Consider the following 72,089-nt stretch of genomic DNA (forward strand, 5'->3'; position numbering starts at 1 on the left):
GGACAAGCATGTATTGGAACATACCTCATGAATAGCCGGCAAAATCATGTGCGACTCACATAAATCCTTATTGTCTCATTTGTCCATTCCTAATCCATTTAAATCTCAGCCCTTAACCTCTAAACTGTCTCATCCACCGGTCTTCCAACCATCCTCTTTTATCTTTTCAATTCTCACTGTACATCCAAAACCCCCACGGCCGGCCAGTCTAGCCCATCACAGTCGTCCATCTCTTATCCCATTTAATGTTAACCGTTCATCTAATACTAAGCTCTATCCAATCTCTTCTAATCTGATTAGGGCTCCCAAAGCCTATAAATAGGACCATATGGCTAGCCATTCAAGGCATCCACACACTCTCACTCGAGCATTCTCCAGACTCTCTCTCTCTCTCCGCCTTAGGCATTCCACCGGCGACACTCCTCCTCCAAGTTGTTCCAATCGGCGGCTTCCACTCTTCATCGTATCCTCCATTGGAGTCCATTACCTTCATCCGTGATCCCACTTGGCATCCATCATCACTGTCGGTCATCCCTCAAGACCACATCGTCGGCCAACCCCACTCCAAGGCGGTCCTCACTCCTCTCAGCCATTGGTCACCACCATCATCCACTCAAAGTGAAGACTACCCACCAGCCTCCACATCATCCCGCGGCCTCAATCACAACGTCGACTCGGTCCCTTGTCGAGAGCATCTCACCATGACCGTCCCTCATCTGTGGTGGTCTACTGGTGCACCTCAATTGGCCATGCCTCAATTTTGTTCCTTGGTGATTCTCAGCTGTGGAAACCAACCCAAGGTAGGATTAGTCTTCAATTCAAGTCCTAGTGGGATTTTTGCTGAAGTTTTTCCATGTTAGACGATGGTCGTGCTATGTAGGGGGTAAACTGATTTAGGAATAATTTGGTTTCCCCAAATAAAAAACTAGACTTGTCTTGAAGTATAAATGGAGATAGAGATAACAAGAAATGGCCCCACACATAAATGGCCCATTTGGTAACATTTCTATTTATCTATTTTTTCCGAAATAGAAAAACAACAGAAATCCTTTTGTGTACGTTAGTTAAATTTTCTATTCCTCGGAATAGAAAAGTGACCAAAGAATAGATTTGGAACGGAAATAAAAAGTAAAAAAAAAAAATTCTACCTTTTTGTTCCTAAGAACAATTTCTAAAACAAGGTCATTTTCTTTTTTTTTCCTTCTTTCCTCCTCTAGCCAGTCGCCGGGCCTCGGCGATGGCCGGTGAACATTTAGAGATGAGGGTTGGCGAGGTCAACCTCACCTAACCACCAAGATGTTGGCCTTGCCATGGCCGAGCGAAGCCGACCTCGCGGTGTTTGGGCGAGGTCGTGCCTCACCGTGGTGAGGTAAAGGGTTGAGGCCAACCTCGCCTACAGCTAACAAGGTCGAGCCTCACCGGTCGTCGGCCATCGTCGAGGCCCAGCGATCGGCTAGAGGAAAAAGAATAATAGAGGAAAAAAAGGAAAGAAAAAAATTCAAACAAATTAAAAAAACCTTGGAAAATTATTAAAAAACAAAAAAAAAATTCCACATCACAAAAAAATTTAAGGTCGTACAAAACCTTTTTTTATTCCAAGAATAGAAATTTTGTGCTGTTATCAAACGCGTTCTTCTGCTCAGAAACTCGTCCAAGGAATAGTAATAGAAAAAATTATTTCTGAACAGAAATTATTCCCGAGAACAGAAATATTACCGTACACGTCCAAAGGAAGCTATTAATTAACAATAATACATTTGATCCTATTTATCCTCATTAATGAAGGAGACCAATTTCTTCATCATCTTCACAGCATTCTCACAGTTGGGATTGTACAGATGAAACACATGATCCTCCCCTGGTGCTTCCATCACTTCCATAAATCCTCTCCAGCCTGTGTCACCCAACGCCTCCTTGTAGTACAAGCCCCTGTGTTTGAAGATATCCTTTTCAGCAATACAAATTAGGATCCTATTGAAAGCCAAACCCGACAGCCTAGGGTCCATTGTCGGGTTTATTAGAGGGTCATCACACCCGGTGGTCGTCAGGTTTGCCGCGCGCCAGAGGTTCTCTGCCCCGGACCTCCTCTCAGGTTCGGTGGTCTCCAAAGGCAATGGTTCGTTGCCCCAGAAATAAGGATGTACCATAATAGCGCCGGCAAATTCAATTCCTTGTAGTGTTTCATCTCCCGATCGGATGCCCATGTTGTGAACTATGTTAGCGCCGGCGCTATCTCCAGCCAGAAACACCTATGAAGAATTTAGAGAATGTTGTATTAGTGTGTACAATCATTACCAAGAATGATCAAGGATACTGTAATAAACAGTTCACAACAGAAAATTATGTTACGTAATTATCGAACATTATTTTTGTAACCGCCAACTGTATTCAATTATTTGAGAAAACTCAAGCGACCGATCGATCACTGGATAGAATTGCAAAATATTGTTTTATCTAGTTAATGACAAAGTTGAAATCTCCACCACTCAGCCAAAATCATTTTGAAATTCGAACATACAATCTGGCGCCCTTTGATGAAACAAATAGCCCTTATTTCATTAAAAATATATTCTAAGAACAATTATTACAATCAATTTTTAAATCGTTGCTTCAAATTTTTAAAGGTGCTTGACAAACTTCAAACAATTGTAGTACCTGTGAAGCTGTAGGAACATATATAATAGAGATGGGCATGGGGTGCGACGCCGAATGAGGCGAATTTTCCCCCCGACAAAAATGCCCCGCAGGGCATCGGGCAGGCAAAAGGCACCAAGGGGCTAATACGTCCCCTTGTATAATTTATATATATATATATATATTCATTTCTTTTATTCTATTTGTGAAAAAATGTGAAATAGTATTAATAGAATCCTAAGAACCATCTCCTCCTTACAAATTGCTGTCGTAGAAGATGCAAGCTTAGAAAGACCTCTAGGTAAGCAATTTGGATCAATTACTTTCCATGTGTTTCATCTTCACAATTGTCCCATATTGACCAATTTTCACCAGCTACAACACTTCGTAGCACAGTCATAAAGCAATACTTCAATACTACAACCACAACTATACCAAACAAAAGCTGAATTTACTATTATGAGTTTGGATGTCGTTTCTAATAGTATGTATATGCCAGTAAGTGATCTATATAGAAATTGAAGAACGTTCAAGATCACCTTCTTGAGATTGGCATGAGAATTCAACCACTCCTCGGGGCCGTTTCCGGTAGAATGAGAGACCACCCATTTGAGGGTAGTCCACGAATCGTCGTAAGCCACCGGAAGAGGATGCTCCGGTGCCCTTCTATAATCGACGGAGACAGCGATGATGTTAGCCTCCGCAACTAGGGCATTGAGATAGTTGTGGTAAGCTGGCGACCGTGCCGTTGCAATTATGAAGCCTCCTCCGTGAAAGTACACAAGCACAGGGAGCTTTTGGAGAGAATCGGTTGCAGCTTTTGGGATGTAAAGCCTCACGGAGACGGTGGAGTCCGATGAAATCGCAACGTCTTTGGACTGGATGCCGGTTTTCTCGTCCAGCGACGGAGGGATAATTTCCGTGCCTACAAATCTCTCCACTCGGCCATCCTTGTAAATCCTTACGAATGGAGACAAATCATAGAGCAGTTCTGTTTCCATTGTGTTTGAAATAGAAGCGAGTTCGCTATTGAGGATGAGAAGAAAGAGAGTTGATCAGAAGTTTATATTGGGTTCTTGTACTAATTTGCTGATTTTTATATGCCCTACGGACTTGCCTTGTCTCGTCGATAGTCCCCGTCATATGTGGATGGGAAGGAAGAATCTTCGTGCGATTGGTGCTCCATAAATGCGTTTCATGAGATACAATTTTGTTTTATATGGGACGATGACATTGTGTGTATTATAAATTTGGATTAGATGGCTCGATCAGGTCGTTGAGCATTGATTATTTGCTTTTTGGGTTGACCAACCTCATAAGCGACAAAATCTACTGGTAGCACTAATCTTTTATTTCGAAATAGGTTAGTTGGAGTATTATACAAAGGTAGCTAGGTGGTGTATGTAGAGGATAACCCGAAGACTTTGAAGAATCATTTATTTCGAAAGCTTAAATAGTTAGGGTACAACGCGAAATATATTTTATAATGGACATATTTTTTGTAGGAAGGCCAATTTGATGATGAAGGCCTTAGATATGCAAAATCCAATGCATGTACCCCAATGAATTGTTGAAATCCATTGAGTAAATGAAAGGGAAATTTGGGAATATTACAAAAAAAGTCTTAAACCTATTATAATTGTGCCAATTCATATCTAAACCTTTTTTTTCTGCCAATTTAGTTTTAAACATTTTGCGTTTGTGTCAATTCAATCTATCCGACTACTTTTTGTCGGAAATCGCTCACATGGATGCCAGTCGTCCAACGTGGCGCGGTCGGCACTGACGTGGACATTTTTAAATAATATTTATTTTTTTATTCTTTTCTTTCTCTTTCTTTTTTAATCCCTCGCCCAACCACTGGCGAGGCTCACCCTCGCCAACCCTTGCCTTTACTTGGTTGCCAAGGTCCGATGATTGGCTAGAGGAAGAAAATGTTCATGTTAGCGCCAACCGCAATACGTATAACGGCCGGCGTTCATGTCGGCGATTTCCTATCAAAATGGCCGGATGGACTAAATTGGCAAAAATGCAAAAGGTTTAGGACTCAATTGGTAGAAAATAATTTAGGACTGAATTGACACAATTACAATAGGTTTAGAACTTTTTTGATAATTATCCCAAGGAAACTCATAAATGGATTTCAACAACTCATGATGGAATTGATCGTGAGAGAGTCACTAAGTGATGGCCTCTAAGTTTCATTGAAAAGAAGCATGAACCAATTTTTATTTTCAGACTTCTTATGTGTGTGTATATGTATGTTATACATATATGAACATGAACATAATCATAATCATAATCGTTTTTAGCTATGAATAACGTATTAATTAGCAAAAAGTCAATTTTTTTAAAATTTGTCTTTCGAAAAATAAAAATAGTAAAGTGTAAGTATGCGTCCACCCTCTCAGAATCTTAAATCCATCACGGGTATCCTCAACGTTATGCTTCGAAAAAGACGTTATGCTTTAAAATGGATGCTATTCCCTTCAAATAATCAAAACATATTTTTGGGTGGATAAAAACGTTATGTTTCGTAAGCACCCAAAAACATTAAAGTATTCAAAGTCAACGCCTTTCATGGTATTGGGCTACGGCATTTTCAAGCATAGTCTTGCATTCCATTTTTTAACGTAAGAGACTATTATTGTAATTACATGATTTTGCCCAAGCGTCATCTATATATTTTTTTTATAAGAAACTGTTTTCAGTTCATATCTAGTGTACCTCACAACCATTATTAAAAAAGAATAATATTAGGACACAGATTGCTAATATCGGAGCAAAGGGGGATGCATGCGTCCGCCCTATTTCTGACCAAATTTATACCAATTTCTTGGCATTTTAATAATAGGACTTTGGTTTAATTCGTTAAATTATTGAAGAAGTCTTCTTTGGGTGCATATTATGTGCACCTCCACGGATTGCATAGGTGTCTTCTACAGAAATAATTACTTTCGCATATTGCTTTTTAAAATAATGAAGTACAGCTAAATCGACAGTTTATTATAGAAATCTTCAACGCATAAAATAATGATGAAAAACACAAGACTTCTCAAAAGCAATAATTTACTTTAGAGTAATTACAACATGAATTTCTCCGAATGAAAGTCATATAGTTGCAATATTTATTCCCTTTTAGTGTTCTTACGATATATGTAACCCAAAAAAAGTTTTAAGAACAATTATACTTAAACCATGCATCACGAGACGTACTAAGAATTATAGAGGTAGGAGTTTAGCGCTAATCAACCTAATTTACATCTAATGAAAGACGGATGTTGCCCCTTCAAACAAAGCCCAAAATCGAAGAAATATCAATGACGTTCATGATGGGCAACATGCCAATCTTCTTTTGTCTTTTGGGACACAATATATTGCCAATTTTACACCTGTGCAACAAGGTATGACGTCCCTTTCCGAATGTAAATAATGATTACAGGTAAGTTGGACTTAAAAACTGTGAAAAAGATATCAATATTAAGGGGAAGATAATGGATGCTTACCTAATGATCACAATGGTCATAGTTAACAAATGAACCATCTTCTTGATCCGCACCAAAAACGCCTGAACAAAATGAATCCCCTTAATTTAATTCGTAAAAAGGTATTAAACAAAATATTAAGCTCATTGACCTTTATAGAAGTAGCTGTCCTAGATTTTACCTTTTGTTTTTAAAGTTTTCCGCCTTTTCTAATCAAGTTCCTGTATTTTTAATTTTTTTAATCAAGTCTTTCCAATTTTCCAAAATTTCCAATCAAGTCCTTTTCCACTCCAAACCCAGCAAATCCAACTAACGTGGCCATCGAATGAGGACATAGTGAGATTGTTGACACCTAAATTTTGATACCTATTAATTGTCATTCATCACATGAGAAGATTAGGATTGAACTTGCCCTGTAAACAAAAATGTCAAAGGTGCATTGTTTACATTTGCATTCTACGTTGCATTACATGGCATTTAGGTACTAATAGCATCTAGAACTGACCAATTTGCACCAAGCATATTACAGGGAGCCGAAAACGAACTCAATAAGTGACCCCGCATAAGATATGAGCAAAAAGTTAAGTTTGGTGTGTAGAATAAGCTTAAACTTAAGTTCAACATGAGAAACAAGCATGAAATTGAACTTTCCTGTTAAGGAAACCTCTTAATAGATTTTGAAGTTAACAAAACTATCCATGTTAACCACCGCCCGCAGCGGCTGCGTTGGCTTCGGGCTCTCTTCCCCTCACGAAGGGAAGGAGTTCGAATCCCAGCGCTGTCGTTAGGGATTTTTAAGCGTGACGTCGTGGTGGTGGGTCCTGCGCTAGCGTCACCCCGGGTTTACCTCTCCGGCTGTCGGCCGTGCGGGGGGTTCCCGGGTTATCAAAAAAATAAAATAAAATAATATCCATGTTAATTTTGTAAGTCTGACACGTGCTATGAAGTATTTTGATCTAGGTAGATATATTCTGGAAATGGCAACTTCAATACTTCGAGAGAACTAAACTTTCTGGACACTCAGACTTTACGAAGACCAGAAGGAAGACACTTGGACTTTATGGGAACCAGATCAAGAAGTTCAGACTCTACTGTAAAAGTCACTCATACTTTATGTTTAGCAGATGAAGAACTTCAAGCTTCACTTCTGAAAGATTCAGACCTTACTGAAGACCCGTACTAACTTAAGTTCTGGATGAGAAACAAGAACTAGAAGTTATTCAGACTCTGAAACTACTCAGAACGAATATAACGGCTAGTGATCTAGCGTATATTTCACAGAAGGAAAGTTTTGATTGACTCAATCTTAAAAGGCTATAATTGATTGACAATCAAACATTAAGGCAAGTATATATCACAACGGATAAAGCTCTACTTATGGAAATCAAGATTCTGGTTGTATGGGCGGCCAGATTCATAGGGATTTAGATTTTGTCAATCAACAGCTACTCAATCTTGATTTTATACAAATTTGTCCAAGTCGAAGATTAGAAGAGGATTCTCTGAAGACTGTCCAACGGCTAGTTTGAAAGTAGAGGAGTATAAAAGAAGATTAACGAGGTGCAGAAGGAAGAGAATGAAGTCAAGAATCAACAAGTCCAAACGCTGAACACACTCCGATTCTACTACTTGTCTTTCCTGAGCCAAACACTGAGATCTTGAGGGATATCTTGTAAGAATGATTGTGTGAGATAGAGAGTCCTATTATATACAGAGTGATATCACTCAGAACTTGTAATCCTTTTTTATCACATAGTGAAATCTAGTCGGTAGGCTGTCAGCGTGGGAAAGTGGACGTAGGCTTGATTTAAGCCGGATCACTATAACTTCTTGTGTGCAGTTTTTCTATCGCTAAACTCTTAGTCTATCTTTTATACTGCACGCTAGCACATTATCTATAAAGTCTGCTCAGAATCTGAATATCTTTCAGACTTTAATCTTGATCATTAGTTTCCACTTTAAAAATTGATCAAAAGTTTCAGATCACCTATTCACTCCCCCCCTCTAGGTGATCCTTGCTAGCTTCGTCATTTCCAACTTCTTTGGAGCTTAAGCTAAAGGTTAATGCAAGAGATGAGCTACGAACTTAACTTTCCAACTTTCTTGGTGCTCGAACTCAAGTTTGGCATGAGAGATGTGTAAGAATAATTGTGGCCCACATGATGTTATTAATTAATGGTTTAATAATTATTATGCTATAACAATTATATTGGCTATAAAGAGGTGCGACTTTTACGAAATGGAATATGCTTTGATGGAAAGCACCTATTGATAGCCCATATAAATAGAGTATGGTCCACTCTCCACCCATAGAAGAAAGAATGTACGGTTGTACTTTATCCTCCATCAGATAAAATACGTTAAAAAGAAAAGTGGGTTAAGGGAGATAAATCGCATTTCTATGTTTCTCTTGTTTCTGCATCAATTATCTTCAAGAGCAATGCTATGGATAAAAGTATGTCCATTTTATTGTGAAAATCATAAAGATCTAATATCCTGGATTTCAGAATTTTTCCGCACAAAAGGATTACGTTATCGCTTACAAGATGAACCTAAAATTAGGTTTCCGACATTCTTGGATTCAAGAGTAGCTTAATGAGCTGAGGTAATTGAATTCCAACATTGTAGGAGCTCCAAGGTGCTTGGGATAATTTAAATGACAGTCGCAAACTTCTGGGAACTTTGTCCTAATTCCAAGATGAGGGGAACTAGCTTTCGAACATCCTTGGAATCTTGTCTTAATTTCAACATTGTAGGTTTATGTTCCTAATTCTAATAAATTTTGTCTTAATCCAAGGACGTGGAAATTGGTTCTAGATTGGACAAAGTGGAAAAGATAGCACGATGTGGTGCCACTTGGAACGATCTTAGCCATCCATCAACCATTGGACTTCATGCCCATCAAGCCTTCATTCCCGCCTCACATGCCATTCACATGCCTTTGTCACATGCCACTTACATGCATTGATCACCTGTCGATCGTATGTCTATCATATCTCACTTCCATGGACAAGCATGTATTGGAACATACCTCATGGATGGTCGGCCAAATCATGTGCGACTCGATTAAATCATTTTAATCTCATTCGTACATTCTTAATCCATTTAATATCAACCCTTAATCTCTAAACTATCTCATCCAATGGTCGTCCAATTATCCACTTTTATTTTTTCAATTCCCACTGTACATCTAAACCCCCATGGCCGGCCAATCTAGTCCATCACAATCGTCCATCTCTTGTCCCGTTTAGTCCTAACCGTCGATCTAATCCTAAGCTCTATCCAATCTCTTTTGATCTGAATAGGGCCCCCAAAACCTATGAATAGGACCATATGGCCAGCCATTCAAGGCATCCACACACACTCTCGCATGTGCATTCTCCAGAGTCTCTCTCTCTCTCTCTCTCTCTCTCTCTCTCTCTCTCTCTCTCTCTCTCTCTCCCTTGGGCATCCTACTGGCGACACTCCTCCTCCAAGTGTTCCAATTGGTGGCTTCCACTCATCATCAAATCCTACTTTGGCGTCCATCACATTCATCCGTGATCCCACTTGGCATCCATCATCACCAGCGATCATTCCTCAAGACCACATCATCGGGCAACCCCTGTCCAAGGCGGTATCCACTCCACTCAGCCATTCGTCACCACCGTAATCCACTTAGAGAGAAGAGTCCCCACTTGTCTCCACTTCATCCCGCAGCCTTGGTCACAACGTTGACTCGGTCCCTTGTTGAGAGCATCCTTCCGTGACAATCCCTCATCCGTGGTGGTCCACTGGTGTTCCTCAATTGGCCATGCCTCACTTTTGTTGCTTGGTGGTTCTCAGTTGTGTGGAAAACCAACCCAAGGTAGGACTAGTCCTCAATTCAAGTCCTAGTAGGAGGATTTTTGTTGAAGTTCTTCCATGTTAGATGCCAGTCGTGCCATGTAGAAGATTCCTCCATGTCGGCATTTTCAAGTCAAAATTGGCTAGAATGATTATATTGAAATTTCACAAAAAGATTTATGACTAAATTGATAAAATTAAAAGATTTAGTATGACATCCACAAATAGGTTTATGAATAATTGGTAATTTACCCCTAATAAAAAATTAGACTTGTCTTCTAGTACAAATGGAGATAGACAAAACTTCGGTCTCGTGCACAAAGGGAGCTACTAATTTGACCCTATTTATCCTCATTCATGAAGGAGACCAATTTTTTCTTCATTTTCACGGCATTATCACAGCTAGGATTGGAAAAATGAAACACATGATCCTCCCTCGGTGCTTCCATCACTTCCATAACTCCACTCCATCCGCTCTCGCTTAGCACCTCCTTGTAATACCAGCCCCTATGTCTGAAGATATCCTTTTCAGCAATACAAATTAGGATCCTATTGAAAGCCAAACCTGATGGCCTAGGGTCCATTGCCAGGTTTATTAGAGGGTCAGCACAGCCGGTGGTCCTCAAGTTTGGCGCGAGCCAGATGTTCTCCGCCACAAAACTCCTCTCAGGTTCGGTGGTCTCCGAAGGCAATGGTTCGTTGCCCCAGAAGCAAGGATGTACCACAATAACGCCTGGAAATTCAATTCCTTTCAGTGTTTCCTCTCTCGATCGAATACCCGTGTTGTGAACGATGTTAGCGCAGGCGCTATCTCCAGCCATAAACACCTATCAAGAATTTTGAGAATGTTGTATTAGTGTGTACAATCATTACCAAGCATGATCAAGGATGTTATAATAAACAGTTCACAACAATGTTACGCAATTATCAAACATTTTTGGTAACCGCCAACTGTTTTCAATTATTTGAGAAAACTCAAGCGACCGATCAATCACTGGATAGAATAGAAAAACATTATTTTATCTAGTTAATGAAAAATTTGAAATCTCCACCAGTCAGCCAAAACCATTTTGAAATTCGAACATACAATAGAGCGCCTTTGATGAAACAAATAGCCCTTATTCCATTAAAAATATATTCTAAGAACAACTCTTGCAATTAATTTTTAGTGTTGCTTTAATTTTTCCTTTTGGCTTATTCTTCTAACTTTAGAGGATGAAATTATCTTTGCAGCATTGAGAACCTCAAAACTTTAAAATTTGTATGGAACATTATCTTCAGTCGCCTTAACTTTTGGATAGTATTCTACAATTTAAGCTGACCCTTTTTGTATATTTTGGAGGCAAATTCGAACATTTTTTTTAATTCAACCTCTCTTAATAGTATGAAGTCAACCTATTTATGAAATTGAACAAGAGTCTGTATGACACAATTTCCACAAAAGCTACTTTTGTGAAAATGGGGGAAAATTACCAAAAAAGTCCTAAACCTATTGCAATCGTGCCAAATCAGTCCTAAACCTTTTTTTTTTTTTGCCAATTCAGTCCTAAAACTTTTGCAATTGTACCAATTCAGTCCATCTGGCCATTTATAACCGAAAAAGTCTGATGTGGCATCCTAATCAGCACCGGCGGCGTCGCCGGAGCTGACGTGGCCGCCGGAGAGCTTTAAAAAAATAGAAAACTTAAAGAAACGGTCGGGCATGGCTAGAGTTCCCAAATTGGCTGGATTTCGTTTCCAAAATTAGCTAGGGAACCCTAAATCGAAATCTTCCCCAAATCGATCTCAAATTTGGGCCCTAAATCTGAGTTGACGCTTGGCCGACGCCTTCGTTCGACGCTCACCTGTTGCCTTCGCGGGACGCTTGCTCGAGGCTTTGCCCAGATTCGCTCGCTCGACGCCTTCGTCCGATGCTCGTTCGACGCTAGGCCGACGCCTTTGTCCGATGCTCACCCCTGCCTTCGCCAGATGCTCACTCAAGGCTTTGCCCAGATTCGTTCGATCAACGCTTGACCAAACCCGTCGACTAGCACCTGACACTCATTCGACGCTTGCTCAACACCTTCGCCGTCTTGTTTCTCGAGATTGTGGTACTTTTTATTTACGACGAGACTTCATTGATTTCGCTGGGGTTTTATTGCTTGGGTTAGATGTGGATGGTCACAGGTCTTTACATTTCGTTGACATGGGTTTGTTGCTATCATGGGTTTGTGGTTGTTGAACTGGTTCGTTTGAAATTGCTGGGAAAATTGCTAACATAACATGGGTTTGTAGATGGTCACAGCTTGTTTGAAATTGTTGACTCGCCCAGAATGTCTCTGGCTTTCATTGATAGTGATAGTGCATACAAAAAAGAGAGAAAATGTCTTTCATGAATGACTCTATCTTTCATTGATGGTCACAGCTGGTTTGAATTGAATGTCTTTGTCTTTCATTGGCACTATCTTATATTGGCTAAGAGGCATCAAAATGCTATTATGCAGTTATAGCTTATGCTGATATAACAGCAGTCTAACTCTGCATCTGTACTTCTTACACTGTAGGACAACCTAAAGATATCAACTAATTATCTGATTATTGCATGGTGATTTATACTCTATTGGTGCTTGTTTCTGATCAAATTACTTTGTACATCCTTTTGTAGAACCTTGGGCAAGACTGATCCAGCTAGTTCATTAGAGAGAGAATTTCTCGCATATAGTTGCTGCCTCTGCAGGTTCATTTGGGAAGAATATCCTCCCTGGAGCTGCTGCCCTCTTAGATGTCTCTCCAGGAATTTCATAATCAATAAAGTTTGTTACGTACAATGGAGTTCCTGACCTGTTGAAAAAAGATTCATCTTCTAGCGTGCAATATGGTTGATGACCATGAGTTTATGAAAACATAATAGGCATCAGTTGCTTGTTGAACTTTGACAGTGACACGTCATTCACTATATCAGATTTTTTTCACATTTTTTCTTATAAGATCCAAGATAAAGATGTTGGGTTACTGCTGGTGTTTTGCCTCAGCTAAACTAGACTTCACTCTAATACTGTCTTATTTCTTTATACTGTGCTCACCATTGTATATAGGAATAAGATAGCATGTTGACTCTATTGCTGTCTTATTTATTCTAGAAATGTATTGTGTACAGTCCGACATACTGGTGCTCACCCTTGTATGTTGACCATCAAATCCACATCTTTTCATGTATAATCTAATTCCATAGATTCAAAGGCTCACAAGGCTCCTGTGTCTGACAATCAATGAAGACATCATCGAATTCGTCACAATCGATGACATCAGTCCCTCTAATCAACAACGATACATATGTGTTTTTCTATTGTGGCCTGAAATGTCCTCTGCAAATAGCAAAGACGAAGGAGAATCGAGGAAGAAGATATCACGGTTGCCCAAAATATAAAATTGGGGAAAGTTGTGGTTTTTTTAGTTGGGTTGATGCTGAAATTAGTCAATCGGCAAGAAGTGTGTCGAAATATACGCATTGGAGCAATGTCGAAGTAAAACCAATGTCGAGCCATATTGTGGATGATGGCAATTCAATGGACGCTGAAGTCAAAGCTCTCAAGGGACAACTGAAACGTATCAAACAAGATGCAACAAAGTTAAAGAAACAAATTTCGACATTGAAGACAATGTTGGTTGTGTCGTGGCTGTTTTTTGTAATTCTAGGAAGCATGTTTTTTTAAAAATTTGAAGATGAATGATGTAATGAGCTTACCATAAGATCTGTTAACATCGATTATGTTATGTAAGCTGTTTTAGTAGATGTTTTGTATCGATCCACATGAAGTATGAACATGAATGAAATGCAAGTTGTTTTGTTTGCAATCTCCTTTGTTCCATATGCAATCTGTTTCTCAACCACAACATGAGAGACATATAATTTCTACTGTTTTGACCTGCTATTATGAATAAAGAAGTACTTGTCCAGCGAGTATAAAAGAGCAAACGATAGTATGCACAATTTCACTACTTCATGAACAAACAACTACAATACGGTAATCAAGCAAATGACAAATGCACAAACCCATTTCATTGCAATAAAAAGACGGTTCACGAGCATAGTACTTCACCAATCCCATCTGCTATACAAATAGCCATAAAAAAAAGTACATCCACAACCCTGTTTCACTAATTCCATCATCGATAAAAAAGAACAAATGAATCAATACCACTTCACTCAACCCATTATCACAAAAATACAACCATAACAAGTCAATACTAAACCCACCCCCACATCTGCCACCCCCACGTCTCATCGCTTTTGCTTCTTCGAGCTACTTCTAGCACTTGTACTCTTAACTTGAGCAAGAGGATTCACACTAGTATGGCCACCACCACTACCACTTGCACCTTTACTTGTACGTCTCTGAACCTGCAAAAAGTATATTTGTTTAAAGTCATATTAACGAAGCAAGCATGACATAATAGAAACGGAAGTACTAACCGAAATTTTTTGCCTTGAAAATTGTGTTTGCGAAGATGTAGAGCCAGTCTTCTTAATTGGACATGTTGAACTGTTGTGTCCCATCTTCGAGCAAGTTCGACATGTCATCTTCATTCCTATCCTTGACATCCTAGTTCCACTTGCCACCTCATCTTCCTCCCTTGATCTTTTCAATTTACATCTACCGGGCTTCACCCTAGCTGGAAGTGGTTCAGGTGGTTCCCCATTAGTCTTTTTCCAAAATTTCTCTCCCCGAATCGGCATCATCATGTTCTCATATGCAGCTAAGAACTTGACCTTCTTATAGCACTCATCAACATGGTCATATGCATCCTCTGGTCTATGATTTATAGCAAAAATAGCATGGGGACAAGGAATGCCAGTAAGCTGCCATCTTCTACAAGAGCAATCTCTCTTGAATACATCCACCACATACTTTTCACCCTTATCCATCACCTCGTATCCGGTATCACCATTCCATATCACTTGGCAATACGTTGCACCAACTCTATCTTCTTCTAACTTTCTTACGATTCTTGGACCACAGTCCCTTCTCCACTTAGCACATGCATCCCTCTATGTATTCATTCTTATCATTATCATTATCCGCATGTCCTCTAACATACTGTAAATGGACTTACACCTAGCATGTATAATTCTTCCATTGAATGCCTCGCATAAGTTGTTATCAACAATGTCACATTTCACATCAGTGGTGAAAAAAGCCCTACACTAGTGCTTTGGCTCTATTTGCACCAAGTCATGATATGTAGCAAGACTAATTTTTTTCAATGCCTGAGAGTGTTCATCATACTCTATCATAGTACTGCTCTTAGCACACTGCCAAAACAATCTTTGCATCTGTATCCCCTTATACTTCTTGCCCCAATTGGCATAGATATGTCTAGCACACATCCTATGCTCAGCTGCAGGTAGCAAAATCAGCCACAGCTCCTAAAAGGCTCTACAAAAGATTATTGCAATGTAAAACATATGTTACAAGTCTGACTATCTAATAGGCATAACAAATAAAAAATTAAATAAGGAACTTACTTTTTGTTTATCACTAATTACAACCCAACCCCGTCTATATGTGTGGAAAATGTTGAGATCATACATTAAATTTGTTAGGAACCACGTCCAAGTGTCTCTGCTCTCAACTCTGACAATCGCCCAAGCAATTGGGAACATTTGATCATTTGCATCCCTTCTAATAGCACACTAGATCTGGCCTTGGCAAATTCCCTTCAAGAAGCAACCATCTAATCCCACAACTTTCATACACCCACCAAGGAATCCTTTCTTACAAGCAACAAAACAAATGTACATTCTCTCAAACAATGCTTTAGATTGCATATCCGGCTTTTCAACTTTCAATGTAATATTACTCCCAGGATTTCTCTCCCTAAGCTCTTCCGCATAATCCCATAGTTTTGCATATTCCTTCTTATAGTTTCCCATCAATACTTTATAAGCAAACAACTTAGCCTTCGTACACTGGACTATACTTACATCTAAGCCCAACCGTTCCTTGGTTAGCTCCTTAAAAGCAATAGTTTTAATAGTTGGCATTGCTTTTATCGTAGGAAGATAGTGATTTGCCAACCAAGAACTTGTCACCCTCCTATTTTTGAAGCTAATGCTACATATATGCTCTGAATGGTAGGTCTTCACATGAAATGATTCACTATGAGCATCAACAGATCCAGAAATCTTCCAAGGACAACTTTTATTAACACATTTTGCTCCAACAAACTTTTATCATGCTTTATAAATTTTATCTCCCTACGCTCAGCTATCGAGTACTTTTTCAGAGTATCTTTGAATTGCTTACTGCTATCAAATGTCATAACCATGGTAAACACGGGCACTACACAATTTGGATCATATCTTGGAAACCGACTTCTCCTTCTAGTAAAATCGCCATCTTCTCCCTCTACATCAGATCCCAAACTATCATTTGCATATGTTTCATAGTATTCCGTTTCATAACCAATTGGAGTATCAACAACACTATCCACATCCAATGGTTGGGATGGTACCAATGTTGTGGATGGTTCTCCTATAATTAGATCCTTTGTGGCCTTCCCGCGGAACTTGGTCATGTTCTTTCTTGCTTCTAAAAGCTCCTCATTATCAAAATCATCTTCATCAGTCGAGAATCTTACATCACCAAGAAAATCTATCTCATCGTCATCGTAATCATCTATAATATCACCCTCTATGCCAATATGATCACCTTCATCAATTGGGTCATCAGGATCTAAACCACCCATGTGCTCAACAACTGTCTCATTAGCTAAACCAACATCATCATGAGCACCTTCTCCGACCGCTTAACCAACACCCTTACTCGGACCAGCACCCTTACCCTCACCTACACCCTCATCGACCCCCTTACTCCGACTAACACCCTCACCCACGCCCACATCGACACCCTGACCAACATACTCACTCGAACCAACACCTTCACCCACATCGACATCCTGATTGTCACCCTCAGATGCCTCATCGGCCGCAAAATTTTCTCCATATATCTCAATTATCCCATGATCCAAATAACTGAAAAGTAGATCGACAACACTACTCTCATTCCATATATATCTCAATCCATCTTCTAGAGATTTTCCAGGAAACTTAAAATAAAGCTTTTCAAATGTATTATTTACCCCATTCTTGATGTCTCTGATAAAGCTTTCATAGCTCCTTGAAGTGATATCAACCTTTACTAAATCAATCTTCCCCCTACATATTCAAGCATTGGGCGACGATAAAAATTTCCACCATGGAAAACGCAAACCCATGCTGACTTGTCATTCATCTTCACCCTACACAAAAACATATTGTATGTTGTAAGCAGCCACATAATGGAGATTTTAATTTGAGCAACCTAGAGTGCTACCGATATGTGAAGATTTTGACTTTAAGCAGCCTAGAGTGCTACCAATATGTATATATAAACAGAATTGCTCTCTAATTTACAAAATTTTAACTAGGTCATTCTACTAACTAATTTTTTGCAAGTATGAATGGTCCTCTCTAATTTACGAGAATTTAACTATGTTAGTCTACTAACTAAAATTTAATACCCTATGATCCAAGAGTTCGAGGTGAATAATCAGTTTGCTTAGCACAGTCAATTTGCTTTCTAGTTTGCCAATCATGAGGAACGATAAAAAATTATCCCACACGCATCTACTTTTAGTTTCAAACTGAACAGTAATAAGGCAAATGGAGGGGTAAGTACAGCGCAAGTGCCATAACTTTTGTATGGAGGACACTTAAGTGCCATAACTTTTTTTTGGCTCACTTGAGTGCCATAACTTTAAAAAAAAAAGATCACTTAAGTGCCACTTACGAGCTAGTTGTGAGGGCCCGAAACCGCGGCTTTTCCGGCCGAACAATGACCTTATCGGCGAGGCGAGCACCACCAGCTTGAAGAGGGGGTGTCGGTGAATCATTCCATGGCCTCCGTTCGTCTCGAAATTTCCGTTTTAGCCTCCGTTGACGAAGGTAAAAATGCTTCGTAGTCACACATTCGGCTCGATAAATGCGTGACTACGAAGCATTTTTACCTTCGTCAACGGAGGCTAAAACGGAAATTTCGAGACAAACGGAGGCCATGAAATGATTCACCGACACCCCCTCTTCAATCTGGTGGTGTTTGCCTCACCGGGAAGGTTACCATTTGGCTGGAAAAGCCGCGGTTTCGGGCCCTCATGACCAACCCCTCTGACAAGCTAGTCGTGAGGGCCTGAAACCGCGGCTTTTCCGGTCGAACGATGACGTTCCCGGCGAGGCGAGCACCACCAGATTGAAGAGGGGGTGTCGGTGAATCATTCCATGGCCTCCATTCGTCTCGAAATTTCCGTTTTAGCCTCCGTTGACGAAGGTAAAAATGCTTCGTAGTCACACAAATCGGTTCGATAAATTGTGTGACTACAAAGCATTTTTACCTTCGTCAACGGAGGCTAAAACGGAAATTTCGAGACGAATGGAGGCCATGGAATGATTCACCGACACCCCCTCTTCAAGCTGGTGGTGCTCGCCTCGCCGGGAAGGTCACCGTTCGACCGGAAAAGCCGTGGTTTCAGGCCCTCACGACTAGTTTGTCAGAGGGGTTGGTCGTGAGGGCCCGTAACCGCGGCTTTTCCAGCCAAATGGTGACCTTCCCGGCGAGGCGAGCACCACCAGATTGAAGGGGTGTCGGTGAATCATTCCATGGCCTCCGTTCGTCTCGAAATTTCCGTTTTAGCCTCCGTTGACGAAGGTAAAAATGCTTCGTACTCATACAAATCGGCTCGATAAATGTGTGACTACAAAGCATTTTTACCTTCGTCAACGGAGACTAAAACGGAAATTTCGAGATGAACGGAGGCCATGGAATGATTCACCGACACCCCTTCTTCAAGCTGGTGGTGCTCGCCTCGCCGGGAAGGTCATTGTTCGGCCGGAAAAGCAGCGGTTTCGGGCCCTCACGACCAGCTCGTAAGTGGCACTTAAGTGTTCTTTTTTTTTTAAAGTTATGGCACTCACGTGAGCCAAAAAAAAGTTATAGCACTTAAGTGTCCTCCGTACAAAAGTTATGGCACTTGCGCTATACTTACCCCGGCAAATGGATTATAAAAGAAGACAAGGGTAAGACACTATTTTGGGACCACTACAATATACCTTTTGATCGTTCTTCATTGAGGTCGGGACCACGACGTATATTTGTCGTGTTCGCTCAACACTTGCCGACAACATAATCAAAACGGGACCGCTTCACTTGCTCGTGTTTGTTGCGAACGGACAAATCGGGCCTGGTTGTGGGCGAATCGATCGGGTCTGGTCCTGGGCAAATTGGTCGGGTCTTGTCGTGGGCGAATCGGGCCTTCGCGATTTGAAGGGTCGGACAAAGGCGTCGGCCTAGCGTCGGACGAGCGTCGAACGAAGGCGTCGAGCGAGCGAATCTCGGCAAAGCCTCGAGCGAGCGTCCGACGAAGGCAACAGGTGAGCGTCGAACGAAGGCGTCGGCCGAGCATCAACTCAGATTTGAGGCCCAAATTTGAGATCGATTTGGGGAAGATTTCGATTTAGGGTTCCCTAGCTCATTTTGGAAACGAAATCCAGCCAATTTGGGAACTCCAGCCATGCCCAACCGTTTCTTTAAGTTTTCTATTTTTTTAAAGGTCTCCGGCAGCCACGTCAGCTCCGGCGACGCCGCCGGTGCTGATTAGGATGCCACATCATACTTTTCCGGTTATAAATGGCCGGATGGACTGAATTGGCACAATTGCAAAATGTTTAGGACTGAATTAGCAAAAAAAAAAAGGTTTAGGACTGATTTGGCACAATTGCAATAAGTTTAGGACTTTATTGGTAATTTTCCCGTGAAAATGGCTGCTGCAAATATTAAACGGTGCTTGTCAAACTTCAAAGAACTGCAGTACCCTCGAAGTTGTATCAAAATATAGTAGAGCCGGGCATGGGGCCGACAATAGGCACGAAGGGACTAATATGCTCCTTATACACTTTAATATATATTTCTTTTATTCTATTAGTTGAAAAATATGAAACAATATCAATACAATCCTAAGAACCATCTCTTCTCCTTACAAATTGCTTTTGTAGAAGATGCAAGCTTAGAAAGCCCCCTCGGTAAGCAATATGGGGCAATTATTTTCGATGTGTTTCATCTTCACAATTGTCCCATATTGACCAATTTTGTGGAGGATGGAACTTGATTAGCTCTTTAGAACCTACCCATGATGCTATTCTTTTTTATAAAATCAACCCATGAGGCCATTCTTTCTTATAAAAATAATAAGAATAAAAACAATGTCAAATAACCATCTAGCAAGTGGTATTAGTTCTTTTTTGAAAAATAATATATTAATTCTATGGAGAGACCCCACGAAGGCAAAACCGCCCCCGGGGGGCACCGGGGGGTATGCCGAAGTGGCGGGACGGGTTCAAGGGATGTGATCCCTATCCCCGCCTCGCTTCGTGCTAATACCATTCAAGAAACGGCCTATCTCAACTTTAAAATGTTGTAACTTTAAAACACATATCACCAAAAGATATCAGATACAACACTTCATAGCACAGTCATAAAGCAACAGCGCGATATTACAGCCACAACCATAACAAACAAAAGCCGAATCTACTATTTGTCGCGACCTAAAATTTCTTCAGGCTAATGGATTATTAAGTCTAAGCTTAACTCGGGCGCTTCCAAGCCCTACCAATTCGCGACTTAGGGTTTAAGTTTTTAACATGCAAAAGTTTTCATGCTTGGAGTCGCCACTAATCTACTTGTGGTAGGTCGATTAGAAACCTAAATAAAATATAGGGAGATATGTTTTATTTCTACGAACCAGAGATTCTAAGCTCGGGGACTTGATTACGCTAGATCTAGTCTAATGCCCTTTCGGTACCTTTTCTTTTAAAAAAATGTTTATGCATGCAGTCTGGATCCATTTTAACTTAGTCACTAGCATGTGAGGTAATCATGCGGGTGCGCAAACCACCAAAGTAACACCCAATAATCAAAACATTAAATAGATTGCAAGATTGGGAGAATTACTTACCTCGAAGCAATGTAAGCATCTGCATTGTTAGCTAGAAAATCACATCAACAATCCTAATATGATTTCTAATTAACAAGCAATTCACTCAATATTTTGTAGCATTTTCACTTATTTAAATGAAAGCTAACCTATATGTAATGACGTGCAAAAATTAACATGCGATTAATGCAGCCTAACATGCAAACTATATATCATGCGATGACATGACCTAATTCTAATGACGGACAAATGATTTATTTTTGGTATTTTCAAATGAAATTTGGAATTAAAAATTACTCAAATTAACATGCAATCTATCCTAGAGAAAATGATTTGATCTATCCTAAAGTGATTCTTTTTTTGAGATTTTTATTAAAATTCGAAATTATTAAATATCCTAAATAATCCGCTAAGATTAAAACAATCTCTAATTTAAATTAGGAAATATGCTACCCTAAATCCCAATTTAAATCAAATAATTATCTTACTCTTTTGGATATATTTAAGATTCCCTAAGCATGCAAAATTTTTAATTTAAATCCTAACTAACATATTTTTTTATTTTCTTTATTTAAAAGGAAAACAATCAAACAAAGATAACAACCACGTTTAAACAATCCACGCAATCCGCAAGATTCTTCTTATCAGATTCAAATTAGGCAAATAAATCAAACTAACGGTCATATATATAGGGTTATAGATATCGACGGAAAGCTGATTGTTCAAATTTGGAATGCAAATAAAATCTATTATCATATCCAAATGATTATGGATAAGATAACGACTTTCCGTATCGCCGCGTATCGTACCTTAGAGATAAGGTCAGATAGTCGTCCAGATACGTTGCCAAATTAGGAATGATTCCTAATTTTGGGTATTTTCAAATATTGCGGATATAGCACACATCATCCTAAGGTATCTAGCAATCCACGCACTATTCACGAAATATTCAAACACCCGAAAGATTAGGAAATTGAATATTCTAAGACTATAGATGAGAATCTTACCTAATTTGTGGATATTTCCAAATTTGAATCATCGGCGGATCGGGATTGCGGAATGTATGGTGGCCAATGGCAGTGGACCAGCGGCGATAGCGGTGTCGCTACGAGGAGCGGCGGCGTCAGCGGCGGGATAGTCCGTGGCTCACGTCGGGACGGCGACAATGGCGTGGACGCTCGAGACAGCGGGAACAGCAGCGTCGAGCAAGACTGGCCGCAAGCTGGGGGGGATGGCTTTGTAGTGGAGATGTGCCCTTTTGGAGTCTTCCTTTAGTGCGCAGAACGTGCTCCTCCTTTGAACTGTAGTCAAAGTCCTTCAATCAACTTCCACCACTTGGCTCCCTCTTTGACTTTTCCTTCGACGTTGTTGTCTCCGTGGCTTGGCGGTGTGAAGCTCAGCAGATCGGTTCAGGAGGTGTCGGCATCGTGTAACAGGTCTACAGCGTGTCGAGGCTGGAGTGAGAAGTAGCCGTGACTGTCGAGAGACCCTCGACTCAGACGGAAGCAGTAACTCGTCGCGGCACGGGGCAATGGCAGTCGTCGAGTCAAAGGATTCCAGTCTCAGGGGCAGCACGTCGTGCGAAGCTTCGCGGGCAGCGGCATCGGGCACAGCGATGGGATGGCGGCCTCGCGAAACAGCAGCACCAGTGGTCCGCGCGGTGCGGTCGCGAGGCGGCGCGACCGACTTTCTCTCTCTTGCACTCTCACTCTCACATGTGTTTTCGCTCTCTTCCTCTCACGGATGACTCTCTCTCTGGTCGTGTATAACGCTATTGATCAAAAGAGAGAAGAAAAGCCTCCTCCACTTGTGTCCACGAACACCCTTTTATAGGTGAGGGGACGAAGGCTGTCTAGGAAAGAGGTCAGATCTTATTTCCTATTGTGTGCACTTTTGGAATCTCTGTTTTATTCTTTCCTCCCTTTTCGTGCACAATCCACCGAATCCTCCTCTTCCCTACAATGTTTTATTGCTTATTTTAATGTAGATGAATATAACATTGCTTTGAATATGGCTCAGAATAAGCTTTTATCACCCCACTGCAGATATCTTCGCGATATATGGCCCCAATCAGTTTGCAAAGTGTCCTATCTTATAGAAGAGAATAGAATCAAATATATCAAATTTGGCTGAAAATATATGTACGGGACATTGCTTTGTGACAGAAAATCTTCACTTGAATTATCACATGTGCAAAACATGTGAATTTTGGTCATGGGCTTGGTTCAATTAATTTCATTTAAGCTTGGAACTATTCGCTCGGGTCCATTCGCCGTCGGTCCGATAAATATGCAAACTATATGGGCCTAATTAACTATTAATGGAATGCTCCTAATATCTATATGCAATGCCATCTAATTATATTTTTTGTTTAGGGGTTAAAATATTAATCCCTAATTTTCTATGCAATTGTTCCTAAATGATTAGTTAAAATTTAGGTGTCAACACTATTATGAGTTTGGACGTCATTTCTAATAGTATGTATATGCCAGTAAAAGATCTATACAGAAATTGAAGAACGTTCAAGATCACCTTCTTGAGATTGGCATGAGAATTCAACCACTCGTCGGAGCCGTTTCCAGTAGAATGAGAGGCCACCCATTTGAGGGTAGTCCACGAATCGTCGTAAGCCGCCGGAAGAGGATGCTCCAGTGCCCCTCTATAATCGACGGAGACGGCAATGATGTTAGCCTCCGCAACTAGGGTATTGAGATAGTTGTGGTAAGTCTGCGACTGTGCCGTTCCAATTATGAAGCCTTCCCCATGAAAGTATACAAGTACATGGAGCTTTTGGAGAGAATCAGTCGCAGCTTTTGGGATGTAAAGTCTCGCGGAGACGGCGGAGTCCAATGAAATGGCAATGTCTTTTGACTAGACGCCGGTTTTCTCGTCGAGCGATGGAGGGACGGTTTCCGTGCCTACAAATCTCTCCACTCGGCCATCCTTGTAAATCCTTACGGTTGGAGACATATCATAGAGCAGTTTTGTTTCCATTGTGGTTTGAAGTGAAATAGAAACTAGTTCACTATTGAGGATGAGAAGAAAGAGGGTTGATCAGAAGTTTATATTGTGTTTGTTGAGATACATGTATGAGTTGTGTTAGAGAAGTCCCACATTAGATAATTGATGTGGTGTTGAGCAATTAATATATTCTAGTTGGCCCATAAGTTATTAGCATAAGCTTTTGAGTGAAGATATGTTGATGGGCTCGAACTTGAGCTTTCTTCACACCAACAAAAAGCAGCACCCAAAGCACTCACATGGCACACTTAAACAGCCCGTGAAATGTTATTTTGCTCTTCTTTGCTTGGTCGACTCCAACTCAAATTAGGGAAGTTGATAACCTTGTTTTGCTCCGAAACTTAGTCTAGTTTGGACTTTCTTTTACTACACCAAAATCCGAGAGTCGATCAGTAGGCCAAATCTCCTTATATTTCGATTGGGGTCGGATTTCATTCACGAGATCAAACTCGAGACAAAAGTATAACAAATCTTCACCTTATCTCGACATTTAAGCCAAGCCACAATTCTTTTGCCGGAACCTCAAATCATCACTGCTACTCTCCCATAGTCTCTTATGAGCTTAATTGTCACAAACATCTTTAAGTCCAAGCTACATATGAACTCTGCCATAAACGTGGACCTTGACTGAATGCTAATTCCGCCAGCACCAGATACTTCATAAGAATTTTCTAGCACAACCACCACTATTACAAATAAAGTATATTATTGCATCTATTAGGGGTGTCAATGGGTCGGGTCGGGTCGGGCTTTCTTGATACCCGACCCGACCCGAAACCTACAGGGTTATGCTTGACCCGCCCAGACCCACCGAAGACCCTGTTCACCGTACACCCCAAGGCCCGGGCCCGGCTTCGGTTTTTTTTTTTTTTTTTGCGCTTTCGCGCAGATAGTAACATCAAATGTCTCTGTTCTCCAAACCTTGAATCACCAACTAGCTTCTGTTCCAGCTAATTTCACCCTTCACCGGAACAACTAGACAGGCGGTCGAACCAAACGCCTGAGTTCAAGGCACAACGGGATCCGCTCCTGCCTTCAGAAGAGATTAAACTTTCGACGACGCAGCAGTCTCTCTGCGACTGTGAATCGCAATTCGCAATACGATTCCCAGCACCAGAACACCCGTTGACTCTTATACTGCTGAACTCAGGAACAACATCATCATCCTCATCATCATCCTCACGAAATCAATACAAAAGAAAGGCAACATCTTGGAATCCCAGAAGCAAAATCCCTGTTCATTGTGTCTGCATCAAACCGCAGTTCCAACTCCATCTCAACTTATTAGGCACAAGTCAGGAACGAAAACTTCATCAAGCTCAAAACCCAACAAGAACCTCACCCCTCAACACCAGCCAACGACAGCCAAGTTCAAAGCCCCAAAAAGAAAAGAAAAAAATGGAAACTTGAAAGCATCTACAAGACTTTGAGCATATCCTCGGCACCACTGAAGGTGAAGGCCCCGCCTTCCTCCAGGTTGAGCACCTTCACAACGCCGTCCTCCGCGAGCAGCGCGTACCGTCGCGACCGCACCCCGAGCCCCACCGGCTGGTCGCTCAAGTCGAGCTCGCACCCGATCGCCCTCGTGAAGTCCCCGTTCCCGTCCGACAACAGCATGACGTCGTCACCGATGCCCAGGTTCTCCTTCCACGCCCGCATCACGAAGGCATCGTTCACGGAGATGCAGGCGATGTTGCCCACGCCCTTGGCCTTCAGCTCCCCGGCCTTCTCCACGAACCCCGACAGAGTGCTTCTGCGAGCAGTGTCGGGGTGAAGGCCCCCGGGACGGCGAAGAGGATCGACTTCTTCCCGGCGATGAGGGCGGAGACGGTGGTGGTCTGGAGCTCGCCGGCGGGGTTGAAGTAGGAGAGGGTGGCGTCAGGGAGCCTGTCGCCCACGGAGATGGCGGCGCGGGTGGCGGCGGTGGAGAGAGGCGGAGGCTTGCCGGGACCGGCGGCGGGGACGGCGAGGGGGGAGGAGCGGCGGCGTAGCGCCAGAGAGGGGAGAGAGAAGGGAAGAGAGACTGAGAGAGGGAGATGGGTCGGCCCAGAGTGTCAATGGGCCGACCCTAAAATACCCCAACCCTAATGAAACCCCAAATTTAGGGCCATATTTGAATAAAATTAAGGCCCGACCCCAAAATACCCCAAATTTTAGGGCCGGACCGGGCCGGCGCGGGTTTGATTAACACCCCTAGCATCTATACTTGTGAGGAGATCACGTACACACCTTATAATTTTAGCAAAATAAAAGTACACACCTTATAAGACTCAAAAGCTACAACAACCATAGATTTTACATGGGTCACCTTGTTAAAGGTGCTACCGTGTCGATTATCGCACAAATACCCACTACCTCATGAACTTCTAGTTTTAGTTCCATCTGGAGTTGAATAGCATCCAAATGCGTATGAACACTATGAATTAACACTCTTACTCATAAGTATTAGAGACTCGTAAAATGTAACTCATTTACTGATAATGAGAAAATAATTTATTTAAATGATATAGTTTATTTTATTCAACCAGATCTATTTAACTACGAATTAGTTTGAAATACATAGTGTTACACACGCATTCACATCTTCATTGTAGAAAGTAAAAAAAGTTGCTCGACTTTTATTGAGTCCCCACAAGCAATTCTTTCAAATAGAGATAGAAATAACTAAGGATTAGCCCGCCAAAGGAAGTTACTAACACCATATAGTCTAACCCTATATATCCTCATTCACGAAGGAGACCAATTTCTTCATCAACTTCGCAGCATTATCACAACCAGGATTCAACAAATGGAAGACATGATCCTCCCCTGGAGTTTCTATCCCTTCCACTACTCCACTCCATCCACTCTGACTCAACGCCTCCTTGTAATACCATCCTCTGTATTTCAATACATCCTTTCCAGCAACACAAACCAGGATCTTGTTCCAACCCAAGCCCGAGAGCCTCGAGTCCATCATGGGGTTCATTAGTGGGTCGTCGCACCCGGTGGTCGTGGGGTTTGCCGCCTGCCAGAGCATTTCGTAGAAGGACCTCTTCTCCAGTTCCGTGGTCTCCGAAGGCAATGGTTCCTTGCCCCAGAAATAAGGATGCACCTTCATAACGCCTGCAACTTCGATTCCATTAAGCTTTTCCTCTCCCGATCGGATGCCCAAGTTGTGGACTATGTTAGCACCGGCGCTATCACCGGCCAGAAACACCTATGAAAAATAAAATGAAATGAACTTGTAATATTGATTACAAGAGAGAGAGTGTTGTATCAGTTACTGTACATTTTTTAATAACCCACGGAGACAAGGTGCACGAAGGCCAAGCTACCTGACCCTACAAAATCTAACAATCAGGACGACTCAGTTAAATTCAGACTTCTGATCTGTACAGGTAGCCTTGACCCACAGCAATATGCACCTAGTTAGTGGAATTTGAAATGGTGATATATCGTGGAACTAGATTTCCTCAACTGTCAACCTACTATGCCAATCTTGGGGGTTTTAGTTACCCTGTATATATATACCATGGCCTAATTCCAAAAAAAACCCCAAACTTTACACTTTGTCCCAATTATACCCTGAACTTTTTTTTGTCTCAAGAAAAACCTCAAACTTTTCTCGAGTCCCAAATCTCCCTACCGTTATAACTCTGTCCAATTAACGTCGGAAAAAAAAAAAAAAAAAAAAAAGAACGACGGTGAGCGTGGAAGCCCGCCGTGGCCGCGCCACGGCCGGGAAGGAGGCCGGCCCTCGCGGCCTTCCGAGGCCGGCGACCCTCGCCGCGGGGAGTCGCCGGCGAGGCACCGCCCGATCGGGCGGAGTCGCCTCCCATTCGGGGCTCGGGCCCGCGGCGACTCGCCGAGGCGGGTCGCGGCCTGAGGCCCGGGCGAGGCCTCAGAGAAGATGGGCGAGCCACCTCGCCCGATCAGCCCGCGGGTCGTCGGCCTCGGGAGGCCGGGCGAGGCCTCGCCTGGGTCGCGGCCTGCCCGGGCCTTCGGCGACCTCGCCGGCCGGGGAGTAGCCCGTCTGGGGAGGCGCGACCCCGCCGATCGGGGCTCATCCCTCGGCGAAGGGTCGGCGGCCCTCGCTGGGCCTCCGGGCCGGCGACCCTCGCCGGCCGGGCGAGCCGCGGACTCCGGCCCGATGCGGGCGAGGTCGCGCCTCGCCCGGATCAGCTGCAGCTCCGCCGGCATGCCACGCCCGAGGTCGCCCGAAGCCCGACGGGCTCCTCGGCAGCGTGGCGGTGGCCACGGCGAGCTTGGCCACTGCACCGCCTGTCTCGTTTTTTTTTTTTTTTTTTTTTTTTTCCCGACGTTAATTGGACTGAGTTATAACTAAGTGTAGATTGGGACTCAGAGCAAAGTTTGAGGTTTTTCTGGGACAAAAAAGTTCAGGTATAACGACAAATGTAAAGCTTTGTGCTTTTTTAATTCGCCTATATACCATTGCCAGAGAGAATGTTCAAGGATACTGGAAGAAACCGTCCCCAACAGAAATGTATGTTACCATTTCCATTTCAAAGGATGATTGAGCAAATACACATTGAGTCAAAGATCTTTGGGAAATGACTTTGCATTTCCCCAAAGTTCAACCAAATGCAGCCGATATCCATTGACTACTATTTTGTTTTTTTCTTCATGTAAGTTTTGACAAATCTAACAAAAAGTGAAATAAGAGGAAATATGAGCTGTAGAGACACCGCATGTTTGGTATAATGCCGAGCTCCTCAAACCTTCAAAAATTAGTAAAGAGCATTCTTTGGAGTCATTAATCTTTTATACTTTCAAATTTTAAACTAATTTTGTACACAGATTCAACAAAGGTTTTTTTTTTCGAGTTTGGACACCGTATCTGTTAAGTATATATATGCCTATAAGAGGTCTATAAAGAAAAGGAGAATATTAAAGATCACCTTCTCGAGACAAGCATGAGAATTCAGCCACTCCTCGGGGCCGTTTCCGGTGGAATGAGAGGCCACCCACTTGAGGGCAGTCCACGAATCGTCATAAGCCGCTGGAAGAGGATCCTCCGGCGCCCTCCTGTACTCAATGGAGACGGCGATGATGTTGGCCTCTGCGACTATGGCATTGAGATAGTTGTGGTAAGTCGGCGACCACGCTGTTTCGAATATGAAGCATCCTCCGTGATAGTACACGAGCACAGGCAGTTTTTGGGGAGAATCGATCGCTGCTTCCGGGATGTACAGTCGTGCCGAGACAGCGGAGTCCGATGAAAGGGTGACATCTTTCGATTGGACGCCGGTTTTCTCGTCCAGCGACGGAGGTACGGTCTCTGTCCCCCACAGTCTCTCCACTCGGCCATCGTTGTAAATCTTCACGAATGGAGACAAATCATAGAGCACTTCTGTTTCCATTACGTTTTGAGTGAAATAGAAGCAAGATTAGTATTGAGGACGGGAAGAAAGAGAGTTTATCAGAATAAGCGACTTGCTGGTTGCATAAACCTTTGCAAGATATGGGGTTTGATTATATGGTTATAAATTTTCCCAATCACAGCAATTTCCACGAAAGTTCCATTGTTATTTTACTTCTCTGGACATAAAACAAAAGTATGGAGTCATGATATATATGTAATAAATTTCAATACCATATAATATAATGTAGAAAGTACTTGGGCAGGTTAATTAAGGTTAAGTAAGCGAAGTTTGAATTGCGTTGTGCTTAGAAAGTCTGATTTGACTGATTATATTGAGGAGTTTGTTGATATGGCACGTGGAGGTTAGCTAATTAAAGATTCTTGTTTATTGACTTGCATAATTTACTGATCCAGGCTAAATAACTAAAAGATTGGGTTTTTCTAATCTATTCTCTCGCTGTTGGACTAAAATAATATTTGTGAGGCGCCAATAAAGGGTCGACACCCAATCCGTCGTGACGAATCAAATAGGCAATCAGATATGATGGGTCCATATTTCATTGTGGAGTTTGATTAGTGATGGGATTGGGAGAGATACAAAATCATCTCAAATTCATCTCCAACATGCCCAACAACCTCGTTTCTTGCTTGATATCTTGGTTGTGGGGATCGCAGATAGAATATAGATTTCTGCATCGAAATTCATGCGCGTGAGGTTGTGGGAGAAAAGCCATCCTAGTGTGTTGTTTCTACCGTTTCTTATGCAAAGCACAAGACTCTTAGGCTGTGGCACGTGGGTATAATTCATTTTTATGATCATACTCCGACCGTGGCTACGAAATGAAGTGAAAGGAGACCTTAGTTCAACCGTGTTCGTGAATCCTTGGATTTCGTCCCGTACCAACTCGTGAGATTATCCAACATCGAGGTGGGCGCACGATGAACTCATTATTATTTCTTGAATGTAAATTTTATATATGAATTTTCATCACTTATATATAGTTAAGATAGGGGTTAAGAAAAGGTTCCCTCATATAATCTTCAAATGACACTTCACTTTATCTCTATGCTTGTCATGCGGCAAAACACATGGCATAACCTTGTCACATGACCCAATATGCTTTGTAGACTAGAGACCAAAATTTCACTCAAATAGAATGTCGCGGGTCCCGGGGTGCATCAGGATTCCCTAGACTTCCCTAATCTAGGTTCAGGTTGACTATTAGATTGGATTAGTCAATTTTAGAATTAGAGAGAAGTCACCACCAATCATTTTAGGGAAAATTGTCCAAAAAGTCCTAAACCTATTATACTTTTGTCAATTAAGTCACAAACCTTTCAATTTTGCCAATTGAGTCATAAATATTTTTGTTTTATGCTAATTAAGTCCTAAATATTTTCACTTTTTGCCAATTGAGTCAATCCAGCTAATCTTGGCCATAAATTTAACTTGTTTGGCCCAATTACTCTTTGATTTGAGTTAAATTGCATTGCCAAATAAGACTACTGAACTTAATTGGAGTCCAATTGGCCAAATTGAACTTCAATTCATCAAATTGGATGTTAGTCTAGAATGGGCAAAGTTGAATTGTACTAATTGGACCAATTACTCTTGGATTTCTCAATCATTGAATCACTAGATTGGTCAAATTGGCTCAAATTCATTTGAATTTTTCAAAATTGATTTCGGATTTGAGTTGCATATAAGATATTAGGCTCATCCGTATCTCAACTATGCAAATCATGAAGAACCGACTGGAACCCCTAATTAGGGCTTAAATTGGGGGTTTTCACTCTTGGCTTGGAATTCTAAAATTGATTTTAAAATTTAATGCAATACGACCTCTAGATTAAATGTCATGAAGGAAACTATCCTAAAAAATGACTAGAAATAAAGTAATTTCATTTTTGACCGATTTGAACCAAATTCCGCAAATTAGGGAAAAGTTGATTCTAAATCGATTTTCGTAAAATTTATGATGCCAAAGTGAAATTAAGCAAAAAATGAGATGATTTATGGGTTTTGAATTTTTTCAATTTTTTTGGACAAAGTGTTGACCAAAAGTCAACATTTTAGTACTTATATACTAAAATGCCAATTAATGGGTCAAAGTTTGAATTTTTTGAAATTTGATTGTGCAAAAGTGAAATTGACATTATTTTGGGGTTTTTCATGTAAAAAATCAAATTTTGACTTTGGGTTGACTTTTGGTCAAAGTTTGACTAAAAAGTCAACTCTTTTTTAGACTAATGTGTAAAAAGCTTGCAAATGAAAGGCCAATGCGAATTCAAATGCTAAATGACTCTTTTTGATTGAGAATCGGATTCCGTCGCGATTAGAAACCCTAATATCAAGTTTTACCTTTCCAAGACGCGTCGGCCAAAAATTATGTGTGAACGACAACGAGGCCGGCGATCCTCGCCGATATTGGTCAAGGGCTCGTGGGCCCTTCTTTGTGGCTGAGTGAGTGTGCCATAGCAAGGGCTTGCGGCTAGGGGTGTAAACGGTTCGGTTCGGTTCGGTTTTCTTGAAAAACCGAACGAACCAACCGTTGGTGCCTCCTGAACCGAACCAAATAGGAACCGAACCGAATTGGAACCGAACCGATAAGTCGATTTGGTTCGGTTTAGTTCCGGTTTGGTTTGATTTACTTTTCGGTTTCTTCTTCTTTTATTTTTTTCGCACTTCTTCCCTACCCTCCTCGTCTTCTTCTTCCGCTCTCTCTTCCCTTCTCTCTCGCGAGGCTTCTCTTCTTTCTTCTTCCCGTCAAGAAGCAGAGTCAATTGATGACCCACCACCAAAAGGCCCCACCCGGATCACCACCGGAGTCGGCCATGGACACTCGCCTGGGAGACCGAACTTCCGGCGATCGTACCCCGCTCTAACAACAAAAAGCGAGGACCAGGGACTCGGACGACCCGTTTGGTTAATGGCGGCCATCACAAACACCTCGGGCCGCCGTCGCCGGCCCGGGTGGACTCGATCTCGATGTCGGCATCGGCCGACGAGCCGACTGGCCGAGGCCGTGAACAAGCGCTACAAGGGGCTTGTCATGCTACGCCAAAGGCCGTCAAGGGAAGGGCGCGTGGACCGGGCGCACCTCGAGCCCATGCTCGTCCACAACGCCGACACTGGCCTCGCTAAGGCCGTGAAGCTCCAGGCACTCCCTCTACGAGGCCGTCTTCTCCGCTCCAACCCGTCGCGGACCGCCTCCGAGCACCTCAAGCGCGGCCGGCCCAACTTCAAGAAGCGGAGAGAAAAATGTCTTTCGTCACTTTTTGGGAGATGATAATGATGCGAGCCTGCGAGGAAGAGGAAGAGAGAGAATAAAGCGGGGAAGAGAGAGAGAGAGAGGAGAGCGGTGAGAGTGTGAAGACAGAGGAAGAGAGAGAATAAAGTAAAAAGTGAGAGAGAGAGAAAAGTCGGTGAGAGGTGAGCAGATCACAGTAATGAACGGTGAGATTGAGGAGAGAGAGCGCGAAGGGAAGAAAACCACATTAAAAACCGAAATCCGAACCGATTTGAACCGAACTGAACCGAACCATTGTGTTAACCAAATTCATTTATTTATTATCCGAATCGAAACCGAACCGAACCGAAAATGCATGAATTTTCGGTTCGGTTCGGTATTCGTATCTCGGTCGGTTTTTCGGTTGGTTCGACACCCCTACTTGCGGCTACGCCGCCTAGATTTGGTAGGGGCGTTGTGGCCCTCACCAATGGTTGGCGACCTCTGCCGGTTGTCCACATCAAGATCACGGGATTTGCTAGAAATTTCTTTATACTGTGATACATCCTAGAGGTTGCACCAAGTAAAAACTTGAAGGAGATTTTGCATTCCTTTGACAAAACCTCTTAAAATTAAATTAGTACAATAATACAACATTTCTCACTAAGTGCATTCGACATGAAAACAAAGATTATTCGGAGAAGATAAAAATCCTAACGAATTCATCACCTTAGGATAAATAGAGATAGACATTAACACCAATATGTCTAACACTATTTATCCTCATTTATGAAGGAGACCATCTTTTTCATCAAATTCACAGCATTGTCACAAGTAGAATTAAACAAATGAAACGCATGATCCTCCCCTGGTGCATCCATCACTTCTGCAACTCCGGTCCATCCACTCTTACTCAGCACCTCCCTGTAATGCCACCCTCTATGTCTTAACATATCCTTCTCAGCAACACAAATTAGGACCCTATTGCAACCTAAACCCGAGAGTCTCGGGTCCATCACCGGGTTTATTAGTGGGTTGTCGCACCCTATGTTGGTCGGGTTCACTATGTTCCAGGACCGTTCGACCAAGGACCTCTCCTCGGGTTCGGTAGTCTCTGCGGACAACGGTTCATTGCCCCAGAAGTAAGGATGCACCATAATGACTCCTGGAACTTCAATTCCCTTTAGGTTTTCCTCTCCCAATCGGACGCTCATGTGGTGAACTATGTTGGCGCCGGCACTATCTCCAACTAGGAATACCTAAGAATAATGAAAAAAGATATAGTTAAACTCATTGACAAGAGAAGAGAATGTTGTATTGGTCATTGTTGCTTGAATGTTATATCATTGAAGAGAGCATGTTTAAGGTGTTACAATATTTAAATAATATACTACGCGATCGTCTAACAACTTAAACTTTTAGAATAGTTGTCAATGTTCCCATAAAATTTTACATGATATCAGTGTACTAGATACTGAGAGTTTTCAATTCACTATAAACTTTATCAAGCTGATACTACTATCAATTGGTCGATCACTAACTTATCACTTATTATATCATCAGCCTAGAGTGCACATCGACTTTCATCTATTGTAGCTTGCCATAAGCTAGTATTTCGCTGTTTTGTTATGATGGCCGTGCAATTAGAGTGATCAACTCGTGGGCAGCCTACTCATCTCGCCCAATCCCGAGAGGTAAATGGGCAGATTTGAGTAATGCTAAAGAAAGCTCGACCTACCCATCTTTGGCCCGATCCCTAGCTTGCCCAATCCGAAAATTACTACATAATGGTTTCATGTTATGGGCAGACTTGGGCAACACAATAGGTCAGACCTTCAAGTTCGACCTGGCTCATCCCACGCCCACCTAATGATCAATTTTAAGTGCAATTATACGCAACAATTGGCAACTTCTGCTCTATGTTTATTGATGCATATCATCAGGCAAGAATGAAAATTGCTCTAATAGTACAGTTCATATATGATGGTTGTAGGGGAAAAGTGCACTATTAAAATTCTGAACTTGTTATAGCATAATTCTATTGTTCCATGCCCATAAGTATGGATTTTTTTTCCGTGTCGGTTAACTTCAACAAATTTTGGTGAATTTAAAAAAAAAAATCGGTAAAGGAAAATGATAATTGACCTTTTTTCCAAGTAATTCATTATATATGAACAGGAAATTAAAGCTGGTAAAAGAAAAGAGAAGTTTTTTTCCCTGGAGTCAAGAGATGTTGGTAATTTACAAAAATCCAAAGTAACGTGGGTAACTAACTCATATAAGAGTTGGTAACGCAAAACTAGTTGGTAACGTAATCAAAAGTTGGTGATAACTTTAATTGAGGTTTGATAATTGCCAAAAAGAGTTGACAAATTTAAAAAGCTGGTAAACAAAGCAAATAAAGTGTTAATTCAACAACAACAAAAAGCTGGTGAATATAAATAAAAACAAACAAACTTTGGTAAACAACTCAAATATGAGTTGGTAACCCCAAACTATTAATTGGAGAAAAGTTTTTTTTTGTAAGATGTATTTATACTTTTAACGCACCAAGTACTTAATCGGAGAAAAGTTGGTAATAACAAAGGTTGGTAATTTCATATGATAATTGAAAAATACAAATTTGTAAAAGATAAGAGATATTTTTTTTGCTAGAAATAAGAGAAGTTGGTAATAAAAAAAAAACCATGAGTGACTAACTTAAAAGTCTGCAACGCAAAATTAGGTAGTAATATAATTAGAGAAAATTTTGTAATAACTCTAGACGAGGTTGGTAATTTCAAAAACAAGTTGGCAAATTTTTAAAAAAAATGGTAAGTAAGGAAAACAAAAGTGGTAACTCAATAAAATATTTCGTAAATTTGAAAAACAAACAAATAAACGTTGATAAGTCACTCAAAACAAAGATGGATAAATTTATACTAGTTGGTAGATTTTAAGGCATTGTTAAGAAAAGCAAATAAAAATTGAGTGAAAATAAGAAAATTCGGCAATTTTAGAAACTGTTATAATAATTGATAATTTTATAAAAATGGTCGTAGATTACCAACAAGTTATCGGAAAATCAAACAGACGAGAATGTTATTTACCAATAGATTTTCAAAATTTTTCGATTCTTTTAGAAATTTATCGGGACTGAAATGATCCGTTTTTTTAACATAACAGCACAATTAATCTGATATATATTTTATTTAATTAGCTCTTCCTTAAGTTCAGACCCAAAAAAAATTCTTCCTTAAGTCGTCAATATGCATTGTCACCTATTTCAAGAAACCGTACTTCGATCAACATGTTAAGAAGCGTTTAGACCTCTTGGGACAAAACATACAAAAAGCACAAACAAGAGAGAAATATTAGACTAACGAATGTCTAGGTGTTTAGTGTGCTTTTTTACTATTTTTTTACTCCAACTTTTAGAGCTTAAAGTTGGAATTTTTCCATGTTGAACACCTTAAAAAAGAGCTTATACATTCACTTGAGGCACATATAATGAGTATAGACTCGTATCTATATGTCACTAAGTAGTCTAGAAACGGGAAAAAAAAAATTCAAGATCACCTTCTTGAGATTGGCATGAGAATTCAGCCACTCCTCCGGGCCGTTTCCAGCGGAATGAGAAGCCACCCATTTGAGGGCAGTCCACGAATCATCATAAGCCACCGGTAGAGGATGCTCCGGTGCCCTCCTGTAATTGATGGAGACGGCGATAACGTTAGCCTCCGCAACTAGGGTGTTGAGATAGTTGTGGTAAGTTGGTGACCAAGCCGAGTAGTTTATGAAACGGCCTCCGTGGAAGTAGACGAGGACGGGGAGCCTCAGGCGAGAACCCACCGCGGCTTGCGGGATGTAAAGTCTCGCCGACACAGCGGAGTCTGACGAAATGGCCAAGTCTTTCGATTGGACGCCAGTCTTCTCGTCGAGCGACGGAGGGACAGTGGCCGTGCCCCTGAGTCTCTCCACTCGGCCATCCTTGTAAACCCTTAGGACAGAAAGCAACTCATAGGCTACTTCTGTTTCCATTTCGTTTCGTGTGAAACAGAAGCGGAAAAGTAATGATGGGGAGGAGGAAAAGAAGAAGGAAAGTTCATAGTGTTTTTGCATTACTTTGATGTCTTATATACTTGGCCATTGTCGAGAGTCTTTGTCATATGTGGAACGAAAGAATTTTCATTTGGAATGATGACATTGACTGGATATAGGCACGTTTGCGTTGATTCTTGGGTTTTTCTTTTTGACCAGCCAACAAGTGACATTTCCTTGTTTCGTTTTGCCTTTGCAAGACATGGGTCGATCTATATGGTTATCAATTGCCACACGACCCAACTGTTTGATTGATAGTTTCGTCTATCATGAGAAGTCGATTGTTATTTCCCTTCTCTCGAAAGGACGAATCCAAACGACATTACTCATGATATCTATGTACCTGGCACTACAAAAAAACAAGGATTTTGCCACGGAATTTAGCGACGGAAAATTTTTCGTCGCTAATTTGCGACGAAAAATAAATCCGTCGCAAATTAGCGACGGAAAGTTTTCGTTGCTAATTTGCGACGGAATTTGCCACGAAATAAAAATTCATCGCAAATTAGCAACGGAAAATAAATCCGTCGCAAAAATAGCGACGGAAAATTAGTCATCGCAAATTAGCGACGGAATTTACGACGGAAAATAAATCCGTCGCAAATTAGCGACGGAATTTGCGACGGATTTATTTTCCGTCGCAAATTTGCGACGGATTTATTTTCCGTCGCAAATTAGCGACGGAAAATAAATCCGTCGCAAATTAGCGACGGAAAAATAAATCCGTCGCAAATTTGCGACGGAAAATAAATCCGTTGCAAATTTGCGACGGATTCGTCGCAAATTCGTTTAGCGACGAATTTTGCCAAATTTTTCGTCGCAAAATTCGTCACTAAAACCTTGTTTTTTTGTAGTGTTCTAAAACTAAACCTAAGTTCTTCTAAATCTAATCACGATGATTACCATGTCTCAATCTCTCATGATAAGGACGAGGACTACATAAGGAATATACTCCATCACAAGACAAACTAAATATTGCCTAATGAAATCAATCTAATGCAAACTAACAATTATTAATTGAAATTCAAACTAAATTGGATGATTGTCACAAGTTCAAATTCAAAAGAGATTGGACGATTTGCTACACGTCCAATTCTAAGAGAGATTAGATATTACAAATTCAAATTAGATAAGAAGATCTATTATAAACTCAAGATATTAGATAATCTCTTAAAATGTTCTCGTCCCAAATAAGCTTTTTTAGATTCGATAGGTGCAAATCTTATCTTATTTTTTTTCAAGACTTAGATATAAATAACACAGATATCTATTTAGTTGAATATGGCGGTTTCCTCTACATGTAGCTCTTATGTATGCGTAAATATATGGGTAAATAAATTATAGCAATTTTCAAATAGATCGGAATCGGGTGGATGTATGAAATGTAAAGTCAATGTATCTATATGGGGATATCTATAGGAGATCATATAAAAGAGATATTCTTATTTAGACCTAACCAATTTGATCTAACCAATTAGATGAATTACTCCTAAAGGGTTACATCCGAATGATGAGTGAATAGAGGGCATGCATTCTATTAGAGAAATATTTAGAAAATTCCCTATATTTCCTTTAATTGATTGTAATTGATATTTTCCCTTTTAGACAGTCATCCTATAAAGACGATAAATAGGTTCGTGTACTCTTCATTTGACAATGATATATATATTGCTCTTTTTTTTTTTATCACAATCTTGACTTGGTATCAGAGCCCTATTGTTATTTGAAAAATCGTCAATCGAGTCTGTTTGTAACAACGACATCCACATTAGTCATGTTTCTCCACAATGTTCGTAATGCTAGTCACATCGACCCATTTCGCAACAACCTCCCGTAGTTGTTTGACATTCCTCCGCTGCTCTAATGAAAAAAAAAAAAAAACATCACCAGACTTGCCGCCCTTAGACGAATTAGATCATGACATTTACTAATTCATCAAATATGAGTAATGTGTCATTGTATGTAAAAGTGTAGAAGCATATCTACTCAAGGTTCCGACGGAATTAGCAACGGATTCGAAAAATTGGTCGGTATAAACATTTACGTCGCTAATTCCGTTGCAAATTAGCGACGGATTTGAAAAAATGGGCGCCATGTGCCGCGAAGATCACTTCCGTCGCAAATTAGCGACGGATAAATAAATCCGTCGCAAATTTGCAACGGATTTTGCGACGGATTGGAAAATGCCCTTTATTTTTGGAATCCGTCGCAAATTTGTGACGGAAAATAAATCCCGTCGCCGTCTGCCGCCGTGCTTTTCCCCCACTGGCCGGCTGTCTTCCTCTTCCCTTCGCGCGCGCACAGCCCTTCGCTCGCGTTGCATCCAGCTGCTCGCCCGGCGTTGTCCGGCCGCCTGCAACGCCGCCGTACCGCCCCCGACCGCCGTCCAGTCACCGCACGCCGTTGCCATCAACGCTGACCCCCCTGTTCTGGCCGTGCTCTCCGTCCTGGCTAGCCCGTCGTTGCCAGACCGCTAACCCGTCATCCCCGTCGTCGCTAGCCCGCCAGCCGTCATCACCGTCGCTCGCCTTCTCACCGCCTAACACCATCGCCGTCACCGCCCAGCTGCCGCTCGTCGCCGTCGTCGCTCGTCCAGCTCGCCGTCACCGTCATCACGCTCGCCCGGCCAGCCCAGCCGCTCGCCCGGTCGCTCGCCTGGCCAAGCCTACCGCCGTCCCAGCCACTGCCTCGGCCACTCAACGCTCGCCTGGCCGCTTCCCGGCCGTGCCGCTTGCCCGTTCATCGCCTAGCCACCCAGGTCGTCGCCTGTCGCCGCACCCCGCTCGCCCGACCACTTGCCCTACCGTGGCCGAGCACCTAGCCCGTGGCCGACGACCGTGCCGAGGCCTCGCTCATTGGCTAACCGTTGTGCCGACCACCGCGCCGAGCCCGTTGGAGCTGCAGTTACTCCATTATTTAATCAATGTTAAATATAAATTCTAGAAATTAATTTTGCTTTTAATTAGATTTAAAATCCAAATCGTCCGTAAACAATATTCGTCGCACACTTTGTCACTAAAGAATTAATAAAAAATCATCACTAAATCCGTTCCGGACCAACGTCTGTGGCAAAAGTCAAAATTTGGAATGGCAAATTAGTGACGAATTTCACCACGGATCAGTTGGTCGCAAATTAATGACCAAAAAAAAAATTCATCAAAAATTAGCGACAAATTTTGCCACGAATACATTTCATCGCAATTTTTAGACCAAAAAAAAAACATTTCGTCGCAATTTAGAGACCAAAAAAAAATTTCGTGGCACATTAGCGACGAATTTTGCAACGAATACAGTTCGTGGCTAATTTGCGATGAATTTTGCCACGAATAATTAGCGACGAATTTTGCGACGAATACAGTTCGTGGCTAATTTGCGACGAATACAGTTCGTGGCTAATTTGCGATGAATTTTGCGACGGACAATTAGCGACGAATTTTGCGACGAATACAGTTTGTGGATAATTTGCGACGAATTTTGCGACGAATAAAGTTCGTGGCTATTCGTCGCTAAATTTTGTGATGCCGAATTAGCGACAGATTTTTTTCCGTCGCAAATTCGTTTAGCGACGAGTTTTGCTAAATTTTTCGTCGCTAAAACCTTGTTTTTTTGTAGTGTGGCCTATCGGATAACTTTTTTCTGCTGTCACCAAACTTAGGTGGCATTTACAACAGGATCACTGAATTGTGGCTTCAATCACCCAATGCACTGAAGCAAATGGATTCATTTTGGTCAAGATACGGTCAAGTTTTCCGGAAAAATGTTTGCACGGCGACTACGTGATGCTGATATAAAAGCCGTAGCAGCTCCTTTTTTTATGGTTGAAGCCGCTACAATTAATCTTACTACAACTTCTCTGTTATAGCATATGATGATGATCAAATGATCTGCAAACACAAACCAATCTATTATCGGTCTATATTAAGGAATTATTATCTACTTATTCTACTAAGTTACTAGATAATTGTTGAGACCCCTAAATTTTGGGGACCCCATTTAAGTCATTCATTGCATAAGAAAATTAGGAATCGAACCCAGCCCCTAAACAAAAAAAGACATTGTTAGTTTACATTTGTATGTTAAGAGCATTTTCATTTAATTGCATTAAGCCCACAAAAACTGCATTTTGATTGGACTGGAGCTTGTGGACTTAAATAGGGAGGTCTGGATTAAGCCTACAAGAGCATAAAATTCGGCCAAACCCATTTGAGACCTATTATAGCCGAAAATTGCATGTGTATAGCACATGGGGTTGCCAAATTAGGCAAGATTGCATTATTTAATCAAATATGGGGAAATAAAGATTTTGTCTTTACCAAAAATTTCAATTACAAGGGGAATCAACTTAACAAAGGATAAAAGATATTATGTACTGAATAAAGGAATATCTTCATAGTCATATTCACGGATAGATTGAAAGAGAAGAAAGAGAAAATTGGCCACAAGAGAAACCACATTCCTGGCCATGCAAGAATTTCCTAGAAGCAAATGTACATAGGCTGAAAAGGGGAAAGAAGAGAATGTTGGATTCTTGAGAGAAAATAACAAGCTTGGGTTTATGAAAGCATTAGTGTAGGACGCCCACAGGAGCTCTACAGATGGTCACGCTTACATTTCAACTAGAGAGTGGCCGACCTCACCATCATCGTCAATTCCATGCATCAACATCATCATATACACCAACCACACTTCCATAAAGATTCTCCAATATATACACAACAAAACAAAACAAAACACAAGGCTGAAAACAGGAGATTCAGTAGTGATTGGAGAAAGGAGGAGCGCACGTCCAGTTTTAAAAAGAAAGGGACGAGTGCACTAGAAATAAAACTTGTCACAAAAGTATGATCGAGTCCTAAAACTATCAAGAAGTACAATCGAGTCCTTAAATTGTCAAGAAAGTGCAATCGAGTTAGAAAACTTTCAAAAAGTACAATCAAGTCGTAAAACTTGTCACGAAAGTACAAATAAGTCCTAAAATTTAAAAAAAAATGCAATCGACGAAATGACTTGTTTGGATCAATTTGACAATTTTTATGACTTAATTGCACTTCAAGACAAATTTTAGGACTTAATTACACTTTTTGAAAGTTTTATGACTCAATTACACTTTCATGACAAGTTTTAGGACTTCCAATGCAATTATCCAAAAAGAAAAGTTTTAGGTTGCGTTTGGTAGTCTGGATTTTTAATTAGGATAGAATTGGATAGGATAAGATATGAAATTCAAGGGAATTTCTATACCATATATACTGTTTAGTGAATCACAGGTAATAAGGCCGGATATTCTCACATATTTCCATATCCATTAATTGCTATAAACATCATATCAGTGTAAAGAAACCTAAAATTTGCATAAACGGAGATGATAAAAATTTCTCACGACACTCTTGCCTACTTCATTTTTATTTGCTTATTTTTTTATTATTTTCCCTCTCTTTTTTAATTATTTTATTTTTATTTCTTTTTTCCCCTTCCATAATTATCTAATAAAATTTTATTAAATAATAAGCTATACAAATATATCTAAAATATGTAATAAATATAAATACTAAATGTATGTATATATGAAATTTATTCATAAGATGGAAAGAGATTTGAATATGTATATATAAGAATAAATTTATTTCATTATTATTTTGAATTTTTTATATTCAAATTCAAATATTATTTTAATTTGATTAATTTAACAAGTTTGTTATTCAAAAAAAATAACTTTTATATTATGATTATTAGGAATCCCTATCCACCTTTATCCCACCTCCCATATGGAATAATTTTATCCAAGTTATACCCATCATATATTCGACTTTATCTTATTTTGGGCAGACACCAAACACGGAATAGGATAAATTTTATCCTATCTAGAATTTTATTCCGACTACCATACGTAGTCTTAGATGCGACAGAGAATTCTTCAGAGCCTATTCACTTCCCACTTCATGCAGGATACAAAAAAGAGCAGAGAAAGCATCGCTCAAGAAGTTTAAAAAAGTTGACTTCATTTTTATTTGCTTATTTTTTATTATTTTCCCTCTCTTTTTTAATTATTTTCTTTTTAATTTTTTTTCCCCTTCCATCTTTATCTAAGAAAATTTTATTAAATAATAAACTATACAATATATCTAAAATATGTAATAAATATGAATACTAAATGTATATATATATGAAATTTATTCATAAGATAGAAAGAAATTTGAATATATATAAGAACAAATTTACTCTTTGTTAGTTTGAATTTTTTATATTAAAATTCAACTATTATTTATATTCAAATATTATTTTAATTTTATTAATTTAACAAGTCTGTTATTCAAGAAAAATAATTTTTATATTATGATTGATTGGTAAATCGGCATAATTATCCACCATGTGGCGTTATCCAGATTACATTGTGAATGGGTGGTCATGGAATAATTTTATCAGGAGTTATATTTCTGCTTATATATATTATATTGGGCGAGCTTACAAACTCGGGATAGGATAAATTTTATTACATGTAAATTTTATCCCGACTACTATACATAGCCTTAGATTCGACAGAGAATTCTTCGGAGCAGATGAGGACATTCCATTCACTACCCACTTCATGCAGGGTACAAAAAAGAGCAGAGAAAGCATCACTCAAGAAGTTTAAAAAAGTTGAGTCCTCGTTCTGTCGCTGTGACCAGCGCGCCCAGAAAAGCCAGCTTCCTCACGGCTGCCGCTCTGCTCAGTCCCAACGCCTGCTATGACGTCCAGCCCTCTTCCGGCATCCCAGCACCTTCGGCGGTGTTACAAGTCCCTGCTGCCTCATCGAGTTCCCATAGCCCCGCCGTGATTGTCCGGCAATTCCAGAACGCCACCGGGTCCAGCTTGTGCAACAACCCCAAACGCTAAGCCGGCCTTTCACCATGTCGCCGTGCCAATTGCCGCTGGTAGTTCCCTTCATGTGTCACAAGAATTTGTGTAATTTTCACGTTTAATTAAGGGTAATTTGTATTTATTTGTGTATTGCCGGAAAATTGCCAGTTGCCGTGCACTTCCTCGTCGCCGGTCTTGTTGGAATCGAAGTCCAATTTAGGTATTTTTCTAAAACTTGCATAGTTCAAATATATTCAATTGCCTAATTGAAATTATTATCGATTCTAACATTGATTTGTTTTGAGATTTTAGGCATATCCTAAATAATAGGAAATTTCCTTTTTCGAGTCATGCATATAATTGGATTTCGATCTTTAAGACTTAGGATTTATCATTGAAAGTCTTAAAATTTATTAGGAAAATACAATTGAGTCTTAAAATTTACAAAATGTACCATCAAATTCTAAAAGCTTTTTCTTTTCTATTTTGTATCTCCCACATGGCTAAAACGTGAACTAAACTATGTCCTACTTCTTGAGATGCGGGGTAACGTCCTAGCTGCAAGGTGGGATGTACACTGAGTTCCACGGGAATACGCAAAGCTTTAATGGTTCTTCAGATCTTCCACGTTATTTCCACATTATTTACTCATAAAAGATTGGTCGAGAGAGAGAGGGAAGAGATGCCGACACAGCTGTCCCGTGAATTCCTTAATCCGCAACAAATGCCACATGATGGATCGAAAGAAAACGATTGAATAATTAAAATGAATAATTGAATAAAGAGTGTCCTTCCCACATATCAATACAATAAATGCTTGAACAAAGAGGCTCCTAGACCAAAAGGAGACCCCGGTATCATTCACATTACACACGGCGCAACTAATTTAGTCGTGCAAATCCCATGACTTCTTCTGAAATAGCCTATGATTTCTCTCCACACCTTCGAGTCTACAGAGACGGCCGAGTGGAGCGGCTTGAGGGAACAGCCACCGTCCCTCCGTCGTACGACCAGAACACCGGCGTCCTGTCCAAGGACGTCGCCATCTCGGCCTCAACACCACGTCTCTCTGCTAGGGTTTACATCCCAACAGAAACCACCATCTATAATCACTCCGATGCAAATAGAAAGAAACTCCCACTTCTTGTTTACTTCCATGGAGGCGCCTTTTGCGTGGAAACTCCGTTCTCCCCCATGTACCATGACTACCTGAACTCCTTGGTGTCGGAGGCCGATGTGGTTGCTGTGTCCGTTCACTATAGGAGAGCGCCGGAGCATCCGTTGCCGGCGGCATACGACGATTCATGGACTGTGCTTGAATGGGTGTCGTCGCATTCGGGCGGTGATGGTCCCGACGAGTGGCTGAGTGCGTATGCGGACTTGAGGAAGGTGTACGTGGCAGGAGACAGTGCCGGAGGTAACATAGCGCACCATATGGGGCTGCGATTTGGTGAGTTAGTACCAACTATTGGGTCATAGATCTCTATTTGCAATGTGCATCTTGTTAAAATATTGTCCCACGTCGCTTGACAACGGATCCTAAATGTCTTTATATTCATGTGGTCTCCCTCTACCAATAAACTTAAGCTTTTTGGTTGAATTTTCTAACATGTATCAGAGTCAGTGCTATTCCTTTTTGCGATTATGCGTCCACTCCCATTAGTCAAATATGTGCCACTCGTAATCCGGCTTACATGTGAGAGGGGTTTGAAGTATTGTCATATATCTCGCTTGATAATGGATGATAAATATTATTTGTTTTCATGTAGTCTCAATTTATCTATAAGATTAAACTTTTGGGTTGGACTTTCTAACACATCCCTTAATATTTCAATCAATCGTACCTGTTGAATGCCTCATTGATAAGCATCTGTTGAGATTGATTAAGAAACATGGACCATAAGGATTCCCATTTGATGTCTCAATCAATCTCGATATTTGACGTTTGTAAATGTGGTCTTGATCAACGATTAAGATTGATTGCAACACCAAGGAGGGTACCTTTATGTCCTTCATATGATTAATTGGTCCTCCTTTGGCTTGGATAGCGATTGAAGTCGCTTGTTAAGAAGTATATTGATATCTCAATGTTCAATTAAAGCTTGTTATGTAGATGGAAAATTGGATCACATCGTCAGTGTAAAGAATATTTTACGCAAACAATCTTATTCGTCCTTGATCTGAGAGCTTCAACTCCTCGCTCACTCCATAGAATCTTAGTGGGATTCTTTCGTGAGGTGCACCAGATTTAACATGTTGAGTAGAATTTAATGTACTCAATGCATTCATGAGTTGAAGACGTCCTCTCACACTAGGGAAATGACAATGTCTTGGTTGGCGTGACTAGGCAGAACAAGAACCGTACATGCAAGGAACTTTATCCCAATTTCTTAGTGAAGTGAATATAAAAAGGATTTTTTCTAGTTCGATTCAAGTTCCTAGGTTGAGTACACCCACCACAACAAGCTTTGCCATGTGCCTTGTTGAAGCCTGCGTGAAGTCAGGAGTAGTCTTTTGCGTATTTAAAAATGGTAAAAATAATTGAGTTTTGTTAAAGCGAAACTTTAAAATATGTTTAAACTTCAAATCTACTAAATTGAATATTAAATGCGTGAAATCAGTAGTAGTTTTCGTTTTCTTTTTTAGGTAAATGCTTAGCTCTCGAATGTAAAAGGTTGTGGCTTCTTGTTCTCAATGGTTTAATGATGATAGCCTTTTAAAAAGTCATTGGTAATAAAGATATTTGAACTTCTATTTAAATTAAAAGTGTAGATAAAAAATGATATTACATATATAGATGTTAATAATTTGCCTTCAGTGACACGATACTAATAAATACTCGAAGTTGAGACAAAACACGATAGAGATATTGTGAGAAAATAAGGTCCCAAAATTGAAAGTTAAAAAAGTGGATCAAAGTCAAATTCTTACTCTCTTTTTTCAGATTAGTTATTTGTTTCAAAATATGCATTCAAATCATAAAATTGCGGCTTTGGAAAGGTCCGAGTACATAATTCTTTGGAGAAATAGGGCACCAAAAGGGAGACGAAAGCTGCTGGCAATAGATAAATATAGATAAATCGATATAGATGATAGATAAGGAATCCAAATGCTGCGAAATAAGTTAGATTTGCATGTGGGTGAGATATGCTGAGACTAATTGCTTGTGGCTAACTAACCCCTGCTATTACTACCTAGTATACAATGTTGAATGATTGCTCATATGTATATCCCACAAAATGTGCTAGTTCTATATATAAATTTGTCCACTTCCTTGCCTAAACTGGCACAATTTTTTTTAATAGGTTGCGCTCTCAAATCTAAGACTTCATCCTGGGTTGGAGGAATTGACCTTAGAGGCATCATCTTGGTGCAACCATTTTTCATGGGCAACGAACCAATCGGTAACGAGAGAACCAACCTCGCGACGCGGTCCTTGCTCGTCGGGCTGTGGCGCTTGGCGTGCCCGTCGGCCACGGACGGGTGCGACGACCCGCGAATCAACCCGGAAAAGGATCCAAGGCTCTCGAGCATGGGTTGCGCTCGGGTCCTCATCTTCATTGCGGAGAAAGAGGTGCAGAGGGAGCGAGAGTGGCTTTACCGGGACTTGCTGGTGAAGAGCGGGTGGGAAGGAAGCGTGGAGGTCATCGAGGCGAAAGGAGAGGGTCACCAGTTTCATCTGTTCCATCCAACGAGTGATGACGCAGTGAGTCTGATGAGACGATTTGTTTCTTTCCTGAAAGAGAACGAGATCGGTCGTGGGTGATGGGGATTGCCTTCTTTCTTCTTTGATTGGTATGGCGATTGCTTATGGTGTTGAATAAAGTCACAAATAAATAAGGTGTATGCGTCGATTTTCATCGGGGACTTGGTTAAATATGATTATTTGTATTAGGGGTGTGGAAAAACACAGGACCAAACCGGGAACTGTCCGAACCGGCCGATTCTGAATAATGGGAACCGGTTCCCAATTCCCGGTTCCAATTTATTGAAATCGATGAGTACCAGTTTGGTTCTATTGGAACCGCGAACCGGTAGGTGTGGAACCACCCACATGGACCACTCGGACCATATTGGTGTGCGTGCATAATTTTTTATGTTTTCAAGACCCTAATTCCAGCTTTCACGCTCCTCATTCCTCACACTCTCTCTCAAGAAAACCCTAATTCCTCTCATCTCTCTTTTATCTTGCTCTCTCACTCTCTATCGTAGTCTCGCTCTCTCAATCTATCTCGCAATCTCAATCTATCAGACACTCTCGCAACTCACTCTCAACGCTCGCAGGTTGCAACCTTGATCACCGCTTAGGATGTGAATCGCTCTTCTCACAGCCTCGCTCGCTCACGACACTTGTCACTTCCTCTCCTATAAGTTCAAAACCCTAATTAGCATTTGCCCCATTTCCAGTTTCTTCACTCAAGTCTCACGCTTCTCTCTCGCAGTCATAGCCTCGCTCGCAATTGTAGCCTTGCTCGCTGCTCATGACGCTTGTCACTCCTTTCGCAGCCTCACTCCCTCATGGCGCTTGTCACTCCCTCTCCCGTAAGTTCTCGGTCCCCCTCTTCGACGTATTGTCTAAGAGGTTGTGCATTGGTACTAGATCTTGGCAGAGGTCCATACGATAATGACTTGTTGGGTTAAGCTTTTCTCTATGATTATTCAGCTGATTTTGAAGTGTATGGTAGTTGCTGTTGTTTTGTGACTGAACAGACTTGAAAGTAGAGTCACAAACATCAGTTAGTGTTTGCTGTGATTGCTCAATAATTGTTTCGGAAGGTGATTCTCATTTACATGATATCACGGTCAGTTCCATGACCCACCCGGGAACCAATGGGCAATTCTCAATTCCCATTTTGTAAAATCGACTCTTAATGGGCAGTTTCCAGTTCCAAGGTGGAAACCAGTCTACCCTAAAATTGATCATCTTAATGATTATTGTAACTGCTTCTGATTTCAAGTATTTAGTAATATATGTAGCATGAAAGAACAAAATATATAAAGAGCAAGTAACTCCAACATTTATCTCTCTCTCTCTTTTTTCTCTCATTGATTCTAAATTTGGAACAAAGTAAAAGAGGGATAAAATCTTCTGAAATATACAAATACCATTCCGAAACATTTTTAAGTTTCGCTTTTTATCTCTCATTTATTATATAATTGAAAAAATGTGTATAGTTATAGATAAATTTTTATAGAAACATAATTTATTCAGTAAATTTAAAAATCAAGTGAAAAGAGAGAAATAGATATTATTTAGATTAATAATATTCATAATTTTGAATTATAACTTATCTAACTTTTTTCAACATATGAAGAAGCAAAACAATTTATCTATTCAATTTAGATTTATATTAGAATAATTTGAAGGATTGCATATCTTATTGAATTCATTTACTCAATATTCATTAAGTATAAATATTAAAATGTGTTCTATCAATAATCACAAAATAAATATTCAAGAAACATGCACAATGACATTTCATTCAATTTTATGTCTTTCTCTTGAAATCCACTTATTTTAAATATATCTTATATCCTTTAAAGCAAATCTGTTCAGTAGAAAGTTAAATTGAACATAACTTTTTGTTCTAAAGTTCACGTACTTCGAATTGATTTAAAAAAAAAAAAAGATAAGAGAGAAGTTCGTGAGATAAAGTCTCTACCAAATTAACGTGATACAACTATATAAGGCTATCAACTGGCTTAACACTAAACACACTAATGACTAAACAAATTCTAAGATACTAATGCTCAACTAAATGAATAACTGCTGTGATGTTAATCTTCCGCACGTTTGAATATAGCGGTACGAAAAAAATGTTTGGTTAGGGGACAAATAGTACTTTTGCCCTTCGCGAGGGGCCAATCTGTTATCCCACTTTTCAGATATCAAGCTAGCCCATTGTTTCGGAGAGGTTAATTAGATCATAGATTTGTTAGTTTAAGGCTCAAAGGAAAATGTTCTTCCTCAAAACTGGCTTTCCTTTCTCCCCTCGAGCCCTTTTGACTCTTTTACGTAACGAAGCCCCGGCTCCTCTGGTTTCCCCGAGTAAATGAATAAAACACCTTTTCGACCAAAAGAAAATGGCAATTGGCATGTAAGGAGTATTTCTTTGTACATAGATTATGTAACTAGGGGTAATTACTTTTAAAAATAATTAACTAGCTATTTCAATCAATAGTGATAAAGATGACTTAGGTCATAACTAACGGTAAAAGATTAGAACATGGGGTGCATAGTGTGGAAAACTAAAGAACCCGTGGATCCCCACTAAGGCAAGCTCATCTTAGAGAACAAAAGGTAGTATCAAGCGCCATTACATTATCACAATCTTGGGAAAAAAGGGCCTTGAATCCAACAAAAAGGAAACATGAATTTCGTCAAAAGGTGTTGTGATGTGAAGGACAATCCTTGGCTTAATCTCTCTCTCGCCATATAAACTTTATTTGGGATCGGTCCAAACCATCTTGGAAATCGGACAAGGACCAGCCAGGCAATGCTCACCTCTAGTTATAACTAAACATATCATATCCCTGATTATTATAATATTGCCCGGTAAAATTCAACGATGGCTATTAAACTTTAATGGATTTTTGCAATCCAAGTTATTGGATTTTGATTTGAATTATACCACATTCCCTTTTTATCTTCTTACAATTGATGCATTTTGACAAGAACCCGACCAATATTTCAACAAAATGCTGACATTGCAGACACGTGACATTGGCGTGGCATCTAAAATTGGCCAAGTTTCCACAATGTCGGCACTTACAATGGAAAATCCACTTCCTAAAAATTAGCCAAATTCCAATCAAAGTGCATCCATTGAAAAAATCATGAAAACTTAGTGAATTTAATGATTAAAATCGAAGTTTATTGACTTGCTTGCAAGATTTTTTACATCTTAATGACCATCGATGAAATTTACCCCAATATTTCCAGGGCCAAACCCCATTGCCAATTACATCTATCCCCAGTAGATACTTTTACTTTGACAAGCAGTCGTTACAAAGGTAGAAAGATAAAAACTTCTACGATTTGAGATGGGATTTCTCATAGACATATGCATTTGTGAATATATAGCAATGCCCATGACTGTTACCTAAAACCAGCTTAGACTAGTAAAAATATCTACCTCGAAACTATTTATAAATTATAATTAACATATACGAGAATAATGTGTTCGGAGAAGAAAACACGACCACACCTTCAATTAGTTAATGACATTAGTTAGCAGACAAAGTATCTTAAAAGGGTCAATATCATAAAAAAAAAATCTCAAACTAATAGCCTAATAATACATTTACATCAGACTATTTTTTGTCTAAAAAGGATACCAAATGGGTATCCTCGTAACAAATTTACTTCAAATAAATTTTTGTCTCATAAAAAATTCTAAATTGGTATTACACAACAAATTTACCTAAAGTAATTTTCTTCCCAGAAAAAATCCTAAATCGGTACTCTTGACCCAAAATTTACCTTTCCTTAAAATGCATACCTGTCAACACACGTGAATTTTTCAGGTCGGATATATCATTCTCCACATTGTATCTGTCTTGCAGTCATCTGTCACGTGTGTTCACGCATATGCATTTTAACAAAATATTAGACGGGATGCAAACGGAAGGTAGATTTGGATCGGGATACTGGTTGGTTTTTTCTTTAGACGAAAATTAGTTCGTGATTAATTTGTCATAGGTATCAAGTATAGAACACTATGTCATTGAGATGCTAACTTAGAACTTTTTATGAGATGAAAATTGATTTGAAGTAAGTCTATTATGAGCCGGTAGTTTAAGATTTTTAATGGTATTAACCAATCTTAAACCTACAATTCTTTTTCTTTTTTTTTGCCACCACTCTACTAAAAAATTTGGTTTGCGGCGGCCCGCCTGACATCAACCCTTCTTCCTAAATTTTTAACTTGCTAAAAATAATTTATTCCGACCTTTACAGTTCTAAAGCAACTTCGAGCGACTCAACGAAAACTCTTTCCACAGCAATCTATAGATAAATATTAGTGAAATTATTTAAAATTACAAAAAGCAAAGTTTCGGATGTAACACGGAAAAAGACACAAAGTAAAAGTAAAAAAAAAATTCACTAAACTTCTTATAACCACGTAACAACTGCGAAGAAAATGGAGCAGCAGTAATTGTTTTTTTATTCAACTCATTGTTAGTGTAGAAAAATTCGTTGGAGGAGTGACGTGTGCATTTGTAATTGATTTTCTATCCCAATATTTCCACGCATCAATCATCAAACAGTAAATGTATAACTTATTTTTTACCCCGACAGTAAATCTAATAAAAATCCTAAATGTTATTGCATTTTCCCAACATAATCGCCGTAGGCCATCACCGGTGGTCGGCTCCGGCGATGGGTAGGTTAGTTTTTTTTTTTGATAAATAAGATAATTCTCATAGTCTATTTGCAAAAAAAATTCACCAAATAATAATTGGAGTGGGAAATGACTGAAGAGTGATCACACCCTTAATAATACTAATATGGAGAGCATCACGGTTCACCGACGACGTTGCCGGCGACGACACGGGCCCGAGTCACCATCGTGGAGAGGATATCGTTCGCGATCGTGTCGAAGGGCGACCCCACACAGAACCCGCCGCCGTGGTAGTGGACGAGGAGGGGCAGTTTCCTGTCCGGGCCGTCGGTCTTCGGGACGAAGATGCGGGCCGACACGCCGGTCTCGGGCGAGACGACGAAGTCCTTGGACTTGATCCCCGTCGACGGATCGAGCCCCGCGGGGACGGGGGCGGACGCGATCGGGCAGCTCGTGTCTCTCCACGCGTCCATCCTTGTGGACTCTGAAGAAGGGATGGAAATCGTGCGCTAGCCTAAGTCCCATTTCCATTTCTGCAACAACGGTGTGAAACTGAGAGAGATAGATGATGATGACGAAGAGGATATTTATGCCGTGAGCATTTAGAACGGTGTCGTTTTGGTGGGGACGTCGCAGCGGATATTTTAAATAGGTGGAGCAATTGTTCCAACTAGCGACGCAAATGGATGGGTAGGGCCGGATTTGATTGAAATCGCAAAACGAGTCTTTTCGCATTAATATTGCCATTCGAATTCGACACTCAACATTTTTTTTTTTGTCCTTCGGGTCCGATCGCCCATTGTTTTCGCACTGTCGGGATGTTTTGCGAGTTTCGGATGTCAATTACGCATCTTGATATTCTGGATCGCGAGCATTCCGACGCGACAAAAATCCGGTCGATCAGATGTCGGGTGAGGAAGCAATCGCCGGTCAAATTCTAATGAAACCTTTAGATACCCGGAAAAGGTTTCAAAGCCCAAAACCATACCTATGGGTCTTGAAATCGAATAAAACTTTCCAGATTGAAATAGGTTCGGCCCAAATTGAAAGATTTAACCGATATCGACCCATTTTTATGTCATTCAATTTCATCAATCTATAACCGACCCAACTCGAATCGAACATATTACCAATTTAATCCGGGCTCCAATTCTTAGCAATTTTTTACCTTGAATATGAAAATAGCATACATAAGATCCAATCTCCATTCAATCAATTTTTTTGTGGAATACTCAATTCACAAATATACCAATCTAAATTAGATCCTTCTTTAATCTTCCTATTTTGGTAGGAACAAACTTCATTCCGAACTACATTTCAGAACATGATATATAAATAAAGGTTAATCCCATAAAAAAAGTCTAAATTTGCTCCTAGGGATACCCCAAACTTGTAGCGTCACAATTCCTTCCACAGTGACAATTTAAAATCCTACGTAGTGTGGTCCGCGCATGTTGCCATATTTCATTTTTGAAGGCCATTATGGACAAAAGTAAGGTATTTTTTACTGACTGATACTAATTTAGAGTATTAATGAGACAAAAAAAAATTTAAGATATCGATTTCTTATTGAAAGAAGTTTATATATATATAGATTTTCTAGACAGTCGCGGCCCTTAAAATTGAAATCATAACTCCCTGTGGAACAAAACAATTGACAAAAATCAAAATCCAAATAAAATTTCAAAGAGAAGGTAGCAGATTGAGGACTGATGACCAACCCACCATGAGAATCATGCCGACACTTCACCGTCATTAGTTGCATACTTGCATGCACGCAATGCACAAAACGATTCAGCAGACACCACAACAAACGGAGCAAAGCAAGTAGTTCAGGTGCATCAGGTAAAACATCTTTAGCGGAAACAAAAACATAGCCAAGAAACAGAAAAGGCAAATTTTCAGACACGCTCATAACAATTAAGTTAAAGCAAAATGGACCCAAAAGACGCAAACTTTCACTGACAGACCACGGTGAAGAAGCGCAATCGAACCAAAACAAGCAAAACTCCAGCAGATCGGCTCGTAGAACAGCAGAGAATACCACCCACCCAAAGAAGAGAACCCGAAAGGGCGAAAAGGACAACCTTTAAATTCAGCTTCAGAGATGGTGCTTTGGATTCCGGTTGCCGGGCCGGCCAGAGGCTAGGGCCAGCGAGGTCGACCTTGCCAGATTTGGGCAAGATCGACCTCGGCCAGCCATGGCGAGGCTTGCCCTCGCCCGTGACGGCACCCTTGCCAGTGCCGGTGAGGGCAAGCCTCACTAGTGGCCGACCCTAGCCTCTAGCCAGTCTGATGATCGGCCAGGGGAAGAATGAAAGAAAAAAATTCGAAATTTTTTATTTTATTTTATAAATTGCCACGTCAACGCCGACTGACTAAAATTGGCCCAATGGACTAAATTGACATAAATGCAAAAGGTTTAGAACTAAATTGACCCAAAAAAAAAGGTTTATGACTAAATTGGTACAATTACAATAGGTTTAGGACTGTTTTGGTAATTTTTCCATATGCATTCTTGGATATTATTCTGTCTGTCTAGAATTGTAACTTTGAAAATACTTCATCATGCTACTCGTTTAAATAGTCAATAAACGCGTATTTCTAGACCGTCATAATGCCCAAATGAAATTACAAAGTTTAGAATACATGGTTAGACAACGCGTTTGGCTAGTCAAAAACGTAACTGTCTAGGTCATTGTGATGCTGAAATGAAATCTTGAGTCATAGAAACATAGCTATGCTGCCAAAATTCTGCTATGCATGTCATTAGGTCGTTATAAAAAATGTTTGGAATCTTATTTTTGAATTAGGCTGTTATGATGCTAGTTATGTTAAAATTATGCTAGAGTGCATGTTGCTATTGTTAATGATATAAATTGTGTAGTTTTGAGGAGGGGATATATGATGGTAGATATATCGAAGTATTGCATTGGGATACACCCATTTATCCGGGAACCAACCCATAGGTCATGTAACGAATCGATTGGGATCGTCTGTAAGTCAAAAACTAATAGTCATTGCAATTCGAACCCATGAACTAAGGCCTCGTGTATGTGATCAGTCGCTTTATGAATTTGATTTATCTGTCACGCTACATGTGAATCTAGTCATATCATGTCATTTGATTATCACATTTTGAATTTGATGTGTTGTGTCATGCCGCGTGTGATATATCTTGTCATTTCGTTATCATGTTTTGAATCTGATTTGTCATATCATGCTATATGTGAGTATTGTTATAATAAATTCCTACATTTTAATTGATGCGGGAATTTTCTGGATGTCACATTACTACTAGTAAAGCATATCATGTTTTTAACAAAGTATCACATGAAGTAGAAGAGTCCATCAATGTCAAGTTTGCTGATAATGTGATGGGTGCCCGTGGAAATGATGAAGATGATGAGCCATCATTAATGCAAAATTTAGACATCACTCAACATTAGCAATCTGAATCACAAAGTCAGAATCAAGTTCCAATGCTCAAAGACCGGAAGTACAAGACGAGTCACCCTAAAGAACAGATAATCGATGATGCTGGTGAAAGCATCAAGACCATATCGTGATTCAAGGAACTTATGAACTCCCCAGCTCTAATCTCTAAAGTAGAGCCCAAGGAAATTGAAGAAGCAATCACTAACGAAAATTGGATCAAAGCAATGCAAGAGGAGTTTCACCAATTCAAAGTCAATGGAGTCTCGAAGCTAATACCACGTCAGGATGGTTATCTAGTAATTGGCACCAAATGGGTATTTAGAAACAAGCTAGACGACAAAGGACATGTCATAAGAGACAAAGCCAGACTAGTTGTAAAAGGTTACTCACAAGAAGGTATATATAGACTATGATGAAATGTATGCAACGGTAACAAGGTTAAAAGCTATTCGTTTGCTACTAGCCTATGCATGCTATCATGATTTTAAATTATAATAAATAGATGTGAAAAGTGTATTTCTGAATGACCATATTCGAGAGAAAGAGGCTAACTATGCATGTAAGAATAAATTTGATGTCTCTTTATGATTTTCACAAATTTTAATGGGATGTTGACCAAGATTTGACTTTTAGGTTTGACCCAAAAGTCAACCTTTGATTTATTAAGAAAACGATAACTAAATACAAATGGATTGGTATGCTCTTCATCTCTATATATATACAACTGGGACTCAAATGACGATTAAATGACTCTTTTTGGCCCAAAAACAGGCCGTGCCGCAATTAGAAATCCCAAGTCTCGAGTTTTTATCTCATTGGACATATCGACGAAAATTCAAGTATCAATAGAAACAGCTGTTAATCTTTTCTTAAACGAAAATGTGATACACAAAGAGTCAATCCTAATAAACAAATATGTTCACAATATTTATCATGGCTCGTATTTTTTTTATTTTTAATATGAATTGATTAATTCAATAGGTTAACAAAATTAATTTTACTAAGCAAAAAAGAAAGGAAAAAAGACATTGGTTCTGATGCATTAGAGTACACGAATCAGAAGATGCCATGATACTGTAGTACGATTGGCTCATAACATCCATTCTTAATAATAGACGACTTTAACTAAGCAAGTGTCCGACCAAAAAAAAACTAAACAAGTGATAATCTTGCCATAAAAGTTAAGTAGAAAGAATATCAACGTGCAATTAAACTCCTTTTATGGTTTTTTGTTTAATGTCTTCAACTTTATCTTAATATTCATGTGGTTTGTACAATATTTCTGTTAGCTTTAATCAAATAAAATGGAATGATTTAATTTACTTCTATAAGTTACATATGAAATAAGCCATATTATTATAATTTTTAAAAAAATATTATGTGTTTCCCTGTCTCCCTTTCATTTTATTATCTCAATTGATTAAGTGAATTTTATATATTCAGAAAAATTTTCCCCATTGAAAATAATGTTGTACTTAAAATTCTAACATAATTTTATCGGGTGACAAGAAATAGAAGTATTCAAATTCAATGAATTTATGTTTTAAGAGAAATTTCATTTCATAAAATAGTTCTACACCTAATTTTATAAATTTGTATCCATTAACAAATAAAACAAGTTCGTAGGTTGTTAATTTTCTGATATCACTTTAATTTTCAATTAAAATATTTTAATCAATTATAGTTATAATAATGCAAGCTATATTATTCTAAAATGTGGTTCAAATAGTTTATCCATATTTTGATTTTGAAATTATAGTGTCCAATTTTTTTGTGACTTTAATTATTTAGATTAATTGAATTTTGGAAAAAAAGGATTGGGTAAGGTGTTAGAAATTGTTTAAATAATTTAAGAATAGAGAGGTAATATGATTAGTTTAATGAAGGTGATGACTATGCAATCTACAAAAGTTACGTGGCAATCAGAAGTCCGTATTAGTGTATAGATTATGGATAGATCTGTTTTGTGGATAATAGTCTATTTCGTATATGTTTGTTTTGAAAGAAATGGTTATAATGTTCTTTAATTACCAAACAAACTGATTTTCTATTAACGTAATAAGTACTACCTTCTATATTTGACTTCTATTTTACAATAAATTATAAATCACGGCAGATTTATCAGAATATTTCTCTACAACATTATTATTAGACACGGTTGATTATAATACGTATATAAAATTATAACTAATTAAAAATTTAATTTTAGATTTAGATTTTGAAATATTTATCTTTTGAATGTTTGTTTTTCTTTTCAAAAACTGAAGCTTTTATTTGGAAATAAATGTCCTAGTGTTTACATGGAATTAATCTCTCAAAATTATAAGTTTTATATGATCCTTGCAATAATATTTTTTAAAAAGATGTTGTCAATTTCATGTAATGAAGTTGGCCCTCATTTTCAGGGGAGAAAATAAGTCAGCGGTAAGAGTATGATTTGATTGAGCCTTTTTCCAAATGCTTATGACTTATCTAAAATTGAACATTAAGGGCGTAAATGATAACCATTCTGTTTCTCTATATTTCTATTACTAAGAATAGGTTTGAAACAGAAATTCGTTTGCCAACACAATTTCATTTATTTTATTCCTGGGACAAATTTTTAGCCTAGAAATAGATTTGAATAGAAATGAGAAGTATTTTTTTTTACTTTTTTATTTTTGGAATAGAAACAAAATTAATAACTCTCTTTTATTGCTCACATTCGCCATCTGTCGTCGCCCCCCACCGTCACCCGTCACCTGTCCCCCACCGCCAGCTGCCTCCCGCCAGCCTTCGGCCACCGCCTGTCCTCCCCCTCTTGCCGCCCGCTCACCACCGCCGAGAATAGAAATTTAAGAATAACCTCTCAAACAAATTTCTATTCCGGGAATAAAATTTTTATATCGTTATCAAACGTTATTTTTTGCTTAGAAACTCGTTAAGGGAATATAAATAGATTTTTTTTATCTCTAGCCAGAAATAGGGCCGGGGAAGAGAATAATCATCATTCGTGCCCTAAGGGTATAATAGTTATTAGTTCCATCTCTTGACTGCTTCACTTAAAGACCAGGGTGGAAATTTAATTCCCCATCATGCTCATGTCAACTCATTATGCATGATCTTAGAAATTTCCTTGCATAAACATTTGTTAACCAAACCAAATATAATATCATCAACATATATTTGGATGAGAAGAATGTTTTTACCTTCCTTTCTTATGAAGAGAGTGGTGTTAACTTTACCTTTTTCAAATCTTTTCTCAAATAAGAAGTCGCTTAACCTTTCATGCCAAGCACCGCTTGTTTAAGACTATACAAGGTTGTCTTCAGCTTATAAATATGATCAGACTTTCTTGGATATTTGAATCCATGAGATTGTTCTACATATACTTCTTTGATCTAACCATTGATGAATGTGCTCTTGACATCCATATGGAACAATTTAAAATTATAGTAATAAGCATAAGAAAAAAGTAGCCTTATGACTGTAAACTTGGTCACTAGTGTATAAGTTTCGTCGTAATTGATTCCTTCTTATTACGAGTATCCTTTTGCCACCGGTCTTGTTTTGTTTTTGGTCACTTTACCCTTATCTTCCAGCTTGTTTCTGAAGACCAATTTGGTCCCAATTATTGGATGATATTTGGGTCTAGGCACAAGTTACTATACTTCATTCACTCTGAACTAGTATACTTCTTCTTACGTTGCTTCTATACAGCTTTCGTTTGAAAGTACTTCATCTACTCCTTTTGTAACTATCTCTGATATGAACGCCTTAGTTTTCATCATTTCCTTAAATGAGGATCAGGCTTTAATACCATCATCTAACCTTTCAAGAACACTTAGTTATTGTCAAATCTTCTATCATGATCTTCGTTTGCATTTGAAGATTTAGACTGGTTGACTTCATCGATCGCTGTGACTTCCTAAGTATATCCATGTTCTTAAGTATGTTCAGTCTGCTGAGCATATTCAGGTTGCTGAGTATCACCGGTCGCATGAGTATATCTAGTACTTGAGTATCATCGGTTGCTTGAGTATATCCCTGTTTCTTGCTCATATCTAGTTGAGTTTGACCGCTTTCTTTGAACACACATTCATTGATTCACATTCATTAGCATTCTTGCTCCGTTCGTTTCACGAAAAATATTATGTTTCTGGAAAATGTTTTCCAGGGAGTCATTTTCCTAGAAAATGACACAATTTTCCGGTATTCGGCTAAAATCTGAAAAAGTTTCGAAAAATATTTTCCGTTGTTTGGTATGGAAAAAATTGTCTTCCTTGCACTACTTTTAATAATTTTTATTTTTATTTTTAAAAAATATTTTTAATTTTCTTTTCTTTTTGTCTTTTTCTTTTTTTTTCCTTCTTCTTCTTCTTCCTCAGCCGGTCGCCGGCGGCGGCTGGCGACCGGTTGAGGAAGAAGAAGAAGGAAAAAAAAAGAAAAAGAAAAATAAAAAAATAAATGGTGAAAGAAGGAGGGGGAGGGAAATGTTTTCCTCTTCTCAAAAAAAGGAAGTCATTTTCCTCAAAAGTGAAGGTGTTTTGCCCATGGGGAGGAAAATGTTTTTCGTGAGAAGTTATTTTCTGTGAAACAAACACCGGAAAATCCAGAAAACATTTTTCCATAAGTTATTTTCCGTAAAACGAACGGAGTCTTAGGCTCCGCTTGTTTTGCGAAAAAAGAATGATTTGAAAAATATTTTTCAAAAAATAATCGCTTGTATCTCTTACAAAAATAAATGAACGAAATATTTCATCTTCCACGAAAATATGTAGATAATTTGATAATGAAAATATTTGCTATTGACTTATTATTTCAAGCAATACAAACTATCATGCATATTTAGGAAAATATTTTTCACATCATTCCTTTTTTGTGAAACAAACGGAGCCTAAAAATTGTGGCAAATTAAGCTTCTCTCCAGATTTCCAGCTCGTACCTTCTGTTGACTCACAATAGTGAATTTGCAAGGTGTTTAAGCAGAAATAACAAGAAGAAATGTTTTTACATATGCATTGAAGAAGCTCCGATAATTTATGTGGAAAAATCAACCATAATTAAAAGGGCGTTTTCCTCATATAACTGTTCTAATCTGATCTAATCCATGGTGATGAAATCAACCATCTTCTTGATCAGCTGCTCAGCCCTCTCACTCTTGGTAAACAAATGAAAGCAATGTGCCTCTTCCTTAGCCTCCACAAGCTCCGCTTTCCCCTCCCACCCGCTCCCGCACAGCGCCTCGTAGTACTTCACCCCTCTGTTCCTCAGCCAGTCCTTCTCCGCCACGCACACCAGCACCTTCTCGCACGCCATCTTCGGCAGGTCCGGGTCGACCGCCGGGTTCAGCTTCGGGTCGTCGTCGAGCCCGGAGCTCGTCGGGCACATGAACTTGTACATCTCGTCCGTCTCTTTGCCCCCGAAGAACGGGTGCACCACCAGCATGCCCTTGACCCTGATGCCCGCCACGCCGGCCCGGACCGCCACGTACTGGCCTATGTTGGCTCCGGCGCTCTCCCCCACTATGAAGACCCGCCCGAGATCCGCGTACTGGTTCAGCCACGGTTCCGGGCCGGATCCGTCCGAGTGGCCCGCGATCCACTTAAGGGCTGCGAACGAGTCCTCGTAAGCAATGGGCAGTGGGTTTTCCGGGGCCAACCTACAATTACCGGAAGTAATTACAAACTATGTTGGCTAACGGTCATAACTATACGTATCGTATAGCTATAATTATTATATTACCCGGTAAAATTCGACGATGGTTAATAAACTTTAATAGATTTTGCAATCTACATTATCGGTATATTGATTTGAATAACCCAATGTGCCGCATTTTTTTTTTACAATTGATACACTTTAACCGGAATCTAGCCAATATTTCCATGAAGTATTTGGCAATGTGGACACGTGACAATGATGCGTCATCTAAAATTGGGCGTGTCCGCCATGTGGGCACTTACATTGGAAAATGCCCTTCTTCGAAAATTAGTCGGATTCTAATCAAAATGCATCAATTGAAAAAACATGAAAACTTAGCGCATTGGGTGATTGTAATTAAAAATTCATTAACTGGATTGCAAAATCTACTAAATCTTAAAGATCAATGATGAAACTTATCGCAATATCTCCCGCGCCCGATTGACAATTACATCTACCGCTAACATAAACTTTAATTTCTACCAACAATTGTAACAAGATAAGAAAATCAGAATTTCTACGATACGCAGTGTAATTTCTCATAGGCCTATGCATGTGTTGAATAGATAACAATGCCTATGAAAGTTACCTAAAACCATCTTAGACTGAGAAAAAATCTCTATCTCATAACTTTTTTATGAATTTCAATCATGTACAATAATAATTTGTACGGAGCAAAAATCATGACCACAACCTTTAATTAGTTGATGACATTAGTTAGGAGACATCATGTCTTAAACCTACAATTTTTATTCTTTGGACACCACTCTACTAAAGTATGTGGCTTAAAAATTAATCATTGCTGACCTGTACAGGTGTAAAGCAACTTCTCTGACATGCCACGCCATCATGTCAAGATTTTGAGCGAAGAAGCCAACAATCCTTTCAACAGCAATCTATGGAAATGTAGTGGTGATATCATTTAAAATTACTTTAGTTTTCCAATAATTAGTATCTACCCAGAACCCACTTCTTCCACATCTATTTAAAATATATCACTTTATTCGATAAAGAAAATTTGCTAGAAAGCCCGGCTATCCTACATTTTTAATTCTATTTTAAAATTTATCACTTATTCTAAGATGGGTTGGTTCCTACGTTCTTAGGTGTGTCTGGCTTTCTTCAAATTTATAGAAATTAGAAAACGAGAGAATAATAGATGACCTAGAGTTAACAAAATTTATGGTGAAGGTAAAAGTACCAAGAAAATAGAATAGCAGTGATTCGTTCTACTATTAGTGTAGAAAAATTCTTATACATCGTCGTTGGATTAGTGATACGTGTGTTTTTAATTAGTTTTCTCATCAAGGTCTTTCACCGTCAAACATCCAACGGTGTATGTGTAGTTTATTTTCTACATTAATAACGAATCTAATAAAAATCCTAATTATTATTGTCGTTTTCCCAACACAATGAAAAATAAATAAAAATCGAGATCGGATAATAATTTGAGGAGGAGAGACTAAAGAGAGACCACACCCTAAATAACAGCACTAGAGAAAGCATCACAAGTCACCAACGACGTTCTTGGAGGTACCTGTAATCGATGGAGATAGCGACGACATTGGCCTGAGTCACCATCGCGGAGAGGAAACCGTTCGACGTCGAGTCGAACGGCGACCCCGCGCAGAACCCGCCTCCGTGGTAGTGGACGAGGAGAGGCAGCTTCCGATCCGGGCCGCCGCCGCCGCCGCCAGCCGTGCGGGCGAAGATCCGGGCCGACACCCCGGTCTCGGGCGAGACGACGACGTCCTTGGTCTCGATCCCCGTCGCCGGGTCGAGCCCGGCGGGGACGGGCCTGACGTGATCGATCAGCTTGTACTTCTCCACGCGCCCGTCCTTGTAGACCCGGAAGAAGGGACGGAAATCGTGTGCTACCTCCGAAGCGCCGGTGTCCATCTCCTCCACCTCCTTGCTAGAATGAACTGTGTGAAATTCTCAGAGAAAGAGAGAGATGATGACGACGACGATGATGAAGAGCAATTTTATGCGGTGACAAAGGAGCCAGGACAAGAGGGGTTGGAGCTAGAAGTCCAAGGCCACATTGAATGAAACTTAACCTCCTTCGGTGGAATGGTTGGTGGAACCGTCTTGGCCGGTGGCGTTCTGGTGGTGGTTAAAATATTGATTGGGGACTTCGTTGTCTTTGCCCTTTCGCTTTGCTCTCCGTTCTCAGTTGTCAGTCGATCGTTTCGAGCAGGTGGAGCAATCAATTTGCTCCTACGTAGTGCAGCAAAAGACGGGTGAGTCCTGTCGGGTTTGAGTGCATTCTAGAACGAACCCACATAATTTCCACGAAATGTGTTTGGATTACCCGATCCGGCCAGGTCCAACTCATTCTTATTGGGGGACTAAATCCGATATCTACATAAACGATTCACGTGATACGTTGATAGTTTCGAATTCTGTCCCCATTTTCGAAAACTTTAAAATTTGACTTAGAGTTGATCGAGAGTTTATCAAAGTTCGATCGATCAGGTACAAAGGCTATAACGAATCTTTTTGGGGGACTAGACCCAAATCTACATAAACAATTGGGATGTTATGTTGATAGTTTCAAATTTTGTCCCTGTTTTAGAAAACTTTTAAATTTAACATAGAGTTGATCGAGGGTTTATCGAAGTTTGATCGATCAGATACGGGGCATTTAACGAATTTTTTGACACCAATATTGCTACCCGAACTCGTTAGTCGACCTTTTATACCCTTCGGGACCTGTTGCCCATATTTTTTCGCATTGTCGAAAAGTTTTTCTTTCCTATATTTCAATTGCGCATCACGAAATTGGGGATCGCAAGCGTTCCAACGCAACAAAAAACGAATCAATCCTATAGCGGATAAGGAAGTAATCACCAGTCAAACCTTTAAATACTTGGAAAAAATGTCCCAGAGCCTGCGAATCAAATAGAACTTTCCCAACCTTATGGTAAGTAAATCAAGTCCTAAATTTTGTATGGAAAGCGCAATTAAACCCTTAAACTTTCAAAAAGTACAATCAAATCCAAAATATTATCAAATCGGTGCAATCAAATTCTTCTATCAGTTTTGTCCAAGTTGATTGACAGAAAATGATGACCTAGTTTTATTTATTCATTTCTCTCTCCCACGTGATAGGGAACTTCACTATGATTTTGAATGTTTTGTATTTGAGAGTAATAAATAAGTTGAAAAGATTAAGAGAAAGATAAGTAAAATATGTCAAGAAATTGAATTATTTCAAATTAATCCGAAGATTTTGTACAGTAGCTACTCAAATGATTCTCCATACATAACATTGACAATATCTTTATAAGTAATCTCCCACCACAATTAGTGTGATAATATATACTAGTTGGAGGATATAAAAAATTTGATAGTCAATTTTCTTATATATTCCACAATAGTATGTTATTTTGATGAAATTCATATTTCATGATTATTGAAAATATTTATACAATAAAAAATGTAATTTAACATGTGTTGTATGGAGATTACTTATTTAAAATGCATGGATGCTTTAGGGAGTTCACAAAAAAAATATACATTTCTAGCATAAATGCAATGTTCACTGCTTAACGAATTTTAAGAACCGACAAAAAAAAACGACTTTTAAGGAAAATAACGGGGAAAAGAAAATACTAACGTTTTCATATCATGCAAATTCAGTTTCAGATTTATGGAGGATAGGCTATATGTCAATATATCCATGAGTAGACTTAGATCTGCTTATATAGAAGTTGACAGGAAAATGATATTACAAGTGCCTTAACCTTCGTTGGGCGCTCACTCAGTGTGATGATTTTTTTTTTCGATCACTTAAGTATCGAAACTTATAAACGGTGCTCACTTGACTGTCATAAAATTTTTTCTAATCACTTGAGTGACATATAACTTTTTAATTAATCACTTCAGTGTTGCAACTTTTTACAAATGTTCACCACAAGTGTCATGCCACGTCGATTTCGGGCACTTGAGTGAATATTTTGAAAAAGTTACGGTACTCGAGTGATTAATTCAAAGTTATGGTATTCAAATAAACGTTTTTTTAAGAAATTGTGGCACTCAAGTGGTCGAAAAAAAAATATTATGGCACTTAAGTAAGCGTCGTAGGAAAGTTATGACACTTGTGGTGTACTTATCCCGAAGTTAATGTAGTGAAAATTATTTGTTACCAGACGAAATTTAAGATCAGTTATGTGATATTGACGTTTAGAGGTACCATTTTGAGGGGAAATGTGCCAGACTATTTCCAAAGGTCGAGCCCAATAGATTGTCCATGGCTCTCCTATAGCCTAAAAATGACATACTAAAATGCTTGGGCCAGGTTGGTGCCAGCGGTCGTGATCGAATGCATGGATCGTGGCTCAGGTTTTGGCTATGTTCAAGTGCATCGATCGTGGCCTAGGTTGAGACAGCACAGGTGTGGCCGAGGTCATGACCGAGTTCATCATGGGTCATGGCCCGAGGTTATGACCGAGGGAATCCATCGTGACCGAGTGCATCAATTGGGGCCGAGGTCATGGCCTAGGGTGCGGCCGAGGTCGTGACAGCGATGGCCCAAGTTTTTTTTTATTGTAAAGGTCATTGCCCAAGCCCACCCATTTAGCTTTCGAGACTCTCAAGCCTAAGTGATTTAATGGATCGTCTATCTGCTGATTAAGAGGTTCTGAAATCAGATAACAACGGTGCAATTCAGATTTTTTTTTGTCTTTTTGGATAATATGCAATTCAAGTTTAGTAGAGAAGGCAAGGCATGACTGTTTTGTCAATTTGAGAGAGAGAAAAAAAAATATAGATGTTAAAAGGGTGAAAAGCAAAATGCCTTATAGTCTTCTATATGTTACTAGAGACCGACTTGTGTCGCACGACGGTAAATTAGAAACATACTTAATGAGTGAGTGAGAAATGATTCAATCGATAATCATATTAATCACCACTGTTCTAGTATTAGGAGGGCGTCATTATTTGATTACGCATTTCTCATAAGATTGTGCTAGATTTGCGTGCTTGTTATAAAGAAGGAAGTTTAAAATCGCTTTAATATTTTTCTTTAATATAATTGAAAAAAGATTTATAATTTGCTTACACCAGAGATAGTATAATTTTACTTGCATTACCATTGAATTTTTTTTTCATGCCTAATCTTTTATATTCTGTCAAAAACTCATCCGAAAAGTACAATTGAATATATTTCATTCCCTAAAATTTTTTCACTTTTCGCAATAAGAAAAATGTAATTAACACTTGGATGATTTTTTTTTTTGGTAAGAACACTTGGATGATTTTTATTTGTCGTTTATCCAAAAATTAACCTTTTATCTTAGAAGTACTAAAGAAAACTCAAAACATTAAATGGATTTTCGTTAATGAAAATCACCGTAAATTAATTGCCATTGCTTCTTGTATCTCATCTCATGAAACAAAGCAGCTCGAAAAATAAAATACCAATTGTGTAGCATTTTTTTCTTGAAAGGTTCGAATATTTATTGAATAAAAAATATCAATAACTATTAAGCTAGAAAACTTAAATAATCATTTCAAAAATGATGTTAGAATATAATGAAAATTTGTATAATAAATTTATAAGATTGATACTATTCATAGATAAAATGTCAATAACTATTAAATTAGAAAACAAAGAAAGAATAAATCAATAATGAAAAACTATTTAAATTATTTAAATTGCTACATTCTTGGATGTACGGTAATAATTTAGTTAAAGATGACAAGAAAAGATGTCATCTTTTGTACGGTCTCGATCTGCCCAAGAAGCTATATTAAGTAAAAAGGCTCGCAAACTTATATTGCCGACAATGATCGCACGTTCCCACCCTTTTTACAAATAAAGGAAAAATACTCTATACATGCTCCGTTTGCAATAATTCAATTTTCGTACCATTAATTTTGTATCGGCTCGAGGACGGTCAAAATAATGCGAATTGCAAAAAAAAAAAGTTTCTTAAATGACTGTTCAACAAATATCTCAGTATACTCAGTTAAGAAAATCACAGAAAATTTGTTCAGTACGTATGGCACTTGTTTGAAATAGGTCAACGATAGAGTGCTCCGACATGGTCGAGTTTTTTTTTTTTTTCCTTTTTGCCTTTTCAATTTTCCTTTTGTCCCTTGCTCGTTCAAAGGTAGCTAACATTGACCAAGTAGGGTTAGTACCATTAAAAAAAAATAACTAAACTATACCCATTATGAAATTTATACCTCAAATAAATTTGTAAAAAATATCCTAGATTATGCCTAATGTCATACCAATACCTTAACCTTTTGCTTTATATCACAAAAATCCATGAATCATACTCATTGTGACATCAATAACCCAAATCGTTATCAAGACCAACTCTATTTGCCTGATGTTATCCGCGCAAGCTGCAATGTTGGATTTTTAATTGCCATCTTGGACGGAATTGTGATCGAAGGTTTGTTTGTTTATTTATTTTTTGTCGAGGTACTAGTGACACGAAAAAAAAAGTTGAGAAGTTAATGCAACAATAGGCATAATTTAAGGTTTTTAAGTAGTATTTTCCCATAATATAATTTCATTTTCCTATGTACCGTGCATGGCACGGGTAGGTAGCCAAGCTAGTTCTTAAGTTAAACTTCGGCCATGTCACATTAAGAAATTTAGACAAACATTGTTTAAATTAATAAAATGTTACATGAATTTTTGCCCTACTTATTTTCATGGACAACTCTCATATTTTCTTTCTCCATCTCTCTAGATTTCTCTCTTGACATACCCACCCAGTTTTCTTCAACGTTGCCGCACTCTCCAACTCTATCTCTCTTTGAGTAATTATTCAGTTAATGCGATACACGTATTAAATGGATAATGACATAAATAGTCTCTAAAATTTGGCCAAATGTGTAATATGGTCCATAAACTTTTAATTTATTCAATATAATCCCCAAATTTTAATCCAATATGCAATGTGGTCCTTGAACTTTTGGTACATGTTCAATTCAGTTCTTGAACTATATGAAAATGTTCAATGCAATCCCTGAACTTGAATTAAAGTTTAGAGACTACATTGAACAAATTAAAAGTTCAGGGACCAAATTGTACATTGGGTCAAAATTCAGAGATTGTTTGTGTCATTTTTCCTGTATTAAAAGACTTGCGGACTGTCAAATTTGATGGGATCCAACATGCTTACAAGGTCCAAGTGCATTTTCGTGAATACACTATACTCGCTAAAAAAAAGGCTCACTACTTTCGATTGCTGATGCTAATATCGCGTTCCTGCCCTTTGACACACACACAAAAACAATCTTTTATACAAGTTTCATTTGCAATAATCCAATTTCCAAAGAGTTAATTTTGCATCAACGCAAGGACAGTCGGTAAATTGCAAATTGCAAAAATTTCTGAAATGTTCATAGAGGTGTCAAAATGAGAACCCATTTTTTTATAAAATGGGTCAGATATGAGTTGGCATATTATTAATAAATGGGTTGTCATAGGTTTGAGCTGGAAATCTTAATCAAATATGAGTCTTCAATGGTCTACACTATTACCCAACCCAACCAAACCCGCTCTACCTGCAAAATCCTCCTCTATGCCGCTTCTGCCTCCGCCCCAAGCGCTTCTTCGTCCATTGCTCCTCCCCCTCTTCTTCTTCCACTTCGTCCTCCTCTCCTATAGTGGCCGCTGCCTCCCTCGCCGTTGCCGCCTCCCTCTTCGGCCGCAACCGCCGGTGCCCGTCCCCGTCCTCTTCAACCTCTGACAAAGGAGCCGTTCAAATCTGGCAATGCTTGAGCGTCGCCATTCTAGCGAGGCTTGAGCCTTGCGGCCCTTAGGCATCGAGCCTCGCCCAGCTTGTCGGATCTGGCAAACTCGAGCCTCACCAGCCTGTGGCGATGCTCGAGTTCGCTTGTGGTCGTTTGCCGGCTGCTACCGTGGCCGGCGACTGACCCGGGAAGAAGCGAAAAAAGAAAGGAAAGGAAAGAAAAAAAGGAAAAAGAAAAAAATTAAAAATTAAAAGTTTCGAATTTTTTGTTAATTTTCCCTAGAAAATCAAATTGAATACCGAATGAAGAAAAATATTTTCCAGTTCTTTTTCAGGTTTCAGCTGAACACAAAAAATATTGTCATTTTTTCTGCATTCAATGTGATTTATAGGTTTTTTTACATTTTTTTTACAAATTTATTTATTGTTTAATTTGCTTTTTTAATTTGACACGAAGTTGTTATTCGAGTAACATATACATGTGAAGAGCTTAAAGTGGGTTAAGGCTGCGTTTGGTCGACCGGATAAAAGCCAGGATAGGATATGTTTTATCCTATCCTGTGTTTGGTGATGGTCCAGGATAGGATAAGGTCGGATATAGACCGGATATAGCCCGGATAAAAAAATCCGAGGGGGGGGGTGGGATAGACCCGGATAGGATTTCTAATGCCTATTTTTCCAGAAACCCTACGCTCCACTCGCTGTCATCTTCATCCCCACACCTTGTGCACTTTCACCAAAAAAATTTCTCAGCTTTTTTTTCCTTCACCGACTCCTCCGGACCCGTGAATAGCCAAAAAAAAATTATCCTATCCGACTTTAAATCCGTAGTCCATCAAATAGTGGATATGATATGAAGAAATCCCAGGATTTCTTATCCTATCATATCCAGTCCTATCCTGTTTAGAAATCTGGACAACCAAACGCAGCCTAAATGAAGAAGCCAACAATCCTTTCAACAGCAATCTATGGAAATGTAGTGGTGATATCATTTAAAATTACTTTAGTTTTCCAATAATTAGTATCTACCCAGAACCCACTTCTTCCACATCTATTTAAACTATATCACTTTATTCGATAAAGAAAATTTGCTAGAAAGCCCGGCTATCCTACATTTTTAATTCTATTTTAAAATTTATCACTTATTCTAAGATGGGTTTGGTTCCTACATCCTTAGGTATGTTTGGCTTTCTTCAAATTTATAGAAATTAGAAAACGAGAGAATAATAGATGACCTAGAGTTAACAAAATTTATGGTGAAGGTAAAAGTACCAAGAAAATAGAATAGCAGTGATTCGTTCTACAATTAGTGTAGAAAAATTCTTATACATCGTCGTTGGATTAGTGATACGTGTGTTTTTAATTAGTTTTCTCATCAAGGTCTTTCACCGTCAAACATCCAACGGTGTATGTGTAGTTTATTTTCTACGTTAATAACGAATCTAATAAAAATCCTAATTATTATTGTCGTTTTCCCAACACAATGAAAAATAAAAATGCAAGGACAGTCGGTAAATTGCAAATTGCAAAAATTTCTGAAATGTTCATAGAGGTGTCAAAATGAGAACCCATTTTTTTTATAAAATGGGTCAGATATGAGTTGGCATATTATCAATAAATGGGTTGTCATGGGTTTGAGCTGGAAATCTTAATCAAATATGAGTCTTAAATGGTCTACACTATTACCCAACCCAACCAAACCCACTCTACTTGCAAATCCTCCTCTATGCCGCTTCTGCCTCCGCCCCATGCGCTTCTTCGTCCATTGCTCCTCCCCGTCTTCTTCTTCCACTTCGTCCTCCTCTCCTATAGTGGCCGCTGCCTCCCTCGCCATTGCCGCCTCCTTCTTCGGCCGCAACTGCCGGTGCCCGTCCCCGTCCTCTTCAACCTCTGACAAAGGAGCCGTTTAGATCTGGCAATGCTTGAGCGTCGCCATTCTGGCTAGGCTAGAGCCTTGCGGCCCTTAGGCATCGAGCCTCGCCCAGCTTGCCGAATCTGGCAAGCTCGAGCCTCGCCAGCCTATGGCGAGGCTCAAGTTCGCCTGTGGTCGGTTGCCAACCGCCACCATGGTCGGCAACTTGCCCAGGAAGAAGCAAAAAAAGAAAGGAAAGGAAAGAGAAAAAAGGAAAAAGAAAAAAATTAAAAATTTCGAATTTTTGGTAATTTTCCCTAGAAAATTAAATCGGATACCGAATAACGAAAAATATTTTCCTGTTCATTTTCAGGTTTCAGCTGAGCACCAAAAAATATTGTCATTTTTTTCTGCATTCAATGTGATTTATAGGTTTTTTTATATTGTTTTTACAAATTTATTTATTGTTTAATTTGCTTTTTTAATTTGATGCGAAGTTGTTATTCAAGTAACATATACATGTGAAGAGCTTAAAGTGGGTTAAATGGATGGATGTGGGTTTTCTCAAAATATTAATGTGTTTTGGTAATATGGGTCGGGTATGGGTATGGTCATCAAAATTGCATTGCATGAAAATGAATCAAAACGGGTTAAATGGGTCAATATGGGTCGGACCATATTTGATCCGACCCAATTCCGACCTAATTCACCCATTTGACGGGCCCATGTTCATCTAACAAATGTGTTGGTGCAGTTGGTCAACGATGCTCCGCCAGGGTCAAATTTTGTGTTCTTTTCCTTTAACTCTTCTTTAATTTTCTTTTTGTCCCTTTCCCGTTCAAAATTTGCAATAGCCAACGTTGACCAAGAAGTTTAGACCCCAAAAAAAAAAGGACGTTGACCAAGAAGGGATTCCAAAACACAGCCCACGCGCTTTGATTGGGGGAAGACACATATCAATCCAGGGTAAGAGGCTGAGAGCTTGACTATCATTGATTTCTATTAGATTCTGGAAGCTCAAATTCAATAATATTTGGATCTTGATTAGAGTATTTAATGCAATGGTATTGGACCTAATTTGTAAAAAAAAATAGGTAGAAGATAAGATATAGAAGATATAGAACTTTCACTAAAATTCATGCTCCAACGTGTGATGATTTCAGTTCCATATATTTTTCTAATGACAAAATTTGTAATTTAATATTTGAATAATTGTAAATTTATCACTTCTCCTAAGATATAAATTTAAACCTCTCGAATATCGACCCTTTTAAAATCAATTTTAAAAAAAAAGTGCAAATATTCAAAAAAATTGAACAAACTTAAAACCTCATTTCAATCTCGTTAGATTTCAAGTCTCGTTTGTATACTTGTGTGAGAATGATTTTAGTCGATCTCTCGAATCTGTAAGGAGAAACAAAAACTACTTTCGAGCCATTGTTGTAGGCTAGACAAGCGAAATCGACCCTACTCGAGCAAAGGGCTTCCGCAATCGCTCGAGAAATTATTCTTTCGAAATCGATAGCCATCAGATCATAAAAATGTGACATAACTCGAATGCAGGATTGAA

At 39.4% G+C, this 72,089-nt stretch overlaps 6 protein-coding genes and 1 pseudogene across 6 annotated transcripts; 1 reads left to right on the plus strand and 6 right to left on the minus strand.

Annotated features, from left to right (window-relative positions):
* Positions 1-1,738: 1,738 nt before the first annotated feature.
* Positions 1,739-3,703, minus strand: LOC115685703 (probable carboxylesterase 12). Its single transcript, XM_030610796.2, has 2 exons — positions 3,174-3,703; positions 1,739-2,249 (listed from the first exon to the last, which is right to left on the minus strand). Exons 1-2 carry the CDS (start codon positions 3,633-3,635, stop codon positions 1,764-1,766), a joined length of 948 nt encoding a protein of 315 aa, XP_030466656.1. The 5' UTR covers positions 3,636-3,703; the 3' UTR covers positions 1,739-1,763.
* Positions 3,704-10,101: 6,398 nt separating this feature from the next.
* On the minus strand, positions 10,102-24,018 carry LOC115685702 (probable carboxylesterase 12; annotated as a pseudogene).
* Positions 24,019-25,188: 1,170 nt separating this feature from the next.
* On the minus strand, positions 25,189-25,957 carry LOC115685723 (peroxiredoxin-2E-2, chloroplastic-like; the record flags this gene model as incomplete). Its single annotated transcript, XM_030610813.2, is given in 3 exon segments — positions 25,189-25,715; positions 25,717-25,731; positions 25,733-25,957. Coding segments are annotated over 3 exon segments (570 nt in total), but the record flags the coding sequence as incomplete, so codon positions are not given.
* Positions 25,958-26,628: 671 nt separating this feature from the next.
* Positions 26,629-29,347, minus strand: LOC115685704 (probable carboxylesterase 12). Its single transcript, XM_030610797.2, has 2 exons — positions 28,871-29,347; positions 26,629-27,168 (listed from the first exon to the last, which is right to left on the minus strand). The coding sequence occupies exons 1-2, from the start codon at positions 29,330-29,332 to the stop codon at positions 26,683-26,685; spliced, it is 948 nt and encodes a 315-aa protein (XP_030466657.2). The 5' UTR covers positions 29,333-29,347; the 3' UTR covers positions 26,629-26,682.
* Positions 29,348-33,176: 3,829 nt separating this feature from the next.
* On the minus strand, positions 33,177-36,647 carry LOC115685699 (probable carboxylesterase 12). The gene is made up of 2 exons (XM_030610791.2): positions 36,123-36,647; positions 33,177-33,823 (listed from the first exon to the last, which is right to left on the minus strand). The coding sequence occupies exons 1-2, from the start codon at positions 36,582-36,584 to the stop codon at positions 33,338-33,340; spliced, it is 948 nt and encodes a 315-aa protein (XP_030466651.2). The 5' UTR covers positions 36,585-36,647; the 3' UTR covers positions 33,177-33,337.
* Positions 36,648-44,322: 7,675 nt separating this feature from the next.
* LOC115685695 (probable carboxylesterase 12) lies at positions 44,323-47,537 on the plus strand. The gene is made up of 2 exons (XM_030610788.2): positions 44,323-44,934; positions 46,790-47,537. Exons 1-2 carry the CDS (start codon positions 44,388-44,390, stop codon positions 47,248-47,250), a joined length of 1,008 nt encoding a protein of 335 aa, XP_030466648.2. The 5' UTR covers positions 44,323-44,387; the 3' UTR covers positions 47,251-47,537.
* A 12,689-nt stretch (positions 47,538-60,226) lies between these two features.
* On the minus strand, positions 60,227-62,929 carry LOC115685701 (probable carboxylesterase 2). The gene is made up of 2 exons (XM_030610795.2): positions 62,484-62,929; positions 60,227-60,908 (listed from the first exon to the last, which is right to left on the minus strand). Exons 1-2 carry the CDS (start codon positions 62,843-62,845, stop codon positions 60,350-60,352), a joined length of 921 nt encoding a protein of 306 aa, XP_030466655.1. The 5' UTR covers positions 62,846-62,929; the 3' UTR covers positions 60,227-60,349.
* Between the last annotated feature and the right edge of the window lie 9,160 nt (positions 62,930-72,089).

Source organism: Syzygium oleosum, unplaced genomic scaffold (genome assembly GCF_021117445.2).
Source record: "Syzygium oleosum isolate NSW1041296 unplaced genomic scaffold, Sole_v2.1 Sole_v2.34, whole genome shotgun sequence".
Classification (NCBI taxonomy): Eukaryota; Viridiplantae; Streptophyta; class Magnoliopsida; order Myrtales; family Myrtaceae; genus Syzygium; species Syzygium oleosum.

What these genes read in the sequence shown, in the direction of transcription:
- LOC115685703 (XM_030610796.2), bottom strand. Translation starts at nt 3,635, where the DNA reads ATGGAAACAGAACTGCTCTATGATTTGTCTCCATTCGTAAGGATTTAC. An exon ending in CTCATGCCAATCTCAAGAAG is followed by an intron (nt 2,250 to 3,173) that starts GTGATCTTGAAC and finishes AATTCTTCATAG; the next exon opens with GTGTTTCTGGCTGGAGATAG.
- LOC115685704 (XM_030610797.2), bottom strand. Translation starts at nt 29,332, where the DNA reads ATGGAAACAGAAGTGCTCTATGATTTGTCTCCATTCGTGAAGATTTAC. An exon ending in CTCATGCTTGTCTCGAGAAG is followed by an intron (nt 27,169 to 28,870) that starts GTGATCTTTAAT and finishes TATTTTTCATAG; the next exon opens with GTGTTTCTGGCCGGTGATAG.
- LOC115685699 (XM_030610791.2), bottom strand. Translation starts at nt 36,584, where the DNA reads ATGGAAACAGAAGTAGCCTATGAGTTGCTTTCTGTCCTAAGGGTTTAC. An exon ending in CTCATGCCAATCTCAAGAAG is followed by an intron (nt 33,824 to 36,122) that starts GTGATCTTGAAT and finishes CATTATTCTTAG; the next exon opens with GTATTCCTAGTTGGAGATAG.
- LOC115685695 (XM_030610788.2), top strand. Translation starts at nt 44,388, where the DNA reads ATGACTTCTTCTGAAATAGCCTATGATTTCTCTCCACACCTTCGAGTC. An exon ending in CCATATGGGGCTGCGATTTG is followed by an intron (nt 44,935 to 46,789) that starts GTGAGTTAGTAC and finishes TTTTTTTAATAG; the next exon opens with GTTGCGCTCTCAAATCTAAG.
- LOC115685701 (XM_030610795.2), bottom strand. Translation starts at nt 62,845, where the DNA reads ATGGACACCGGCGCTTCGGAGGTAGCACACGATTTCCGTCCCTTCTTC. An exon ending in GCTATCTCCATCGATTACAG is followed by an intron (nt 60,909 to 62,483) that starts GTACCTCCAAGA and finishes CGGTAATTGTAG; the next exon opens with GTTGGCCCCGGAAAACCCAC.